The 72,089-nt window shown below is 40.8% G+C and overlaps 1 protein-coding gene across 1 annotated transcript; it reads left to right on the top strand.

Annotated features, from left to right (window-relative positions):
- The first annotated feature begins 34,188 nt into the window (after positions 1-34,188).
- Positions 34,189-56,752, top strand: LOC121869871 (probable citrate synthase 1, mitochondrial). Its single transcript, XM_042371436.1, has 2 exons — positions 34,189-34,251; positions 55,962-56,752. Exons 1-2 carry the CDS (start codon positions 34,189-34,191, stop codon positions 56,532-56,534), a joined length of 636 nt encoding a protein of 211 aa, XP_042227370.1. The 3' UTR covers positions 56,535-56,752.
- Positions 56,753-72,089: the final 15,337 nt, after the last annotated feature.

The following is a 72,089-nucleotide window of genomic DNA, read 5'->3' as shown; positions in this document are numbered from 1 at the left end:
TTGATGTATCAGAACTCGATTGTTGAACTGCTTGGGTGCTTATTTGTGTGTGTGGGGGATATCCGAACAGCGGACCCGCCGTACAGTAAGGGTGAGGGCAGACATTGCATCCTCCTCCTTGATTTTATCAAGATCTTTCGTTCGAGACTGTACCTTATTTCCTTAATACCTGTCACCAGCCCTGAATTCCAGTTATTATGAGTGAACAGGACGTAGACATTGATACAGGAGCCTGTGCAATCGTTATCTTATTAGCGTCGTTCAATGAACTAAAATGATTGTATCCTTCTAATATGTGGCTAGTAAGACCTACAAACATCTTAGGAATTCAATGAGATATAGCAGGAAGAACAACTTTGCCAATACATTTTCTAAGTCCAGTAAAGCTTTTGTGGAGAATTTCTATTTTTTTTTTTTTTTTTGCATCCCCCTACACCCTTGTGTAAGGTGAAGCGCAGAAGCGTTTACAGCGCCCAACAGGGAAGCATGCTAAGTTCATGCTTGCCTTTATGTCTCATGACTTAAAGGAGTAGAAGCCTGAAGAGTCAGTGGTTTATGTCATCAATTTATTGGAAGCTCCAACAACTCCCTGAATTCGAATTCGCAACTTTCGACATACAACAGGTACCTACTTTACTGCTAGGCGAACAGGGACTAATAGGGGCTAGGAAGTAAGTCCAAACAACTTCCACCGGCGAATTTCTATATAAAACAGGCATTTTCCTTGCCAGCGGATGTATTACTTGGTTTATCCATTCTAAAGTTAAATAACATTAACGTTCAGCCAAGAAATCATACCATAACGCATAATTGTAATACTTATTACGCAATGCACATCTCAGATATATTGCTTACCTCATACAGTATATTCATGCAATAACTGCCTCGATAGGAACGGGAAATTCTATCACCCAGAAGCAAGGAGTTAAGGAGTCACTCCATAAAATTCCACATAGTAGCTCAAATGACATTTGGGATGAAAGTCTTCCCAGCCTAAAATTATACAGTATAATAATTAAGAGTTCAAATATGTTTCGTTTATATTACACGCCCAAAATTAATCATTTCAATGTATCAAATGCCAGCAAACCATAAAAAATACCCAGACTCTACTCCTTCCTGTGAGTTAACCAACGCCTCACAGTGACCCCAACCTCCCTTGCAATTTCAGACACATTGTAGCCCTCAGCACTCAAGCCGATAATTTGCCCGCGACTCGCCAATCGACGTTCTTTATTGTTCATCCTGGGCTGGATGTGATGAGGTGGTAGTGGCAATTGCCACTACCACCTCATCACTTCCCATTGATTTTCATAACTCTAATAAACATATTACAATGTGGGCACATTACAATTTATCCAACAATTCATTTTTTTTACTTTTCTATCAATTAGTGTTGATTTTTTTAAGGAGCTGTAATGGAATAGGTGGAAGTGATCAAGTAACATTTTTTTTAATATTGATTTATATATTTATTTATTTATTTATTTCAAGAAGGGTAGTGGCGAGAGGTGGAAGTGATCAAGTAACAGCCTGCTTTAGTGTTACTGGTAGTGAACAAGTCAAGCCCTCTCCTCTCTTATGTTGTCATATCAGGGGTTTTCCCTCACGGAAGCCGGACGCCTTATCAACCCTAATGACAAATTACCTGCTAAAAGCTCACTCATATCCCTCCCCAGAATCTCAAGTAAAGGCATCTAATATACTATAGGACTAGGCGTGTGTGTGTGTGTGTCTGTCTGTTTTGGGCAGCCGAAATGGCACAATCGTTTTTCATCAAACTTGGTGGAAAAATCGCAAAAAATTCGTAGAATGGAACAAACCTGGTCCCATATCGATGGTTTCTTTAGGAAGCCATTAAATAACCATTTTATTTACGCTGGAAAACGATGCAAGTCTACGGACTTGGCGCACCATCATTCGCTATACTCTTTATAACAACCACGACTATGATTATAACAAAAATGACTATGATTATAACAATCATGACTATGATTATAACAACCACGACCATAATTATAACAACTATGACCATGATTATAACAACCACGACGATGATTATAACACCCACGACCATGATTATAACAACCACGACTATGATTATAACAACCACGACAATGATTATAACAACTACGACCATGATCATAACCACGACCATGATTATAACGCTCACGACCATGACTATAACAACCACGACTATGATTATAACAACCACGTTTATGATCATAACCACAACTATGATTATAACAACCACAAACATGATTATAACAACCTCGATGATGATTATGACAACCACGACCATGATTATAACAACCACAAACATGATTATAACAACCTCGATGATGATTATAACAACCACGACCATGATTATAACAACCTCGAATATGATTATAACAACCACGACAATCTGGAAAACGATGTCGCTGTACGCTGTCAGCCGAACTGCGGTTGCGCGCTAGCCGAGCACGAGAGTTCGAACTATCACGCCTTGGTAAACTGTACCACCGGACTCGCCACCAGGCACGAAGGGCCCATGATCATTTGTAGATAACTAAAGGAAAAATTATGCTCATATGACACCTACCCGGACAAATGCCCCGTTGGTTCGTTGGTTGGTTGTTTAGGTCAGGGTCATTAATGCCATCAATGTCAAGCTACATCAACCAACCTTAACACCATCTTCAGTGAACAGGGAAGTGCTCCACTTAACTATGGGTAGCCTCCAAGTGTTACTCAGACTTTTTTCTGAAGAGGATTCCCAGATCTCCTCTCACATCTCATCAAGTGTACCAAATGTGTAAATTGAATAAACAACAGAAAAGATTTAAGAACTTAACTACAATATTTTATGTTATAAAAGTCACTATAATACCCTGAAGGGGTAGTAAATTGGGCATTATTTTTCTGCCATGTCCACCTACCCGTAACCACTGAGAAGGTCAAGAGAGGAGAATATCTGGTTACTATCACCAATTGACTGCAACAGGACAACGAGAATGGGCATCGGATACCTGTCCAGCACAGTTCTAGTGTTCACTTAGCAATATAATCAACTACTAGTCTCATCTCTTTCTCTTTCTTAAGATTAACGAAAAGTGGTGAATTCCAAGTCTTCTAATGATTTCTAAATTTAGCATATCATAAAAAAAAATAAAAAATATAATTGCACGTCTACTGAGTGGCGTGTGATATGCCGGAACATACACTGGTTGTACATAAGGGAAGAGCTAAATGTCATGTTATATCAAGGAACATCCCTATAGTTTGTAAGTAAGCTCTGCTTTACAGTCCATATTCAACTGAGTCAAGATAAGATTCTAGAATATATTCAAAACTGAGTTGACATAACCACAGAGCAAACATGGCAACCTGCCTCGGAACATTTTGTATCTCCGTCTAAGCTCCATGGGTGCATTCGTAAGTTTATAAAGTAATTAAATGAGATACTGTTATGATGCACCAAATACAATGCTGCCTTGTACAAAAGCCTTTTCACACAACAAGTTTCAGGCATACTAAGAGCGTCCTCACCAGCTTTCCCTCCAGCGACACGGGCTGTAACTTTGGTGACCTCATGCGATTGTAAAACTGTGTTTTCATTTATAATGTCACTGCTCAGTACAACAGCTACCACCACTTCATTCATTGAGGTATAAGTAGTGGAAACGTCTGAAAGTGAATTGAATTTGAATTGAAACAGATTAATTAGCCATAAAATCACAGATACAGAGTGGATAATAATAACAATATTAACATGGCTGAGCCAATTGAGAACCTGGGATCTCTTTTAGGCACCTGATTTATGTATTATGTAACATTTAGTAACATCTGGAATAGTACAATAGCATGGTGGTAATAAGAACATCTCATATTGTTACCACGGTTATCACTTCAATATTTATATATTTTATTTATTTATTATTATTTTTTTAGTTTGTTATTGTTGATGCGAAACTTAATTGGAGAAACCACATAGAAGCCTTTCACGGTAAAGTCAATAAACAGTGCGGTATCATGTATTACACTCGACAGCCACTCACTCTCACAGCAATGAAAGAAATCTATCATGATCTTGTTTACCAACGCCTGATACATTGTCACACACTATGGGTGGCCTCTGTGTTTTCAAAAACACAATCCCTGGTTACTGCACAAAAGAGAATTGTACAGACAACACTACTTGAAAAAAACAGATCACACAAACGAAAAATTAGCTAAATTGAAAATGTTACAATTCGAAGATATTAACACCTACTGCTGTGCCCTCTTTGTTTACATATCTATCAATCACTTGCCTAACAATAATTATTTCCAGTTCCGGAATAATCAGAGATACAACTTAAGGCACCCAGAGCTACTAAGACCACCTCCCATGCGGTCCTCTCAGTCCCAGACCTCCATAAGATATCACAATGTGAAGGTGTGGAACAACTTGCCCCCACCCATCCGAGCAAAAACTATGCTCCCTTCCTTTCAATCATCTCTTAAAATATATCTATTGTCTATGTATTAATATTTCTTGTAATCTAATATACTATAGGAATAGCCTTGTGTCTGTGTGTGTGTCTGTTCTGGGCAGCCGAAACGGCACAATCATTTTTCATCAAACTTGGTGGAAAAATCGCAAAAAAATTCCTACAGTGGAACAAACCTGGTCCCATATCGTTGGTTTCTTTAGGAAGGTATTAATTAACCATTTTATTTACGCTGGAAAATGATGTTGCTGTAAGCCTTGTCAGCCGGACGGCGAACTGGGCACGAATGGCCCACGATCACTTGTACCTACTATATATACAATACCTGTTTTATTGTATAATCAAAACCGTTTTACTGGAAATTATCATGTAAATAAATAAGAAATTACCATTGCAATAAACATATTTGCCAACTATACATAATCCAGACAGCTCTGTCCTCTTGTTCAACCTTAATACTGTACAACCCATGTTGTACTGCTCCCCCATTATACTTATGTTTTCAATTCCACTGAAATTTATGTATATACTTATAATATAAATAAAAAAAGTGAAACTAGGAATTCAGTATTTTGTTCGCGTCTGAGGACTGCATTACCAAGGTACAGGGGGTCCAAGTCTGGGGGTAAGGTTTTCCTTCTGTGAAAGATCGTGAAGTGGGTTTTCTCAAGGTTTAAGGTCAGTTTATTACGTATTACCCAGGTCCCGACTTTAGTTAATTCTGTGTTCATAGTTCTCACGAAAGAATGGAGGTCTGAGTTGCTGGCATAGAGATTACTATCGTCTGCAAACAAGTTGTATTTTATGAGTGAGCTGGCGTGGACTATGTCGTTTATGTACAACAAAAACAGTCCTGGACCGAGAATTGAACCTAGGGGGACTCCATACAACATTGGCGAGGAGTCAGATTGGTGGTTATTATAACAGACATACTGCATCCTGCTGGACAGATATGAGGTAAACCAATTGTGGGACAGGCCCCTAACGCCGTAATGTTCAAGCTTTGAAAGGAGGATGGTATGGTCGAGAGTATCGAAGGCTTTTGAGAGGTCCAAGAATATGCGGACTGTGAACTGACTGTCATCAAAGGGATTTAAGATGTCATTAGTAAAGGATAGCAGAGCACTCTCAGTCGACCTTCTAGCTCTAACTCGAAACTCGGAGTCTGTAAAGATGTTATTGGCATTGCAGAAGGAATTTAGTCTACTACATTCTAGCTTCTCCAGTATCTTACTCAAGGCTGGGAGGACTGTTATATGGCGGTAATTCTTGAAGAGTCCTTTGTCCCCAGATTTTTTATATGCTAGGTGAACTTTAGCAATTTTCAGTTTATCCGGAAAGACACTACTAGTGAAGGAGGAGTTAAGAATGTGTAGGAGGATTGGTAGTAATAAGTGGGCTACTTTCTTAATGATGCTCATTGGTATATTATCTTCGCCTGCTGCTGCATCTTTGGACATTTTTATGATGGCCAGTAATTCATCTGCTGTGACAGGGATAAGAACAGCTCATTTTGCTGTCTGTTTGGAGGTAAGCCTAAATTCCCGATGGTGATCAGGGATGCTCTCTGCAAGATTTTTGCCATCATTAATATAATAATCATTGAAGTGGTTGGCAATGAGGGAGGGTTCCGTTACAACTGAATCATTTATCATAAAAGCTGAGTGGGGGGCCGAAGGCTCAGTGGAGCTAATTTGTATAACAGCTACGTCTGGCATTTCTAACTGCTTGAGTTCCTCTATTTGTGATACTTCGGTAAGCATCACCGAAAGTTATGGGTCTTTTTGCAAATTTCCTTTGGAGTTTGTGTTTTTCTTTTATCATTATCTTAATTTCGCTTGTGATATAGGGCTTGGAAATTGATACAGTTTTCACTGACTTAGTCTTGAGCGGAAAGCATTTATCAAAGCAAGCATTGAAGATGCAAGAGAAGTTGCAGCTGTTCACGTTAGGGTTGTAGGAGGCATAGACAAGATCCCAGTTAGCCTTCATTAGGTTGTTTTATAAAAAGGAGCATGTTGTCGGTGCAGTAGTCTCTGTATTGTACTGTGACTCTACTAGACCTTTCAGGAGTTGTGGCTGTTTTATACAAGGCAAAAATTGGAAAGTGATCTGAGATATTGTTATGAATAATTCCACTTGCAAGATTGTTAGGAGTGTTGTTAGTCCAGGTATGATCTATCACAGTGGCAAAGGTGGCAGCTACTCCAGTGGGTTTGGTTATAGTGTTGAAGAAGAGTTGAGAATGACAAAGACAATTGGCAAGAAGGTCTAATACTGAGGTATCTGCTTCTGATTTTAACAGATCAAGGTTGAAATCTCCTGTAATGTAGCAACATTTCCTCTCTGAACTTTTTATCGAGATAAGCTCCAAAAATTTATCATTAGCGTGGGATCTTCTGTAGATTACTCCTAATAGGATATTTCGTGTGTCGTTACGTAATTCAGTAAAACACTCTCCATGTACTCCTCCTGAACCTTTAAATCATCTCTTACAGAAATGGAATTGAAAACACTGTGTCGTGACGTGTTGACGCAGTGTCTATTATAATTAGGAATGTTATACAAATGTTCAATATCGTTAGTGATTTTGGTCTCACAGAACCCAAGTACATCAAATTTTTGGGCAATAGAACATAAACACTGATCAAAAAAGGTATCTCGATGAAGGGGAATACTGCTGATGTTATGGCTAATCAAGGAAAGGAATGAGGTAGTAGAAGACTAGAACTAAACTCGAAAGAGTCAGGAAAGTAATAGGTACAGTTGGGGTTAATGTAACCCAGTGAGTTTTGTAGAAAGGCATCAGGATCGATGTGAGGGAGTATTTTGTCGACATCATGGGTAAAGGGGGTGTAACACATACAATCTAGCACATCTAAGGGAATGACACTAGCATCATCATTGCGGGAACATTAATACTGATTAAGGAACAGTAAAAACTCAGGGTCACTGAGGTGTGAAAAAGGAAGATCTATGAAAATTATAATAGTTGGGGGGGGGGGTAAAGTAATCACAAGTGCTACATCCAACAGAATTAGGATGACCGGTACTGTTGAGGGTTGCCGGTTTCCACCACAGATGATAGACGTGTAGTACTCGAGTTGGCCAGCAGGGGGGGAAACTCCTCAGGTGATAACGATAGTGGTTGGTTTCCCCTCAGTGGTGGAGGGGGGGGGGTGGGTTCTCGAGGTGCTTGGTGGGGTTAGTACAGCGGGTGGGTGAGTGGGCGGGTGTCCACTTGCCCGATCCCTCACAACAAGGGTTTTATGACTGAACATCACGTGTTTCCCTTGTTTCCTAGCTTCTTTAAACTGGTCCATTTACTGTAGACGGGCTTTAGTCGTACCTGGGCAGAGGTCCTCGTTGTCGAAGATAGTACTGCTTTCAGTTTACTGCGTTGATAAAACACTTTGTCACGGTCAGACGGGGGTGAGAATTTTGTTATGATGTCGCGGGGAGCAGGAGGAGTTGGGTTCCCGACGCGTTGAACAAGGTCAAACTTTACTTCAGGAAGTTTAAAATGGTCATTGAGCAGGCGTGAAATTTTGCTCTGGGATGATTCCCAGTTCTAGTTGGCATCTTCGGCGACTCCGGCAATCCTGAGGTTGTTTCGCCGCCCTATGTCATCCACATAATCCACCCGATCTGCTGTTGTCGTTAGTTCCGTTTTGAGCTTGGAATTCTCTTCACCCATTGGAATTTTTAGACAAGTTTAATGATATCGTCCCAAGTATCACATTCAAAATTGAAAGATAAATAAATGGATCCCTTCCATTCCTTGATATGCTTATCATTAGAAATGGCCAAAACTACAAATTTAAGGTGTACAGAAAGCCTACACAGGTAGACAGTTTCATACATTTTTTATCGATTCACCTCGAGTCTACCAAATTGTCAGTTTTTTCTGCAATGTTCTTGAGATTTCTGCGTATTTGTGACGCTGAATTTATTGATGAAGAATTGAAACACATTCGTTCCATTGCAATAAAACTTGGGTACCTTTCTGTGTTTGTTGATCGTTGTTTTAGAAGGGCTAAAAAATCCTTTCATTCCTCTCAAACCAGGCAAATTCCTACACTTCAGAATATTTTGACTCTGCCCTATCGCAATGAATTTGTCCCGTGAGTTCGGTCCCTCAAATTACTAAATATTAATGTTGTTTTCAAGTATGACTCAACCATTACCAATATGTTTAACAAATAGCCCAAGTTTGAATGCAAATGGAAGTGTTTATTGTATTCCATGTAACAAATGTAATGGTAATTATGTAGGACAGACAGGAAAAACATTGCAGCTCAGAATCAAACAACATAAGCACAATATCAGAACAGCATCTGAAAGCAATGCCCTGTTCGTTCATGTTAGGAATAATAATCATCCCATTGCTTGGGAAAACAGCTTAGAAGTATTCAAATCATCTTGTGTCACAGAAAGACTTCTGGTTGAAGCTAGTTTGATTAAGGAATTAAAATCAATAAACCTTAGTGATGGTCAGTTCAAAACTGATAATATGTTATATAAATTTATTTGTCAGTGTCCCAAGGTTAAAAATGCTTTGAAAACCTTGGATCTACATGTAGGATAGTTATTTAGTGGGTCCCTTATTTTTTACCTGACCTGACCTGACTAGTCACGTCGCCCCCTTTCTCTTAAGCTCATTTACGTGTGTGTTCGTGTTGATGTGAGGATTAGTGGATGACATCATTATGACCTGACCTCATGTTTAATAAGGTCACCCTGTACATTTAAGCCTCTCTCTTTCCATGTAATTCAGTTGCCTCTGAAGATGTCTTGAATAAAGACGAAAGCTAAGGTGCTCCGTTGTTTCCCTTTTCCCGTGTGATTTTATCAAGATATATATATATATATATATATATATATATATATATATATATATATATATATATATATATATATATATATATATATATATATATATATATATATATATATATATATATATATATATATATATATATATATATATATATATATATATATATATATATATATATATATATATATATTAGTTTCCTGATTTGATAAGTTATAAGAAGAAGAACATAAGAAAATAAGGAGTCTGCAATAGGCCGGTGGGCCTGTGCATGGCAGCTCCTGTCGAGAGTTACTACCACTCTCTATCATCCATGAATCTATCTAGCCTCCTTTTGAAACTTTCCAGAGTTCCCGCACTTACTACAAAGTTGTTAAGCTTGTTCCACTCGTCCACCACCCTATTTGTGAACCAGTTTCTTCCTATCTCCCTCCTAAATCTAAACTTATCCAACTTGAATCCGTTGCTCCGAGTCCTATCCTGCTCGGATATTATAAGAACTTTATCTATATCCCCTTTATTGATTCCTTTCACCCACTTAAATACTTCTATCATATCTCCCCGCACTCTTCGTCTTTCTAGGGAATGCAAGTTAAGTTTCTTTAACCTCTCCTGATATGGAAGGTTTCTAAGTCCCGGAATCATTTTTGTCATTCTTCGCTGCACCGACTCTAGTGAATTTATATCCATTCTATAATAGGAGCACCAGAACTGAACCGCATAATCGAGGTGCGGCCTAACTAGCGCAAGATATAGTTGCAATAAGACCTCTGCACTCTTGTTACTTACACTTCTAGATATATAACCTAATACTCTGTTTGCCTTATTTCGAACATTAACGCACTGTTTTCTAGGCCGTAGGTCCGGGCTTACAAGTACCCCTAGGTCTCTTTCACAAGTCGACTTCTCTAGGTTGATTTTGTTAAGGCTGTATACATTGTAAGTGGCAGGGCTGAAGTAAACACTTTGTTGGTTTTGCTTTATTGTAGAAAAATATAGTTTCACAGGTACTGAGTTCAGTTGACAGTATATTGTACCTTCTTTGCTCAGGAAAATGTCTTAGTACACTTGTATGGGAGAGCACTTAAGTGAGATGTTCACTGGGTAACAGGTGATATGATAGTCTCTCTCTCTCACCAGGGAGAGGGAGTTGTCAGGCGTTCCTTACAGGATACGCGTCAGGTTGTTGTTGTTGAAATGTGTTGACCAGGCATGACCTCGCCTGCTCCCCAGAGGAAATGTCAACTCACCTGCTGTAAATCGAAAGTTGCGAATTCGTATTCAGGGAGTTGTTGGAGCTCCCAATAACTTGATGACATAAACGATTGACTCTTCAAGCTTCTTCGCCCTTGACTCTTTAGGCTTCTACACCCTATACTCATGAGACATAAAGGCAAGCATGAACTTAGCATGCTTCCCTGTTGGGTACTGAAAACGCTTCTGCGCTTCACCTTGCATAAGGATGTAGGGGGGTGCCCAATAAAAAAACAATTGATTTATACTCATGGATGAATGCCTTGGTGAATATATGGGTAATATACAATTGAGTAAATATTTATATAATACAAATTGTGCTGTTACAGTACTGGTCACGATACTCACTAGTCACTCACGAATCAGATTTCCTAGAAATCAGACTGGGTACTCCTGGAAAGACCTTGTTTTTCGACGAAAAACACGGAGCTCTCACACACACGTCCCATCACCACCACCACACACACTGTGAGTTAGTAGAATCAGCTAAGTCAACAATTGCAGGCACAAAGTTACATAAATCTGAATTATACATTGAGGAGGTAGTAAGTTAATGAGATTCTCCGCCATAGCACTTACTCCAATTAAAATGTCAGCTGAATATCTCAAGGTAGGGGTAACATAAAATGTAGCTGCTACTTCAGGTGCGGATAGAGGAAATACTAAACTCAAATCTACTTTCCCTAACACTTAAAATTGAATGCCATCAACACCGCATAACCTAAGGTCTGCTGGTTCGATGACAATTATCTTCCTTAATTTTCAACAAAGTTCATGCAGAGACATTTCTTAAATCATTATTTAAGATTCATTCATTAATATTATAATATTAAAGAATGAATCTGATTGTGTGAATAATGAAACCTCTTCTTCTCCACATATAGCAATGACAACCTCCCTGAGGTCCTACCCAAGACTATTCACTTCACACATAAGAGGGTAAGGAGAGGAAAAATGAAGAGATGCTCGTATGTCATGGGGGGTCTGGCATGTGGTGGGGAAGGATGTGTTAAGGGAGAGCATGGGCTTAAGTGGACGGAATTGGAGAGTAGCGTGGGGGTTCCCCCAAACCTGACGAAATATTATTCCTGGCTAATGTGAGAAAATCGTGTGTGTGATGCCCTGATCGTTTATGATACGAGCAGAACAACTGTGTCTGTTGGTTAGGAGTAGTGACATGACCCTGAAACTGATATTCACCACTCAATTAAGAATTTTGACTTCTATCCCTCTGTTTCTGAAAGCAAGCAGATACCTTGTGCCCCTTCTCATGGCAATAAAAGCAAATAATTGGCTGATAGCCATTGGGCAGCGAGTGTTCCTTGAAAAATGGAATAGCTCTAGTTTGAGGACAAGAAGGGCGTATTTGACTGTCCAATGGTTTTTCTGACTGAGATTTCTTTTGGTATTTATGTTGCTGTCCCAGGGGACCTGACTGATGAATAGCTCCAATTAGTTCAGTGGCATAAATTTGGTTTATACAGTACAGTACCTGGCCACGCGTCAAGGTCAGGGCTAGGGTCATTATTGAATCCCCTGGCTTAATCGATGAGCCTTAAATACCACCAACTGCTTAGGATCTAAGTAATGCACAAAATGGAAGCAGAAAAAACGCTGAAACACATAATCAAAAGGCATATTGGTATGATCCATATTTTTCCACTCAGAAATCACTATGGTATTATGTAAGTCGGACATTGTAGTTGTGGCGACAGCATCTGGATTTCAACGTGTCAGCAAAGCAAGTTATTCCAAGTAATAATCCAATATTATGGTTCTTTGAGAAACTATCAATGAATTCCTGGCGGAAATGATCACATTTGGTAAATTAGTCAAAATAATCTGTTCGCATAAAAGGACTAACATAACTGTTACCCGTATCAAGGCATCACTTCAAATATGATATCTTGTTGAAGTCTGAGACAGTATTCCTAGCTCTAACAGTAACATTCACATCTCTTAAGAAATCGAAAACAGACTCTTGTGGGTCTTCAACAGCGAATTTATGGTGACTATGATCAATGTGAATGACTGTAACCTGGTTTGACATGACACCAGGAGTTGACTGGGAGGAGGGTGAGGAAGATGGGGCTTTGATGAGTATCAAATTAGTATATGCTTAATTAAATGTGTTACTGACGGATTCATTATCAATGTCACTGGTTACAAGGGTAGGGGATATAGGAGAAGACACCAATATCTCATCATAAAAATAAGACATAGGAAAGAAGAAAAAAATACATCCATAGAGAAACAAGAAATGACCAACCGTCAAGTAGGTGTATGCTTAATATTTGGCTGGAGTCCATGGTGATTTAGGAATACAACGTCATAGGACACCACAGATGATTGTAAGTCGCAGGGTCGTGACTGATGACGAATCTGGGTCCCAATACCGACGTTGAAGACGAATAGATGACATTGAATCACTTCTGGAGTAGTCGTTCTAAGTAGTACAACCACGGAATGATGAACCGTGATAGTAGCAGATGACGGAGCACCGAAACACAGGTTTAAATGAGTCGTCGTGGACACGTAGACAGCTACGGGCAATCACTGACAGGGATTAGTTGCCTTGATGTGACTAGGCGATCGCAGGACCGCGATGACTAAGGTTGGTGAACAACTGAACATGTACTTGAATAATATAAGTAGCGTAGCTAGAGATTAGTTGTCGTTTTTATAATTTCCAGGATGGCAGAAGGGCAGACAGCATTTGGTGGATGTGGCTTTGGCATGCAGGAGTAGGTCAGGGAGGCAAAGGTCATGCTACTCACTTGTCTTGCAAAGCTTGCGAATTCTTGGATACCTGCAATCAACAGGTTGGAGGCTGGTCCATTCCACCGCTGTTTACCACTGTTAGGACCATGGGTGATGTAAACTGTCTGGTAGCCCCAAGCGATCTGGTAGATTACCTTGTCTGTACCTCCTTTCACAACTATGCTTTTTGGTTAAGTGTGCAAGGTAAGTCAAACACTTGGTGTATAAAAATAAGGCTCTCTTCTGGGAATTGGTTTTCAGGGTTACAAGCAAGACGTCGATGCTAGTCGCCACCCTCCATTCAAGTCCCTTTCATACTGTCCATCCACGATCTTTTAATCGAGGTATGGTGAGATTACGCCCTAGTTAGATGGCGTGATTTTGGTTATGTAATTATGGCTGGCGGTCATCCACAGATGAAAGGAATTCGAATCCTGACCTGACAGTAAACTGATACAAGATCCGTTTGAGCAATTTGTTCAAATTTAGTCAAAAGTAATCATTCAATCCACCACCTAACCCTTGTGCCTGGCATGGTCCTTTCTGCATGGCATGTCACGTGAGGTCGAGAGGGGGACTGGTCGAATTAGGGGAGGGCCGTTTGTTGGGGACGGGGAGGGAGGGAGGTGTGTGATGAAAATTGCGAATCAGAGACTGTGGAAATTCGTGAAAGAAGAAAGAGAAGGATGGATGGATGTTTTTTGTCCCCACCAATATATGATAATTATAACGTGCTATTCATTGCCTTATTTATATTTTTCAGGTTGTGGTCCAGGTTTTCAACAGCAGTAATTAGATATTCGCAATAACGTTGATATGGAGATAAATAATGAATACGTGGGAGGAAATCACATTAACTTATAATATTTACCAACACGTTCTTTAGCGTCCATCCCGGGCTGGGTGTGGAGCAGAGTGCCAAAACCACATTGCCATTACCCCCTCATCACCTCTCACTGATATTCACAACTCCAATAAATATATTACATTGCGGACAAATTATATTTATCAAACAATTCAATCATATTTTTTATTAGTTAATAATGATATTTTTTTCAAGAACGGTAGTGACGGGAGGTGGCAGTGATCAAGTAACAATTTTTTTTTAATTTTCTTCAATTAATAGTGTATTTTACAAAAATGGAAGTGGTGGGAGGTGGAAGTGATCACGCAACAGCGTAATTAAGTGTTACTGGTGGTGAGGAAGGCCAAACACAAGCCATGCCCCCCTCCTCTCTTAGGTTGGTATATAAGGGGTTTTCCCTCACGGAAGCCAGACGCCTTAACAACACAAAGCCACATTACCTGCCAAAAGTTCACTTGAATTACTCCCCAGAATCTCAAGTAAAGGTAAAGATAACTCAATCAGAGTATCATCCTCATATCTGAAGGTTGGCGACCACAGTTCTCCACTCTAAACGGTCTTGGGCTATTTTTACCAATCCTCTAAGCTTTTGTTTCTCTCTGCGAATCAGCTTTTTATTCCATTATTCCATCCCAGTCTCTGCCTTCTCCTGGACCTCCTACCCTGAATTTTGCCTATTAATATTTCTGTTATTATCTCCTCATTCCCAATTATATGACCAAAGTATCTAATTTGTCTATTTCTGTACATTTCAATTTTTCTCTTCAAGTTTTTGCTGATATTAATACTTATTCATATGTTTTCCTGCCATAGCTTATTCTGCCTATAACACTGCATTTCAAAGGCCTTCAGCCTCTTTCTGGTGTTTGGAATGTCAACACCCTTCTGGATCCCGGTACAAATGAGCGTCCTGAGAGAAGAACCGCCCTTGTGGCAAAAGAGCTGTCTACTGTAGATATAACATCGATAGAGTAGCAATTACTGAGTCCCTGCTCCCAGTTGAGGGTCGGCTCACAGAACGGGGGTCTGGCTATACCTTCTTCTGGAACGGAAAGCCTGCTGCAGTGCTGCAAAGAGAAACAGCACTTATGGAGTTGGCTTTGCCATTCACCAATCCATTCTACAAAGGCTAACTGAAATGCCTGTTGGGATCAACGACTGCCTAGTGATGCTGCGAGTCCCACTGAAATACTCATGTAATGCCTTTTTCATCAGTGCATATGCCCCAACACTGGATGCAGAGAATGACATCAAGGAGACCTCTTACGCCGACCGTGACAGAGTTCCAACCTATATCCCCAGAAGAGATTAGGTTGTTCCCCTAGGTGGCCTCAATGCCAGAGTTGGAAGAGTTGCTAACATATGGTAGGGAATCATAGGGAGAAACGGCATAGGTAAAGGTAATTCAAACGGCCTACTTCTCCTCAGCAAGTGTGCTGTACACAACCTCACTATCACCAATACCTTGTTTAGGCAGGCTGACAAGTTCAAGGGTTCATGGAAACACCTAAGATCCAAACACTGGCCTCTCATTGACTACTTCATTGTCAGAGAAAGAGATCACAGATATGACCTCATTACCCGAGCCATGTGTGACTCAGACCACATCGAAAATTTTTTACTAGGACTGGTTTGTTGAAAATAACCCGGAATTCAACCTACCCGTCGAGGATAAAAGTCCTGCTTTAACTGGCTGGCAAAAACAGCCCTCAATTTCGGAACAAAGCTGATACCTTCCACAAGAAGAAAGCGACGGCCCAGCGTGAACTTCTAAATCCAAGGAACGAATGGTTGAAAAAAAAGCATGGGAAATGCAAAAACTTCAGATCAACACAAGATGTGCCAATTTTTCAATTGCACCAATGCATTTTTTAGTGGGGTGAGCTTCGTTATTGCACTTGCTATATTAGACCTCAAGATATCACCCTAGGAAGTGACAAGGCCATTATAACCACATCTATATCAGTATAGGCTGCTACAAGCTTGAAGAAAACTTTAAACTTGAGAGAATGGGTACCTGAGCAGACGAGCTCCTTACTGCCTCAGCCATACATGGCATACCTGAGTTAGATTCAGGTGGTCATTCTTCCTGGCCTCACTGCTGTAGGTAGACGTTTCCAGACTCTTCTCCTGCTTCAGCTTCTTCTTCACATTATGGTCTGTGTATGTTGTTCTTCACACCATCTGTCCATTTTTTAGTCAGCATTTTACCAGGATGTTTTCTTTTTTTAGTTAATTAGGAGGAGGGAGTGTTGTTTTGCTAGTTCGAGTTCTTTGGGCTTGTGCCGGTGCCCTCCTGGTTTCGGCCTTTTTCAGGCTTTTTGCTTTACCCTATTTACGTGTTTTAGCCCCTTTTTCCCGCCCCTATTTTACTTCTTCTGTGGTGTTTCACGCCGAGGGCGTCGCTTCTTTGTTTGGGTTTCCCCACGTGGGTGGCCCTCTTTTTCCACCCTTTGTCTGTGTTTTCTCTGGCCCAGGCCGACGCACCGAGTCGTTACTTGGTTTTGTTGTCTGTCTGGAGTTTTGGTGGCAGAGAGAGACGTCGGTAGTCCCTTTTTCTTCCCTGCTCCATTGTTTTATAGCTTCTGATTGTTTTTCATCCCCAGCTCCAGAAGGTGCCCTGCTCGGCCCCGAGGTGTTCAGCCAGGTTCCAACAGGATGGTCACTCTGCCTGTTCAGCCGACGCACTGGGCGTGGACGACGGCAAGTTCGACCCGAGTCGCTGTATGGTGTGCTCTGAGTGGGTGGCAGGCCTTCTCTGTGACGCTGAAGGAGATGTAGACACTTCCCAATTTTTTTGGCAACAGCTTCGGCACCGCTGGGCGGCAGCCTCCAGCTCTGCCACGCACCGGTACTCTCCACTCTCCTGGAGGGACCAGGATCTCTGTTCCAGGTTGAGGATGTGCCGCCACCGAGGCCCCTCGGGTAGAGACCCCTCTACCGAGGACCCCAGGCCAAGATCTGGTCTTCCGGCTTTCCAGTCCGCTACCAGGGCTTCGGGCTCTCCCCAGCTCTCCTCCTTGCCCTTCCGTGAGTCGAGTGTTCACTCCTCCTCCAGTCGCCACCTTCACCGCTCCGGGAGTCCCGCTAGTCCTTCTACAACAGGTAACCACTGCCCCAGGTCTCCTAGGACAGCGGCCAAGGAGAAGTGGGCTTGCTAGGGGGAAGCGGCGGTACTCGAACCCCGCAACTCCACCATGGCCCCAGCTGAGTTGTCCCGGCAGCGCAGAGTGTCCTTGGAGAGGCGGTCCTCATCCCCTCTGGACCTCCACCTTCGCCAGCTCTCACCAGGTGGCTCGGCTATGACGGACCCTTCTCCCCTACCGACCTCCTATAGCTCCCTCTTCCCATGGCAGGCGACTGTTCACGGCGCCGCCATGGAGGACAGCCCCTCTACCTCAGCCTTCGCTCCGTCTAGGCTGGTACCCAGCCGCCCAGACGTCATAGCTGGAGATGCTAGCCACCCAGGATAATGCACCCACACCCCCCAGCCCTGCCACTGAAGATGTTGGAGGCACTGTTTTCTTGGTTCTGGGCGCAGCAAGTGCAGCAGCAGCAGCCCCAGGCCCCTTTCGACCCAACATTCTGTGGCATGGAAATCCCACACACACACACTCACCCTCCCCGGATCCATTAGTGTTCTCGGAGTCCGGTTCAGAGCCGAGGGGGGCCGGGTCCTCACAGGGGCTGCCTGACTACTCCGACTTGGACCAGGAGTCGGTCTTAGCAACCTATTCAGCTCCTTCAATGCCGAGGCTTTCGTCAGGAGAAGGTCCCTCCCCCTGGGAGAGGAGACCCTCCATTGTGCCGCCGGAAGGGAGGGGGAAGGGGGGGACGGCCCCTCCCGCCCAGACGTGGCAGCCGGAGATGCTAGCCTCCCCGGGTAGTGCACCCATCCTCCCAGCCTTGCCACTGGACATGTTGGAGGCTCTGCCTTCCTGGTTCCGGATGCAACAGCTGCAGCAGCAGCAGGATGTTAGGAGGTGTACCTGGGCAGCCGCCCACGCCTCTTTCCATGGGAGAAGGTGGGCCTGGACCTCCAGTTGATTTGGACGGCGGCAGCTGGATGGAACAGCTCCCCCATCACCTTCCCTCATGCGTCCCCTTTAGTCTTATTCCTCCAGGATGACTGAGTGCCAGACGAGTTGGTGGAGTTCCCGTGGACTTTGAAATTAACCCAGTCCTCTCTCACATAGCAGGTCTTCTCAAGTAGCCCAAACCACCCTGTCCAAGGACGCCATATAGACGCAGAAGGCGGCCCTCACCTTCTGTACTATGGTAATACTGGAACAGCTCAGTGCCGGGTTGAAGGCACTGGCCGACAACCCTAACTCCCTCCACTACTTCTTCCGTCTTGTGAACTATACTGACAACCTAGCCTGAGGGCCAATGGCCTTATGTTGTCTGTTTTTCCTAAGTCTTTTGTTACTCTGAAGGTTTTACTAGGACATGAATTAATATGATATCTGTCTCACCCCAGGATCCATTCACCACCCGTCCGTCAAAGGACCGCCTACTACAGAAGGCCCTCTTCCTAATAGCACTGACCACTAGCTTTAGGTCCTTCCAGCTCAAGGCACTCACGAGGTTCGAACACTGGACCTCCTTCGCCCAAGGAGATTCTGCAGTGTCCCTGGCACCTTCTCCTACCTCCCTGGCGAAATTTGAGCGGAAGAACTACAGGCTCCAGCCAGTAGCTGTTTCGGAATGGAAGGTGGAGGGGGAGCACCACCGACTCTGCCCGATCGGGATCCTCCACCTATACCTCTCCGCTACGGCCGATCACACCACCAACAAGCATCGTCTCTTTGTCCATCCTCGGTTGGTCCTCCCACTGTCAGTCAGTGGATTGGCAGACAGGTTGTGGCAGATTATAGAAGGGGCAGACACTGGGAAGGCCCACGTCCCTACGACATACAAGGTTTAGCGGCTCCACTGGCCTTCCTGAGGACCCACTCATTCTTACATGTCCGGGAAGGGGGTCAGTGGAAATTGGCCTCCTGTTTCATAGTAAGATACCTGTCTCACCAGGTGTCAGACGCACCCTGCATGACAAAGGGTCTCACCCCTCGACCCACAGGGAGCACGCTAGCGAGAACAAATTAATTTGCTTAAGCTAAGGATGAATAATTTTAAATGGTCCTCCACATGCTCACTGCTCCCCTTACACCATGGCACCTTCCTTCCTGTAGAATATAGCAAGTGCTCTAGTTAAGCTCACCTCACTAAAATAGGGACTTTGAAGCTTGCTGAAAAACCTATTTTTGGTGAGTGAGCATAGCTAGTGCATGCACTTATCCCACCCTTCTTTCTGCTCCATCCCCTTGCTATTCCTGATGTAGGTTTTGGAAAGTAATGACCACCTGAATCTAACTCAGGTACGCTGTTCATGGCACAGGCAGTAAGAAGCTTTTCTACACAGGTACCCATTCTCTCAAATTAATATTGGCCTTGTCACCGCCTAGGGTGAAATCTTGAGGTCTAATATAGCAAGTGCACTAGCTTCGCTCACTCACCAAAAATAGGCTTTTCAGCAAGCTTCAAAGCCCCTATTATGCAGCCCCCTCCTCTCAGCCGATGGTAACTTCCTAAAGAAGAAGGCGTTCGTCAAAGCTGAAAAGAGCACTCCCATTCGCTGCTCAACATAAACACCGATATGGATGTCCTGACTACCCAGCAGGTCCCTCAGCACCCAGAGATGACCCACCTTACCTATCTTCCATCCCTGGATGAGGTAGCAACTGTCACCAAACAGATGAAAAATAACAAAGCTGCAGGGTCTGACAGAATCTCAGCCGAGGTGTATATAAAGCAAAAGGCCTCTGCTTACCAATCGTCCTCACTCTCTTGGAGAATATATGGGAAAAGGAGGAAATCCCAGAAGCTCTTAAAGATACCTCCATCATCAATATGTATAAGAACAAGGGAGACCGGTCAAACTGTGGCAACTACCGTGGGATTTCGCTGCTATCCGTAGTTAGCAAGATTATAACCTGAGTCCCCCTAACAGTCTCCAGGCTGGAACAAACATGTCGGCATCTTTCTTTACTGAATTTCAGTATGCAGGCAACCTCACCTTCGTTGTTCACACTGAACACAACCTACAGGAGATTCTGAACACAGATGCATATGCACACTTCATCCTTCAGATGCATGTACGTAAGACTCAGATTCTGCTTCAGCCTGCCCCTAGTTCAACCACACTTCCACCACCCATACAGGTATATATTATTTCCCTTTTTCCTGTGTGATTTTATCAAGATTTATCCCACGTTTCCATTGTGGATCTACAGGAAATATATATATATATATATATATATATATATATATATATATATATATATATATATATATATATATATAATCAAAACTCAACCCGCCAGGATTCGAACCCAGCCCACGAGCCCATGACTGTGACCAGGGCTAATGAATATATATATATATATATATATATATATATATATATATATATATATATATATATATATATATATATATATATATATATATATATATATATATATATATATATATATATATATATTACAGTGGTTTTCATATACATAAATATGTTGAAGGAGGGAAGTAGTATAACAGGGGTTGTATTGAGGTGGAACAAGAGGACTGATCTGTCAATATCATATCTTTTCTTTCTTTATTTCTTTTTGCGGGGAATAGCCCTCCCTGTTACAGGTCATGGACCCACAACGGGGCCTGGGTGGCGAAAAAAATAAGATTAGAAAAATAAAAATAGAAGAGAAAAATATATCAATCTACACTACGAAGATGCCGAAGAACCCAGCTATGTGAAGTAAGACAGATTGTATGAGTATGGAAACACAGAAAAAAGGCAGAGCATTCCACAGTTTGGTTGTGATAGGAAAGAAGGATGTACTATAATGGGTTACTCTAGTGTGACCGACATCCACACAGAAACGTTGGGCACTGCGCGCAACATTGCCCGTTAAAGTACCTGTAAAGGAGAGAGACTGAAAACATTGCGGCGAAGAGAAAGAGAAAGGAGAATATCAACTAAAGGAGGAGAGTTTATACGACGAAATACCTTTGATTTTACCCTATCTAACAGGTGGACAGAAGAACAGCCACCCCATATATGAGAGCAGTACTCCGAGTTAGGACGAATGAATCACTTATAAACTTAAAGCAACTGCTCAGGAGTAAAGTAGCTACGTCATCTGTACAGCATTCCTAGCTTTCAGGAAGCAACTTTAGCAATGTTGTGGATGTGTGGCTGCCATGAAGAAATGGTGAGGCCTAGAATATCTATTTTAGAATTTGGCAGAATTTTTGCGTGCTAAAATATGGTTGGTGGGATATCATCTCATTTGGAAGTGAAATTGGCAAATACTGTATTTTAGTACAATTGAATTTAACCAAATTTATACCTACCCATTCGGAGATGCTGCACAGATCTGCACTGATAGAAGAAATGATATCAGCTCGAGAAACAGATTGATTTTGAGAATTGTGGGGAGGGAAAAAGTGTGAAGAAGAGTGAAGACTAGAATTATTAGCGTAAGAATGGACAGAATTAGTCGTAGTGTAAAGTAAATCATTTATATAAAGATGGAAGAAAGAAGGTGAAAGGACAGAACCCTGTGGGAACACCACTATTGGTAGACAAAGAGAGAAAGATCGATCCATCGACAACAACTGCCATTGATCAGTTCTCAACGCAGCTAGAAATTAGAAAACAAACTGGGAGAAAGAAACCATAAGAAGGAAGTTTTGAAAGCAAAGACTTGTGCCATACTCTGCCAAATACTTTGGAGATGTTGAGGGCCACGACGAAATTTTCCTCATAATCCCTTAGAGAGGATGACCAAAGATGGGTGCAGTAAGAGAGCAGATCACCAGTAGATCTTGGCTGGCGAAAGCCATACTGATGATACGACAAATGAGAAAGGCGCTCAAGGTGACGGAGAAAGTGAGAGTTTAAAATAGTTTCGAAAATCTTTGAGAGGAATGAAGTTAGGGCAATGAGGCGATTGAAAGGGCCACCCTTCTTCGGGATGGGGTGAACCGAGGCATGTTTCCAAGAAGAAGGAAAAGTTGGGGTTTTGGGGCAAAGGCACACTCCCTCAGAACACGAGGGGGGTATTCCGTCCGGTCAATGCGTCTTACTCACATCCAACCTGGATAACACACCAGCAACCCTACGAGTGATGATTAAAGGAAAGTGCATAGGTTCAGTAGGATGAACAGGAGTAGGAGGGATAGAGTTGGAATTGTCTAAGGTGGAGTTAGAGAAGAATAAGGTGCTAAAGAGATTGGTTTTGTCAGGTGGAGAGTTGGCTGTAGAGTTATCAAGCCGAAAGAGAGGACAAAAAGAGGGAGTGCAGAAGTTGTTACAGATTTTTTTGGTTAAGGACCAGAAGGATTTACTAGAATAAGAATCAGCCAGGTAAGCGGTTATTCTTTTTTATAAAATTCCGCTTGGCCCTACGAAGAATAGCCTTACAATGATTCCTAAAAGTAATGAAATAGAATTAGGTAAAAACAAAAGGAGATAGTTTCATAATTGTATATACGCCATGTCTTTCTCCCACCATGCAAGGGAACAGGAGTGATCAAACAATGATTGTAAATTGAAAGTTTTGGTAGAAGATGGGATAAATGCACTCATTCCACCCTGTATATCCCCAGCAATGCTATCAGCACATACCGAGGCAAGGATTGCCGGTTTGCCCTCCGATAGTGCCATAGTTGGCGCTTAGAGGGGGTGGGGGGAGGCGGTTATGCCAAGTTTGATTTAATAGAAATAAGATTTTGATCAGAAGACCCTAAGGTGGCAGTTGAATAGTGTGAGTGGTTAGAGGTAAAGGAAAGATCAAGAATTTCAGTAAATTAATCGTGTCAATCTGGAATATGTGTAATGCAACTATAATTATTGCAATGGTAATTTCTATCTATCTATATAACAATCTAACTTAAAATTAACAAGTTACTTTAACACTAAACTCAATACTAGAGTGATTTTCACGGCATCGTATGTGGTTCATCTTTAAGTGGAAGGGCTGTAAAGCCCATCATAACACTCTCGCATTTTTTAATTTAACTTTTTCTATTAAGGTGAGTGAAATGTGATCAGTGAAAACTGTTAAGGGGTAAATACTTTATATTTTCAAGGGCTGGGACTATTCATAATGCTTCCTTTTCAATGGTGGTGTATGCCCTTTAATAACATTTAAATATATGTGAAAAATAACAAATAGGGGATAACACTATCAGTCATCCTGCAGGAATACAACTTCAACACCATAATCAATGGCATCGATGTGGGGAAGGAACGGTAGCTGAAGGTCCGGCACTTGAGGGTCTTCAGATTCTCAAGGGTCCTCTGACAATCCTCTGTCCAAAGAAAGACCCTTTTCGAGCTTAAAATGTCAGTCAGAGGAGCAGCGACCTTGAAGAAATTCTGGCAAAACCGGTGGTAATAGCCATCCATGCTGAGAAACCATATCACTCCCTACATGTCGAGAGGTACAGAAAAGTCCATGGTGGCTTTCACCTTTGCAGCAACAGGGGATACCAGACCTCGCCCCACCACATGTCCAGGATAGGTGGCATGTGCATGCCCAAACTCACTCTTGGGGAAGGTTAACCGTCAAGTTGGCTGCAGACATAGTGGTAAACAACGCTCGAAGTCGTTGTAGGTGTTTCTACCAGTCACTCGAGATGACGAATTCGTGCAGGTAGACCCGAACACCATGAAGGTCAGCCGTCAGGTGATTCATCGGGAGCTAGAAGGTTCCAGGTGCATTCCTCATGTTGAACTGGAGAACCACAAACTCGAAGAGTCCAGAAGGAGTGACAAAAGCAGAGACCGGCTTCGTTAGTTTCGTAAAGGGGACTTGATTGAAACCCTGCAGCAGATCCAGCTTGGAGACATAGCGGGCGGGACACAGGTGAGCGACAATATCGTCTATCCTGGGAAGAAGAAAGGAATCTGCCACGGTTACACTATTTACCTTCCGGTAGTCAACACAAAGGCGGAGGGTCCCCTTGGATTAGGAACCAGGACCACTGGCGATACTTAAGGACTCATGCTCGGACGGAGCCGTTTCACCTACGCCTGCATGAACTCCCTTTTTTAAGCATTCAGGCCATAAAGGGGCTGACGTATTGCACAGTCTTCTTGGTTGTCTACGTCATGTTGCAGTAAGGGGAAGAGACAAAGAGCATCTCCAAAGATGTCCTGATGCTCCTGTAAACGACAATTAATATCTGCCTCCTGATTGCCGGGCAATTATACAAGTTTATCACAGTTTATCATTGGGATCCACTTGACAATTTAGATCCGACAAAAGGAGAAGGGTCATCATCACCAATATCATCTACTCCCTTACCTGTTACCTATGCTTCCTTTTCTTTACTAATCACATCAAACTCATCACTATCCCTAGCATAGTGCTTCTTCAAGAGGTTTACATGAACATGACGCATTTTCTTGCGCCTCTCTGGGGTTTCAATGACATAATTAATATGCACAGCACCCAGTACTACACGATAAAGACCGGAGTACTTGGATTGATTTTTTTTTTATGGGGTACAGGTCATTGGCCCACCATGGGACCTGGGTGGCGAATAAATAATAGAAAAAAAATTTGAAGAGAAAAAGACTTGCTTTGGCAAGGATAGCTGGGCTAAGACCTGATCACCTTCCTTAAAAGTTCGAGGCAGCACCTTATTAACTTTATGAAACTTATTTTTTTTACTCTCCTGACTCTTACAAGGTGAGCTTGAGCAGCTGTAAACGCTACCTCTAGGTGCTCCTTAAACTTAAGAAAGTATGCATAAATCAATTGAAAAGGTGTAAATCCTAAACTTTCCTGTGCGCTGTCCCTCACAGAGAACATAAAAAGATTAATGCCTTCATGCCATTCCTTACCCGTCTCTAAGAAAAATGCTTTAAGCATTACTTTAAGGGTGAGATGTAAGCGCTCTTTTACTCCTGACTCTGATGGTAGAAAGCCGTCGAACGACACTGACGGACTCCTAAGATTTTCATTACCTGCTCAAACAACCCAGAAGTAAGAGTCAATCTCTTCTCAGAGCTATTTCCTAGCTAGTGTTGATTTCTTGACGTCTGGAAACGCTTTTCGATCCGACTCCACATTTTGCAACAGGAAGTACCTCTGCTCCTCATTTCTTGTGCTGTTGATAAAATCTTGTATGAGCTTCTCTTAACTGTGGATGATGTTCCCAGGAACTGACATCTTCACCTAACCAAGTTGCCCCATGACCAAGTTGCTCAAAGAGGCACCAACTCTGGGACCAATAAGCATTGGCAGACGTGTTGAGCTTCCTACTGCAGTTGGAAACGTGGGAGGTCGGGCTTTTAGCTTGTTTCGAGTCTGCTTTACCAACATTTGAACCACACTCTGGCGCTCATCCAATGAAACCTGCTCTGAAAAGAGACCAAACACAAGATTTTCCTCTGTTAGGTACCAAATATGTAGTCGCAAGCCCTTCAGTGCAGTATCTGCCACTTCAAGATCAATACTTTGATACTCCTCAGGTTCTTTAACAATACTAGAGCATCAACATCAACTGTGCATGACAACCAAGCCCTGATGTAGAAGAGGACTACTTACTGAAGAAATCTAATCAGCTTGGAGACTGTCTCCTCTTCTTAACCAGCCTGATCCGAAAAGGCAAGCATCTTCCCACCATAAAGGATGTAATGCATCCAGCGACCATGACTGACAGTGCCTGGTTTCATCCATTTTCGCCCATGAGGTGGTTCTACTCCAATCACGGTAATCAGCACGTAGCAACTGACCAGAAGTCCCTGTCGGTTTGAGGTTTATCAAAAGGAACTTGATAACAGACATCTGAAGATTGATGAGTCATTTATTAGAAAATGAAGAATCACTTATCAATGGAAGGATCATCTTGTGTATAAGCAGCTCTGTCAAAATTTTTGGCAAGTCCTTTGCAAACTTCAAAAACATTTGATTCACTGGACCAATGGTCTTTACACCCACTTGAAGTGCCTTCCATACATCTCCTAAGAGGAATTCGAACTGTTGGTGGCGACATGCCTACCACCTTCAAAATATGGATTCTTCTAAGAATCTCTTGACACATATGCTTCATCTATCTCATTATTTTCTGGATAAGTGATACTCTCTGTGGTAGCCACACGATTAGCCTCTCTGGAAGCCTGCTCCTCTGCACGTTGCTGTCGCTTCTTTTTTCGTGCCAGTGCCGTGAATACCTGGCATCTAGACCACTAAGTGATCCTTCCCGACTACCACGCATTTGCTGTAAGGATGCCAAGTCTTCACGTTTGTCAGTTTGAGTTCGTTTACGATCACAAAGAATCAGCTGCTCAACATTCGAACTTCTTATATCGAACGTTTGCACAAGAGAGGCAGCATAAACCAAACGTCCCTGGACAGAGGCTGCATTTGTCTTTTTTGCATCCTTGCTGATATTTTCTGTACGCTATGCTTGATGGCATCTTCCAATCGAACAATCTGCCTTTTGTAGTCCAGCCTGGGAATATCAGCACGTTCGAACACGGCTACTTTGTCCAGTACGGTCTTCACATTACCCTTGTAAACTGGTCTTGGTACCTGCCTTTGTTTCAAGTACAAATAATAGCGGATTACCTCTGTGTTTAATGGTAGTTTTACTCCTTCAATGGCTTTCCAACATGCTAATTGATATCTGGCATAGTTGCAGTCCTTAGATTTAGATGCCATTCTGATAAATTCAGGTGATCTGATTACTCCACCTAACGACAAGGAGAATTATAAAAAAAATATGAAATGGTTGCAAGTGAATTACATGTACTGATTACATGTAGCCTACAGTTGGCCAAAGTATTTCCTGGACACATCCCTTGAAAACATTGACAATCAACACACAGTGATAAGTACAGGAGTAATGAAAAACTCAGAATATAATAGAAAACAACCTCTACTGTGTATTCACTGGCTTTCGTTTAAGTACATGCGAAGACTACCATTCTTTTTAAAAGGGTGTATCCAGGGAATATAGTTGGTAAATGTATAGTTTATAGAACAAAATAATGGGAAGTAATATGCCTCTTAGCTTTAGTACAATCAAATTATTTTCAAGGTGTATATAAGGTCATAAAGGAAGATAAAATAGCTTAAAGACAACTCAAGCAGTAATAACCGCTCAAACTTTTTTTTTTTTTTTACAGGATTAGCCTACCCGGGCACAGGTCACTGATTCACATCGGGGCCTGGGGGACGAAAAAAAAAATATAATAATAATAATAATAATAATAATAATAATAATAATAATAATAATATTAACAAAAATAATAATAATAATAATAATAATAATAATAATAATAATAATAATAATAATAATAATAATAATAATAATAATAATAATAATAATAATAATAACAATAATAAAAATAATAATAATAATAACAATAATAAAAATAATAATAATAATAATAATAATAATAATAATAATAATAATAATAATAATAATAATAATAATAATAATAATAATAATAATAATAATAAATAAATTAATTGAAAATAAACTAATAAATAAATATTGATAATAATAATAACACTGTAATAATAATTATAATTTAAAAAAAAGATCAAAGGTGAGAAACAATATATGTATGTTGTGGTGTCAAAAGTAAGAGAAACAATTGAGACCCTGCAATTGTGTGTAAATGAGGCAGAAAGTCAGATGAGCAACCTGGGACTTGGTCACAATTTTTGTGATGCCATATGACAGCAGGGTTTACCATTATACAATACATTATGCTTCCAATATCTTCTCAGGCGGTAGTACCTCCCTCTTTGGTAGCTGCCTACTACCTACTGCCTTCAAATACCTAATTATACAGTAAGTCATTCATAAACAACCATACTCAGTGATGGTCCTGTCTGTTATGAAGGGACTCCAGATGTCTGACACAACAGTGAGTCAGTTTTAACTGCTTCTTTCCAGATATAACCAGATTCCTCCCATTAAAAATTGAGTTAGCCATTGCAGTATATCCCGGCACATTAGACGACTTCTGATAAGATATGTCCCAAATGTCAGTCTAAATTTCATGGGTTTAGCTCATATATGTGGTAAACGACGACTTCCCAAACTACCACCTCACCTGTGGTAAGACTTAGGTCAATGACCAAAACCAGCGAGTCACTCAAAGCTCCCTGATGTAACGTCAAAGAAATGTGCCTAATTGCATTGCATATTCTCTTACCCACCAAAATTCGTTATTAATATAAAAAATAACTGCCAATCTTAAAACGAATACACATGTGAACAAAATATACTAAATATTACAAACTTTCTGTTATGAGCCAAGGGGAACACATGTTAACTGTAATAAATTAAAAATCAAATAGAACGTGTCGCTTAAGACTTGAAAGAAACTGCAGAAATACAGTAGATTAGTATTATAAAATGGCACTTTCCAAAATAGAAGATCTCCCACCAATCACATTTCAGGATGCAATCATTCTGCCAAATTCTAATATAGACATACTAGGCCTCGCCATTTCCTCTAATATGTCATGCAAGACAAATCCACAACATTGCTAAAGCTGCCTCCCGAAAGCTGGGAATGCTGTACAGATGTCATAGCTACTTCACTCCTGAGCAGTTGCTTCAAGTTTATAAGGGATTCAGTCGTCCTAACTTGCAGTACTGCTTTTTATATCTGGGGTGGCTTATCTTCTGTCCAACTGTTAGATAGGTTGGAATCAAAGGCATTTCGTTTTACTAACGCTCCTTCTTTAGTTGATAATCTCTCTTCCCTTTATCTTTGCCGTAATGTTGCTTCACTCCCTCTCTTTTACAGGTACTTTAACGGGCAATGTTCGGTGGATTTGGCATCATGTGTACAGCCGGCAAGGCCGTGGGCTAGCAACAGTCGTCTTGCCCGCGGTGCACACCGTTTTATGTGGATGTCGGTCACACTAGAATAACCCGTTCTAGTACATCCTTCTTTCCTCACACAGTCAAGCTGTGGAATGCTCTACCTTCTTTTATGTTTCCATAGTCTTACCATCAGTCTCACTTCAAAACGCAGGTTTTCCTACATCATTGTGGTGTAGATTAATATAGTCTCTTTATCTTCTATTTTAATTTTTTATATTCGCACTTTTTCGTCCCCTAGGCCCCGATGTGAATCGATGACCTGTGCCCGGGTGGGATATTTCCCGTTAAAAAAAATGTAAAAATTATCCACTCTCGGACCTATAACAACCCAGAGTCTCTTCGCCCAAGCTTAAAAGAAAAAGACACAGTGCTGGACAACAGTGATATACTACTATAGGTACTGCAGCTTTACTTGTTCCACTCATCCACTACTGTATTTCCTAACCAGTGTTTACCTATCTCACTCCTTAATCTAAATTTGTCTAATTTAAAACCATTGCTACGAGTTCGCTCATGGGTGGATAATTTAAGTACATTTGTTTTATTACTTTTGATTAACTTTGACTTTGGTTTATACACCTCGATCATATAACATTTACTTTACGTTTCTCGAGGGAATGAAAATTCAGATGCTTTAATCTGTCTCTCTATTCAAGTTTCCAAATGCCCTGGATTAATCTTGTCTTCATCCTCCGAATACTTCTTAGTGATTCGATATCCATTTTGTAGTACGGTGACCGAAATTGTACCGCATAATCGAAGTGAGGTCACACAAGTGAAAGATATAGTTTAAGGATAACCTCTCTAGTCTTGTAACTAACACTCCTTTGTTTGAATCAAAGTACTTTGTTAGCCTTGTTTTGTGCAAATGGCATTGTTGTCTTGGTTTAAGTTTCCTACTTATCATCACTCTTAAATCTTTTTCACTGTCGGATTTCTCTATAACAAAGTTGCTCATTTGATAACTGGTTTCTCTATTTACATCTCCTAGGTTAAGTACATTACATTTGTCCTAAAAAAAATTCATCTGCCATTTTTAAAACCACGCAGAATTATTTTTAGATCATCCTGTAATTCTACAGAGTCCTCATCAAATTTAATTACACTCCCTATTTAATGTCGTCAGCAAATATTCTCATGTTGATGTCTACACCTATATCTACATCGTTTATGAATATAATAAAATAGTAATGGTCCAAGTACTGAGCCTTGTGGTACTCCGCTAGTGACATTACTCTAATCTGATTTAATGCCATTAATGCTTACTTTGTTTCCTTTCCCATAACAATGATCTAATCCAATTTAGAATAAGTACTCCAATTCCATGAGCATTCACTTTATGTATTAGTCTTTTGTAGGAGACTCTGTTGAATGCTTTGCTAAAGTCGAGGTAAATTACAGCTGAAAAAAATTATAATAGATTTCTTAGACATGAGTGCCCACTTGTGCAACCATGCTGGAAATCATTAATCAACTTGTGTGTTTGTAGGTGATTTAGAAATGAATTTGAAATTATTGCTTACAGAAATTTGTCTACAATTGATGTTAAACTGATCGGACAGTACTTAAAGGAAAGTGATCAATCCCCCGAATTGAAAATCGGTATTACATTATGCTTTTCTCCAGAATTCTGATAATACACCCATTTTTAATTACGTGTTAAACTTGATTGCGAGGGCGAAGCTAACTTCTTCCTTACATTCTTTAATACTCTGGCAAATATCGCATCAGGACCTAGTGACATTTTAGGTTTTAGTTTATTTATATTTATCTATTTGTTTACTAACTAGGTTAATCTGTTTTCCTCACTAACCCTGTAGATAGTCAGTGCCTCGGGTATCATGTTTAAATTCTCATTTATAAAAAATGATGAAAATATATGTTCAGATTATTGCCTTTTTCTCCATCTTTACTAGTTAGCTCACCAGTTTTTGACTGCATAGTCCAATCTTGGCTCGAGTTTTAGTTTCAAACACTTTGAAGAATCCATTAGGATTTGACTTTGCATCCCTTGCTGCCTTTATCATATTATTCCTTTTTACATCTCTTATCTGTCTTTGCCCTACTGGTCAATACTTCATAATAATTTGTAGGTAAGAATTAGCATGATTGATCTCTTACATATAGCCTCTCTTTGTATATTAATATCCTTTAAAAATATATTTATCCAATTGCACTCATTGTTGTTTGATCTCGGTTTTCTGTATGCTACTGCTTTTCTGTCTTTGTGTGTTATAGTACTCGTCAACCTCATATCTCATTGCACATGTCACCCTCGGTCGTCCTACACCGGCCAATATCGTCGCTTCCTGCATTGAGGCAGATAATGGGTTTGTTCCCATTACCAGAAATGATAATGTCTAGTTCCCCTTACCAGACATGATATTGTCTATTTCCTATTGTCCATCCTGTCTACTATCTAAAATACCCCAATTCCTAGAAAACACACTCTCATCCTATTTCTGTCCTTATTACAAATATTTTTATCTTGATTACAAGATTTCATATAAATGCACGTCCTACCTAATTGGGAGTTCAGCATAAGCACCACTAACTTCCACCTAACATTCTGTAAGATAGGAAAGGACAAACCATAAGCAACACGGCTCAGAAAGAGGAGAGATGCAGAGGCAGATATCTCTGACCAGAATTTGGAATAGGATAAAGGAGGAGCACTTGGGTACTGGCAGGAGTGGCTACCCACCCATTCTGTAAGTTTTGCCCATCTGTAAATGCCAGATGAATGTCATTTGATTTACAAGCTTCCACATTATACTACCTAAGGTTGAGGCAAGGCTTTTAAGGGAAGAAGGCTCGACAATTTATGAGAGTGCAATATATTGAGTACACAAGGAGCAACAAAAGGGCATAACACAAAAAGGCTGCGTGGGAACCTAAGCAATTGCATCCATGACTTAGGGACAAGTACCACACCATTCACTTCCCAGGGATGATACTATCTGACTGCACCCTGTCTGGGGTACCACATGGTAGGAAAGATGATGCAGTGGAGTATTTAGGGGGGGGGGTCACTCGGTAATGCTCCCCCCCCCCCTTTTCTCTCACCACTTCTACTACTCATTTGCAACTTCTTTCCTTGAAAGATGGAATCCCTCTACACTAGGGTGTGAGAGCAGTTAAAGTAAAGTAACGAAAAAATGTCTGTTGCTATAACTTACTTAAAGCAAATATAGAGTTGATTTGTTAGTTTTTGTTATTTATGTTTCATTGCCTTTACCTTTGCTTAGAGAAAGCAACAAATGTAAGAGAAATTCAGTTTGCACTAACTGCTATGAGAAAGATAATCACATTCTTCAGGGAATCAAACAAGCATTCAGCTCATTTGCAAAGGTAAAATAATCAAGAGCTGTCCTCCTGACTCTCATAGTAGATTGAAAAAAGCACTGCCTTACAAGATGGGTTGAGTCTCAAGAGTCCACTCAAATCTTCAAAGAGTGTATCCAACAGTTGTAAAAGCACTAGAAGACTTCTCTGCATCGAAGGACTCAACTTTGGTGGGAAAATCCCTATCTTTCTTAAAGAGTATTACATCAGATTATTTCCTTGTAAGTATGGAAGTCCCATAAGCTATATTAAATGTTACGAGACCTTCATCTCAGAAATCGTAAGGTGTTGAGATGGATCTGGTACAAGCTTTTGTCAGGGTGAAGGACTGCATGGAAATGTTGCATGATACATTCAGAAGATTATTTGAGAATGCAGAACAAAACAGTGGGATAGAAATTAAAGCCCCAAGAAGTGTAGGGCGACAACAGACCCGGTCTAATCCACCAGCTGAAGGCGTTAACTCCTATTACAGGCGCACTGTTTCTTTTTTCTTTTTTGCCTTTCATTGACAGAGTTATGCTGTGAAAGAGCGTTTCCATTCTAAGCAAAAGTCTTGGCAAAAGCTCTGCCACCTGATACCTTCTCTTTGTGTAAGCAGAATGTTTTCAGAAGTAAGTGAGGAAGTTCTGATCCACAGAAAGTTCCTTGGTGGTTATATGGAGTAGGTACTGTATAAGCAGGATTTTACAAGATGGCAGAACACTTGGAAAAGTCAGACCAAAAACGGCTGCTGCCTCTCTAAAAGTTTGCAGATAATTTGGCACATACCAAACATCCAAACTCTGATACATATTCTTGCAACACTTCCTGTGACGATTGCTACAAGTGAACGCTCATACAGCTGCCTAAAGTATCTGAAGTCGTGTCTGCGTTCCACTATGTCAAAACAAGTACTGAATGTAATAGCTTTACTGATTGTCCACGTATATATAGAACTGAATTGCAATGAGGTTATCAATAACTTTGGTCGTAAGAACAGATTATTTGACTTTGGACTTCACAAGGCTGATTCTTTCTCTCTCTCTCTCTCTCTCTCTCTCTCTCTCTCTCTCTCTCTCTCTCTCTCTCTCTCTCTCTCTCTCTCTCTCTCTCTCTCTCTCTCTCTCTCGCGCGCGCGCTCTCTCTCCATCTCTCAATCTATCTCTTAATCTATCTATCTATCTATTAACTCCACTGCCACTTTTGTGTTCTATGAATTCAATTTCCTATATACTATATAATTTGTTTTATAACAGTTTCAAAATGCAACTGCAACTTAAACCTACTGTGTACCCGCATATTTTGCAGTCACGTAAATAAAATAAGCTTGCTAAAAAAAGTTAATGAAAAATTTAAAAGGGTATTCTTTACTTTGCCTTATCTTGAGACTCAGGAGACTAGCCACCCACCCCCCTTTCCATGAGCATCCTGTATATACGCCAAGGGGATGACGTAATAACCCAGGTAAAATCATTACAGTATTAATAGGGAGAAGGCCTGGGTTTTAGATAATATTGATACATAAACATAAACATAAATAATAGCACCATCCCATGACACCTGGGATATAATGTCTGCACACTCACACATACCTTCCTGTTTTAAATATTTATTACTAAAAAAACTAAATTAATATAGTTTGGTGCATCATATTCCATAGTTAATCGATTTTTTTTTACTGGTGCAGTGGATTTGAGAGGTATTATCTTGGTGGAGAAGATGAGGATTAACAATGAAGAGAAAGCGCAATGGTTTGTCTGGTTTGCAGAGACCAAATCAGTGACAACAGTGCAAAGACAATACCGCCAAAGGTATGGTAAAGAGCCACCCTCAAAACCCAGAATTAGGGCATGGTTTCAAGAGTTTCTGGAAACAGGCAGCGTTTGTGACTTGCTCCGAAGTGGACGCAGAAGGCCCAAGAGTCCATTGAATCTGCTTATACAGTGCAGATAGTCCAAGCATTATATATATACTAGCGGAATCGCTACACTCCGGGCGGCTCTTTCGCTATGCCACGGTAGGTCGCCACCTTCCGGGAGGCTCCACATTGTCTCACTGTAGTGCATTAAGGGAGACCAAATTTTTGGTTTTGCCATTAGCAGCAAGTACAGTATGTACCGATTTTCGCCAGTTCCCACTCTGGAGCATCCAACATAGAACTGTCCATGAGAGAAGCAAGGAAACACCAGGTTTAGGCCAACCTTCTTTTGGGAATGTCCCTGACTTTTGTAGATGGTCATGGCAAAGCACACTTTAACCGGGAACTGAAGCCGCTTGAACTCAAATGGTAGGTCACTGGTGATGAGAGGTATCCTTGGTATGAAAACGTTCTCTCCTGTCAGTATTGTAGCTTCCAGTACATGTGGCATTATGTTCTTCACCACCAGCCTTGTGCCATTGCAGAGGATTGGTGGTTCAGGATTTCTTAAGAACATTATAGGAGTTCCAATCTTCAGAGTGAGCTGGTGAGAAGGCATTCCAGCGGGCTCCAAAGAATTTAGGAATTCTTCAGGGTATTGGACTGCTTGGTCCTGGTCGATTACTGTATCAACAGATTTGAATGAGGTCTCACTGCCTGTAAGCTGTCTGAATAGAGTCATGTTGATTTCAGCCGCTGTTTCATTCTTTGGTCCCAGAATTGTATGTTCACGCAGCCACTTGTGATCCTTGTGTGGTGGATAATGTTTGGGTAGACCATGTTAGCGATCTCAGTTGATGACTTTACAACATTTCCACATCCTTGAGGAATGATTATTTGTCCTTCTGAATCAACAGGGAAAGTTCCATTCCCAATCTGTAGTAGAAGGTTTGCAAACCGCCCAGCATCCTGATCTCCTTGTAGATGTACTCTCATGTTTGTGGATAGGGTGAGTGTCTGAACACTTCTCCAAAGGTATGATGCCTTGAGGCACGCATTCAGTTCATCAGCTGGAGTGCTTCGAGGAATGACAGGTAGGGTCTGGCTAAAGTTTCCAGTAATGACCATTGTAATGCCACCCATGAGATAGACATTTTCTCGTATGTCTTGCAAGGTCCTGTCCAATGCTTCAAACGCTAACTTGTGAGACATAGTGCATTCATCCCAGAGTACGAGGCTGCATTTTCTAAGAGTTTTGCCTTTGCCGATCCTTTTTTGATGTTGCAACACTTGATTCAAATTGTGAGAGAGGTTGAGAGGCAGTTTAAAAGTTGAGTGTGCAGTACGTTCTCCTTCTAGTAGTGTTGCAGCAATGCCTGAGAATGCCACAGCAAGATCAATTTTCCCCTGATGACGTACTTTGGTCAACAGAAGGTTGATGAAGAATTTTTCTCCTGTCCCGCCAGGTGCATCGAGAAAGATCATACCTTCCTGCTCCTCTTGTATCGCTTGCAAAATCTGTTCATAAGCATTTGCTTGATCAGGCATCAGGTGAGGCTCATTTTTTTTAAGAAATTTCACCAGAACTGCACCTGAGTAGTCTGTCTCTCTGAGCAACTCCCTGTTTGCAACTACTGGTTCTTCTCGGTTTGGGGATGTCAATCCAAAACAAAATCAATCAGGTTTTTTCCGCATAGCTCCACCACTTTGTCTTCCAGCATGATCAGAGCCCTGTTGAACACGTCATCCATGAATTCAATCTCTTGACCAGGATGTTCTCTTCTTGCTTGATAAAGCAGATCCCCTGAAAGACTTTCTTGGTGGTTTTTCCAGAGCTGGCTAGGGTTGGAAAGTCCAAATGTAGCAATCATGAGGGCAAACAGGTTCCTCATTCTCATTGGCGATTGAGTAGCTGCTGCCTCTTCTAATGTGTCTTTCCAGTGACCATCATCTTCCAGTAGGCCAAGGAGATTGCACGCTTCCTCATAGGTTCTGCAGACTTGTCCATTGACTGTCTTGAGTGCTGCATGTGATGTTGGGCCACGGATGTGGTGCAAAAGTAGTCTCAAACAATAGCATACAAAATTGTTGGGGTGAACCGTGTAGACACGTCCCAAAACATTGCCTGACTATATCCTTTCATATCCTTCAACGGTACAGCAAAGTATATTTTTTTAGCATTAAACTGTTATTATTTTATTGTCTAATCATCACTACATATAACACCACCCATCCTCACTACATATAACACCATCCATCATCACTACATATAACAACATCCATCATCACTACATATAACACCATCCATCATCACTACAGATCGGTAAAATAATTTCCGAGATTCTCGAGCGGACACACAAACAAATAAACAGATAAACAAACAGACAGACTTCTTTGTTATATATAAATATAAATATATATATATATATATATATATATATATATATATATATATATATATATATATATATATATATATATATATATATATATATATATATATATAAATATATATATATATATATATATATATATATATATATATATATATATATATATATATATATATATATATATATATATATAACAAAGAAGTATGTCTGTGTGTTTGTTTGTTTGTGTGCCCGCACGAGAATCACGGAAACTACTTTACCGATCTGTAGTGATGATGGATGTGTTATTTGTAGTGATGATGATGGATGGTGTTATATGTAGTGATGATTTGACAATAAAATATTAACAGTTTAATGCTAAAAAAATATACTTTAGTCTACCGTTGTGGTGAAAAACATGGTGGAACTTACATACACCGTTAATGAACTATTGATGGAAGAAAAAGTTTTGGGTATTGAACAGTGAGACAATGTGGAGCCTCCCGGAGGGTGGTGTCCTACCGTTGCTTAGCGGATCAGCTGAACGGAGGGCGGCGATTCTACTAGTATTTATATAAAACAAAGAAGTCTGTCTGTTTGTTTATTTGTTTATTTGTTTGTGTCCGCACGAAAATCTAGGAAATTATTTTACCGATCTGTAGTGATGATGGATGGTGTTATATGTAGTGATGATGGATGATGTTATATGTAGTATAATGAGACAAAACTCACAAGAAGAGGATATTAAATATAGGTAGAATATTTATAGTAGGAAGAATGTAAAGAGAGGAAGTTTGGTAGCGTGGCCGGTTAGTTATTTACACTTATATTTTCTTATACGTTCTTAAGGGACAACTTTTCAAACACCACTTTGATACAACTATTTATTACTTCACTCAATGACAGACACATTAATATCAATATTATATTTACGTTACTGGATACTGACTCTCGGACACAAACATGAATGAATACACTTCCCACAGTAGGTAACTCACTCTATGGATAGCTCTGACAAAGACTCACATGTGCCCTGATGGAGGCCCAGCGGGTGCTGCTGGACTATCTCGTATGGGAGACACTGCTTAGCTGGTGAAGTCGGGGTCTGATCGGGAAGTCTCCCTCCCGACCTGGGGAGAGGACGAGCGTAACTCTGTATGAGTGAACAGAATGACGACCCGAACGGGAGAGAGATGAGTCAGATGAGAATAATGAGTATAATGCGAAAGAGCCCGTGGACGGGACTTCAGGGCCTTTATATGGGGGAGAAACAGCCAGTGGTTGACCCCTGCCAATTAACACTAAACTGGTTAGATCTGGACAGCCCTATTTGCCCAGGTGCGTGGTCATGCCCGGGTGTGTCTTGGCTAGGTGTGGTTTGGTCAAGTCATCCTCTAACTCACATAATTAGTGGCCGGGGTCAGGTCCCTTGGGTCCTGACCCAGGGTGTGTCAACCTGGTATGTTGGGGTACGACGAGGCCTGTACTGTACTCGCTGTTATATGTATTGTAATCCTCTGAGCTGTAAGCTGTGGTCTGATAAACAATCATTACAATTCCCGCCAAGACCAAAGCTTCCTTCACAGCGAACTGATGAAACATATAGACAAGAATATCATGTGCAGTATCTAAGATAGTCCCTGAGGCGATAATGCAGTCTCACATTTACAAACAATAATCTCATAGATGTATGTTTTTCTACTGGCTATGTTTGATCTGACAAAGCTTACTATACCTCTGGCCAAGATCAAAGCTTCTATGCCAGGAGAAAAAAAAAGCACAGTAAGTGAACATAGAATGAAAAGATCCTTCATATCTAGCATTGTATCTGAGACAAACTTGCAAATTGCATTCTACAACAATAACAGGTGTTACATCTTCTTACTAGGCCGTGTCAAAATAATAATTCATCCCAGTCAGTAATATGGCTACAACTTTGTGTTCCGTAGTGCAAAACATTGATCAAATGAACTCAAAGAAAAAGTGACTAATCTTTCTTAAAAAAAAAAAAAAATTCTTTGTCGTAAATATTAACAAAAATCAGAGAATGAAATACTTCAAAATACACAAAAAATGTGCCTACTTCACATGTTAGGGTGTTATATCTTGTTATTGGATATAAACAACATCAACAACATCAGTACATTAGTGTGGTCCAGCATGGCTCACGTCCTCCATCCAGCTGGTATAGGAGATAGGGGATACCGGCAGCACAGCAGCGATAGTCGGTTGGTCCTTCATCGTCGACTTTTTTCTGATGTCAGCACAGCACGTCTTCTGTCTTCTTTCTTCACATAACAAGTCTTTCTTTCTTCAATACCGCACCTTGTAGGTCGTGTCTCCATACCTTCTGACTTCTTCTCACTTCTTCCTGGTTTCTATCATATTCCAGATGAATTTTTCTAGCCCTATCTGCGTTTTTCTGTACAGCAACATTTTCCAATATATTCCAGATGAGGTTTTCTAGCCCCACCTGCGTTTTTCCTCTACGTTTAGAGCATCATTTTCATATTCCAGATGATTTTTCTGTTCCATCTGCACTTCCTGTACGTGTAGAGCATCATTTTTCGACCTATTCCAGATGAGTTTTTCTAGCCCCATCTGCGTTTTTCTCCTGTACAGCTTCATTTTCATATTCCAGATGATTTTTCGGTTCCCTCTGCCTTCCGCCCTTCCGGCCGGATTGAAAGCCGGTCCACTACTTGGGTTGTCATCGCCTTGATGACGTGTAGGGCAGGTTCCGCGGACCAGGGTTAGCCCTCCGTACATGAGTGTCGGCGAGACCAAAGACCGTCCTGTTCCACACACCTCACAGTGGTGAATCCCTCCCTGGCTTGGCTCACCAGGGTTCATTTCTGTGGTGCTGCATTCCACACTCCTTAACTTCCTAAAGTAGAACAATATAAAATCTTCTTAATCCTAGACCAAAGGAGGGCTTGGAAGAAGTGAAGTGGTGTGTGGTGGGTTATGGGTTGGTTGCTGCATTCATCACGCTACTTCTCCTCTGCTCGTATGTACTGTGGTTGAAGTCCGGCTGGCCATGGGGCGGTACTGTGTGTGACATGTGACAGAGAAACAATCCTAAAGGGATGATGGATTAGTTGGAAATGCATCATTAAAAAAAAAGTTTACTTTATACGTTACGTCAATGTTTGGCAACTATGGTTTCCGTCACGACAATGTTCTCATTAGTCTGGGTCGGGGAGTTAAGCTCTGCTCACTACACTGAATATTATTTATCAAAGAGTACATTACAAATCATACAAGCATAAAAATACACTCAGTAATATTAAGTTACATTAACCATCATTATCAACACATAGCTTACAGGACAAAAGAAGGGGGATTAGAGAGGTCATACGGAACGAGGCTTGGGCGGGTCAGAAGGACGTGAGGTCACACGGGACGGTGGGGGGCGGGTGAGGCGGGGCGGGTGTAGTGGGGAGGAGGCGAGGAATGGCGGGCCGGGCCAGGCCGGGGCGGGGCGGAGCGGGGCGGGGCGGGAAGGGCAGGGCAGGGACGGAAGGGTAAGGAGGGTGAGGTGAGGATTAGGACAGGGAGGAGGATGTAGGTTGTAAGACATGTTAGGTTATAACAGTTAGTATAGGCACAGCTTCTATCACTAAAACACAATGGGTACATTTAACACTGACCGACAATTAACATGCACTTGGGATACGGAGAACGTTACAGATCGCAGGGGGCACTGACAAATTATATTAAGCACCGAACATATTGCTAGTAAAAATTCGCGCATACCACGATGAGAGACATTTACTTGAGGTGTAAATATGACACACTAGGACACTTTTCACGCTACTACACGGGGATTCCTTATTACGCACTTTTGAACAATACTCAAACTGACGAGCCAGGTGTTATGGCTAAACGAGAGAAGGCGTGGGTTTACGTTAAGTATACTGCCACCAGTGTAACAACTAAGCGAGGAGGGCGTGGGTTAACGTATAGTACGCTGTCACCATTATAATGAGACAAAATTCACAAGAAAAGGATATTACATATAGCTAGACTATTTATAGTAGGAGGAATGTAAAGAGAGGAAGTTTGGTAGTGTGGCCGATTAGCTATTTACATTTATATTATCATATACGTTCTTAAGGGACAACTTCTCAAACACCACTTCGATAGAACTATATAATAATTCACTCAATGACACAGACACATTAATATCAATATTATATTTACGTTACTGGATACTGAATATTGGACACAAATATGAATGAATACACTTCCCACAGTAGGTAACTTACAATATAGATAGCTCTGATAAAGACTCACTTGTGGCTTGACGGAGGCCCAGCGGGTGTTGCTGGAGTGTCTCGTATAGGAGACTCTGCTTAGCTGGTGACGCCGGTGTCTGGTCGGGAAGTCTCCCTCCCTACCTGGGGAGAGGACGAGCGTGACTCTGTGTGAGTGAACAGAATGACGACCCGAACGGGAGAGAGATGAGTCAGATGAGAATAATGAGAGTAATACTAAAGATCCAGTGGACGGGACTGGAGGGCCTTAATATGGGGGAGAAACAGCCGGTGATTGACCCCTGCCAATTAACACTAAACTGGTTAGATCTGGACAGCCCTATTTGCCCAGGTGCGTGGTCATGCCCGGGTGTGTCTTGGCTAGGTGTGGTTTGGTCAAGTCATCCTCTAACTCACATAATTAGTGGCCGGGGTCAGGTACCTTGGGTCCTGACCCAGGGTGTGTCAACCTGGTATGTTGGGGTACCACGATGCCTGTACTTTACTCGCTGTTATATGTGTTGTAATTCTCTGGGCTGTAAGCTGTGGTCTGATAAACAATCAATACAGTAGTGATGGTGGATGTTGTTATATGTAGTGATGATGGATGATGTTATATGTAGTGATGATGGATGATGTTATATGTAGTGATGAAGGGTGGTGTTATATGTAGTGATGATTAGACAATAAAATAATAACAGTTTAATGCTAAAAAAATATACTTTGCTGTACAGTTGAAGGATATCGAGGAATAAAGTCAGGCAATGCTTTGGGACGTGTCTACACGGTTCACCCCAACAACTTTGAATGCTGTTGTTTGAGACTACTTTTGCATCATATCCGTGGCCCAACATCATATGCAGCACTCAAGACAGTGAATGGACAAGTCTGCAGAACCTATCAGGAAGCGTGCAATCTCCTTGGCCTACTGGAAGATGATGGTCACTGGAATGACACATTAGAAGAGGCAGCAGCTACTCAATTGCCAATGAGAATGAGGAACCTGTTTGCCATCATGATTGCTACATGTGGACTTTCCAACCCAAGCCAGCTCTGGAAAAACCACCAAGAAAGGCTTTCAGAGGATCTGCTTCATCAAGCAAGAAGAGAACATCCTGGTCAAGAGATTGAGTTCATGGATGACATGTCAACAGGGCTCTGATCATACTGGAAGGTAAAGTGATGGAGCTATGGGGAAAAAACCTGATTGATTTTGGATTCACTTCCCGAAACCGAGAAGAACCAGTAGTTGCAAACAGGGAGTTTCTCAGAGAGACAGACTACTCAGTTGAAGTTCTGGTGAATTTTCTTGAAGAAAATGAGCCTCACCTGGTGCATGAGCAAGCAAATGCATTGTGTTCTGACCTCACTAGGGGAAAGGTCACGGCAGGGTTAGCTCCGGAGGGATAATTATCAGATATGGCCAGTGCTATGTGCGGTTTTGGGTATGAGAGTTTGTTGACCAAACTGGAGTGGTCCATTGAAGAATTGGCGAGGGCCAAGTTAGAAATTGAGAGGGCCACGTTGGAGAACCTGAAATTAAGGAAAGAGCTGGCAAAGTTAGAAGGAGAGGCTGGACGAGTAAAGCCAGTGACTGACGAAAACTCAAGCGAGTGGAAAGTTGTGAGTAGTGGGAAGACAAAGTTGGTGGTGAAGAAGCACACGAAGGATACGACAACAACGACAGCAAAAGCTACGTGTACCAACCCGTTCAGTCCCTTGATAGACGAATTGGACGTTAGTACAGTCAGGGACAGGGATGACAAGGAAGGTATAAAAACTTTAATTGTTGGTGACTCACAGGTAAGGTACATGGACAGGGCCTTTTGTGGTAAAAACAAAAATAGGATGAGGGTGTCTTTGCCAGGAGCTGGGGTGGGGGATATAATTGACAGGATGGACAATATCTTGTCTGGTAATGGGAACAAACCAATTATCTGCCTCAGTGCAGGAGGCAATGATATTGGCAGGTGTAGGAGCGAGGAACTTCTTGATAAGTTCAAGGCAGCCATAGATCGTATTAGGACTAAGGGAGGGATCCCTATCATATGCGGTGTCCTGCCTAGAAGGGGAGTTGGCAGTGAATGGTTGTCAAGGGCAGTTGGTGTCAACGACCGTCTTGACAGATATTGCAAGTCAATATCAGTCCCATTCATTGACAACTGGGACAACTTCTATAGCAGAAGGGACCTCTATGCTAGGGATGGGGTGCACCTGTCTAGGGATGGAGTAGCAACCCTGGCTGGGGCTCTAGAGGGGGCAGTTCAAGAGATATCGAAGTCTTTAAACTGCTAAGAGAACATATGGGCACGGGGGTGGAGGAGACTGCAGTGGGAGCGGGTAAACAAGGCGAAAGATTACAGGGAAATAGTGTTAGGAGTGATGACAAAACTAAATTAAACAGGGAGTTTAAAACTAAACGCTGTAAGGGGAGGACTCAGAACACGACTAACTTAAATGTATACTACGTGAACAGTAGAAGTATGAGAAACAAAATGGATGATATTAGGGCCTTGGTATGTACCGAAGAAATCGATATAATTGCATTCACTGAAACATGGATCAACCTAGACACACGTGAATTAAAAGTCGAATATCAAATTGCGGTTTACAAACTGTTCCATACCGATAGGCAGACCCGGATAGGAGGCGGAGTAGCAATCTATGTTAGTGATAATCTGAAGTGCGAAATAAATAAGGAAATAAAAACTGAGAGGAATACAGAAACAATTTGGATAGAATTAAGCGACGGTCGGAAAAAATTAATCACAGGAGTAATATATAGACCCCCCAATCTTGATAGCGTCAATGAGCGACTTATCTGGGATGAAATGCACAGGGCTTCCATACACAACAAAGTCTGTGTAGTAGGCGACTTTAACCTTGGCCAAATAGATTGGACTGACCTTACGGGTAATTCAGAATCAGAGGATTTTCTCGAGACGATCCAGGACTGTTTCCTAAGTCAACATACAACCGAACCCACACGGGGTAATAATATACTGGATTTAGTTCTGTCGAACAGAGAAAACCTCATTAGCAATGTCGAGGTAGGGAACGAACTTGCAAACAGCGATCACAAAGAAATTCGATTCCAGTTAGATTTTCAGGGCAGAAGTAAGGAAAATTCCACTAAAGTACCAGATTTCAGAGAGGCAAACTTTGACAGTTTAAAGAGGCAGCTGAGAGAGGGGGTGTCGAGCTTGGCCGTGAACCTGATAGATGACACCGACCTGATAACGAGATCTGAGATTGCCGAGTTCCACGACACTTTAAATAGTGAGTTACTTAATGCACAAAGGCAGAACATACCATACAAAAAACTCAGATCAGACAACAATGACCCTAAATGGATAAATAATTATTTAAAGAACATCATTGGCCAAAGGAAGGCTATATGTAGATGGATAAATCGTGGCGAAATTCACCTCCGGGACTATTGTAGGGTATTGGCGAGTAGGGTTATTACCGAGATAAGGAAAGCAAAGAGGAATAATGAGGTAAGGATAGCAAGGGAGGCGAAAACAAACCCCAACGGATTCTACCAAATGTATCAAACTAAAACACGAGAAAAGATTGGACCAATACGGTCAGACTCCGGCGAGCTCACTGATAATGACGGAGAAATGAGCAATAATTTGAATAAATATTTTTCAACAGTTTTCACCACCGAAAATTTAAACATGATACCCGAGGCACCGACTCTATTCAGAGATAGTGAAGAAAACAAATTAAGTGAGATAGTAGTGACTAGTAACGATGTTATAAGCAAATAGACAAACTAAAGCCTAATAAGTCACCTGGTCCCGATGAGATATTTGCCAGAGTATTAAAGGAATGTAAGGAAGAGCTTAGTATGCCCTTAGCAAAGTTGTCTAACATGTCCTTAAAAACAGGTGTAGTACCAGAATCCTGGAGGATAGCGAATGTAATACCGATTTTCAAGAAGGGTGATAGATCACTATCCTCTAACTACCGCCCAATCAGTCTAACATCAATAGTAGGCAAATTACTGGAAGCAATCATTTCAAACTCTATTCGAAATCACCTGGAGAAGCACCGATTGATCAATGATTCCCAGCATGGCTTCACAAGCGGAAGTTCTTGCCTAACTAATCTATTAACATTCTTTTCATCAGTTTTCGAATCGGTGGACGAGGGGCACAATTATGATGTAGTATATCTCGACTTTAGCAAAGCCTTCGACAGTGTCCCCCACGAAAGACTAATTAGAAAGGTAGAAGCTCATGGCATCAAAGGTGACATCCTTAAATGTATTAGGGCGTGGTTACAGGACAGGAAACAGTGAGTGAGCATTAACGGCACTAAGTCCCATTGGAGCAACGTCACAAGTGGAGTTCCCCAAGGCTCAGTACTTGGACCATTATTATTTATTATATACATAAACGACATAGATATCGGCATAGACAGCAACATAAGTAAATTTGCTGATGACACTAAAATAGGACGTGTTATCAAATCTGACGAGGACTAGGCAAAACTACAGGAAGATCTAAACAAATTTTTCGAATGGTCTGAGAAATGGCAGATGAAATTCAGCGTCGACAAATGTAAAGTACTCAGTATAGGAGATGTAAACAGGGAAACCAGATACCAGATGAACAACGATGCCATAGAGAAATCCGACTGCGAGAGAGATTTAGGAGTAATGATAAGTAGGAACCTTAAGCCAAGTAAACAATGTGTTTTTGCTCATAACAAGGCTAATAAAGTACTTGGGTTCATACAAAGGAGTGTTAGTTACAAGACTAGCGAGGTCATCCTAAAACTGTATCTTGCTCTTGTGAGACCACACCTGGATTACGCAGTTCAGTTCTGGTCACCGTATTACAGAATGGATATAGAATCCTTGGAAAGAATTCAGAGGAGAATGACAAGACTAATCCCGGGCATTAGGAACCTTGAGTATAGAGACAGGTTAAAGCATCTTAATTTGCACTCCCTTGAGAGACGTAGAGCGAGGGGCGACCTGATAGAGGTGTATAAGTGGAAGGCAGGGCTAAACAAACGGGACATTACAAAGGTACTCAAATTATCCAACCAGGAGCGAACTCGTAACAATGGTTTTAAATTAGACAAATTTAGATTTAGGCGTGAAATAGGTAAACACTGGTTTGGAAACAGAGTAGTAGATGAATCGAACAAGTTACCAAATATCATCATTAACTCGAATACGCTGAATTGCTTCAAACATAGGTTGGATGCTCATATGAGCAATAGGGGTTGGGTGTAAACGGGACTGCCCAGTATGGGCCAATAGGCCCTCTGCAGTTTCCTCCATTCTTATGTTCTTATGTTCTTATATGAACAGATCTTGCAAGCAATACAAGCGGAGCAGGAAGGTATGATCTTTCTCGATGCACCTGGCCGGACAGGAAAGTCATTCCTGATCAACCCTCTGTTGGCCAAAGTACGTCATCAGGGGAAATTACTCTTGCTGTGGCATCCTCAGGTATTGCTGCAACACTACTAGAAGGAGGACGTACTGCACACTCAACTTTTAATCTGCCTCTCAACCTCGCTCACAATAAGAATCCAATGTGCAACATCAAAAAAGGATCGGCAAAGGCAAAACTCTTAGAAAAATGCAGCCTCATAGTCTGGGATGAATGCACTATGTCTCACAAGTTAGCGTTTGAAGCATTGGACAGGACCTTGCAAGACATACGAGAAAATGTTTATCTCATGGGTGGCATTACAATGGTCATTGCTGGAGACTTTCGCCAGACCCTACCTGTCATTCCTCGAAGCACTCCAGCTGATGAACTTAATGCGTGCCTCAAGGCATCATACCTTTGGAGAAGTGTTCAGACACTCACCCTATCCACAAACATGAGAGTACATCATTCCTCAAGGATGTGGAAATGTTGTAAAGTCATCAACTAAGCTCACTAACATGGTCTACCCAAAAATTATCCACAACTACAAGGATCACAAGTGGCTGCGTGAACGTGCAATTCTGGCACCAAAGAATGAAACAGCGGCTGAAATCAACATGACTCTACTCAGACAGCTTCCAGCAGTGAGACCTCATTCAAATCTGTTGATACAGTAATCGACCAGGACCAAGCAGTCCAGTACCCTGCAGAATTCCTTAATTCTTTGGAGCCCGCTGGAATGCCTGCTCACCACCTCACTCTCAAGATTGGAACTGCTATAATGCTCTTAAGAAATCTTGAACCACCAATCCTCTGCAATGGTACAAGACTGGTGGTGAAGAACATGATGCCACATGTACTGGAAGCTATAATACTGACAAGAAAAGCTAAAGGAGAGAAAGTTTTTATACCAAGGATACCTGTCATCACCACTGACCTGCCATTTGAGTTCAAGCGACTTCAGTTACCGGTTAAAGTGAGCTTTGCCATGACCATCTACAAAACCCAGGGATAGTCCCTAAAGATAGTTGGCCTAAACCTGGTGTTTCCTTGCTTCTCTCACGGACAGTTTTATGTTGGATGCTCTAGAGTGGGAACTGGCAAAAATCTGTACATACTTGCTGCTAATGGCAAAACCAAAAATGTGGTCTACCTTAATGCACTACAGTGAGACAATGTGGAGCCTCCCGGAAGGTGGCGTCCTACCGTGGCCTAGCGAAAGGGATATTGTAATACAGTTTGCTGCATCATATTTCTTAGTTAATCGAGTTGTTTCTTTATAGGCCCAGTGAATGATCATGGTGGATAAAATAAGGAGTAACAATGGCGTCTAAGCAACAGAAAGCGCAATTTTTGTCGTCCAGCTCTAATGCTTGGACTATCTGCACTGTACAAGCAGAATCAATGGACTCTTCATACAACCTTGGGCAACCACTTCGGAGCAAGTCACAAACGCTGCCTGTTTCCAGAAACTCTTGAAACCATGCCCGAATTCTAGGTTTCGAGGGTGGCTCTTTATCATACCTCTGGCGGTATTATCTTTGCACTGTTGTCACTGATTTGGCCTCTGCAAACCAGACAAACCATTGTGCTTTCTCTTCTTCATTGTTAATCCTTATCTTCTCCACCAAGATAATACCTCTCAAATCCACTGCACCAGTAAAAAAAAAATCGATTAACTATGGAATATGATGCACCAAACTATAATAATTTAGTTTTTTTAGTAATAAATATTTAAAACCGGAAGGTATGTGTGAATGTGCAGACATTATATCCCAGGTGTCATGGGATGGTGCTATTATTTATGTTTATGTTTATGTATCTATATTATTTAAGACCCAGGCCTTCTCCCTATTAATACTGTTATGATTTTACCTGGGTTATTACGTCAATACGTCATCCTCTTGGCGTATATACTGTACAGTGTACAGTATGTTCATGGAAAGGGGGGTGGGTGGCTAGTCTCATGAGTCTCAAGATAAGGCGATGTAAAGAATACCCTTTTAAATTGTTCATTAACTTTTTTTAGCAAGCTTATTTATTTACGTGACTGCAAAATAAACGGGTACACAGTAGTTTTAAGTTGCAGTTGCATTTTGAAACTGTTATAAAACAAATTATATAGTATATATGCAATTGAGTTCATAGAACACAAAAGTGGCAGTGGAGTTAATAGATCGATAGATAGCTAGATAGATAGAGAGATAGATAGAGATAGAGACAGAGAAGAGAGAGTATCAGCCTTGTGAAGTACAAAGTCAAATAATTTCATATTAATGAATATTAATTGGATGTTTCATTCTACCATCAGACCTACTTTCTTAAAGAATAAAAAAAATAGTAAATATAGTAACATTATCGCGTCATGCAAGATACAATTTTAAACCTATCACAGATAAGCTCATAAAAAATTGTACCAAAAAACATAAGTTCAAATTCTTTATAATGACAAAATATGAAGTTCTAAAAGTGTTTCTGAACTCCTCTTGTACAGCTTGCTCTCTTCTCGTTGCAGTGTCCAGCAATAGTCGCCCATCATGTTAGGACTGAATTGTCCCTGATATCTGCTCTCCATTATGGCGATATCTTGATGAAATCTTTCGCCGTGTTCATCACTAACGTCTCCAAGGTTACCTAGGAAAAATTCAATATGAGAGTGGAAAAAATGCAATTTCAAGGACATCCTTGCTCCCAATGCATGATAATTCTGAAGCATGGTTTTTACGATTTCTTTGTAGTTGTCAGCACGATAGTTTCCAAGAAAATTCTTTGACACATTGACAAATGATTCCCATGCTTTTTTCTCCAGTGGGTTCAATGTTTTGGTGAATTCGCTATCATTAACTAGTATACGAATTTGTGGTCCATTCAAGACACCTGCTTTCAACTTGGCTTCGGAAACCACACCACCTAGTTTCTGAGATAAGTATAGAGTCCCAGCACCGAATTGATCCATAGCTTTGATGAAATTTTTAGCCAAACCGAGCTTTAGATGCAGTGGAGGCAAAAATATCTTTTCTGGATCTACAAGCGGATTGTGAGCACAGTTAAACCTTCCAGGCGCATCTCTTGGTCTTGTCACATAATGCTCTGCATCAGCTCTGCTGTTCCACAAGCACAAAAAAAAGCACATGTGCTTTGTGTAGCCACTCTGAAGGCCCAGTAGTAAACTGATGACTTTGAGATCGCCTCATATCTTCCACTGGTGTTTCTCATACTCTATAGCGGCCAAGAAAATTTTCATTGTTTCATAGCCCTCAGTCATTTTTGTTGCGTGTGCTATTGGGACAGATGGAAGCCGATTGCCATTGTGTAAAAGAACAGCTTTCAGAGAGTCTTTTCCTGAGTCTATAAACAGCCTCCAATCCTCTGTCTTGTATGTTTCAGACTTGCAGAGTTGTTGCATGAGAGATACTGCGTCCTCGCAATAACAAAGGTTGTTTGCCATCTTGAAAAATGCAGACAGCTGTCTATGTCGGTAACGCGCTGTAGTGATATGCACTCCATCTTCTAGCAGGTTACGCTGCTTTAGTCTGGATCCCAAAACTTCAGCCTTTTCTTTTGACAAGTTTAGGTCCCTGATGAGATCATGAAGCGCTTCTTGAGTAAATAGTTTAAGCCTGGTATTTTCAGAGTCATCCTGGTAGTCGTTTTCCATTGAGGTAGAGGTAGAATCGGAATCACTCAATTCTTGTTCAGTCGGTGGATTTGGGACTGGAAGTTCAGCACTGTGCGGTACTGGTCGGATTGCAGAAGCAATATTGGGGTACTGTACCTTGCCTCGTGTCTTGATTTTTATTCCCTTAATATTTGTGAGACAGAAGTAGCAGTCACTACTGTGGTCTTTAGGTTCACGCCATATCATTGGTACAGCAAACGGCATTCCTGAACTTCGTTTACCACACATCCACTCGCTCAGGTGGTTAACACAAGACTTACAGGCTACATGAGGTGCCCATTTCTTGTCTTGGTCACCCAAATGACATTTGAAGTAACTTTTGTAGTTCAGTCGAACAGCTTTTGTGATTGGTTTCTTGAGGCTACCAGGAGTGAAGGCACCACATATGTAGCAAAAACTGTCAGCACCGTTCACACACTTGCGACGTTCCATGTTTTGTTAATTTCAGAGTAATTACAAATCATGCAGGTGTAGATATGCAATATCATGAATCAGCAAACTGAAACAAACAAAAAAGCACAAATCAGGACAAAATAATTGCATAAGTGGAGCCAATGAGCATATAAATTACTGTATGAATAGCATGGTACACTAAGTATATAGATATGCTGGTTCTGGAAAACTGAGCCTGATACAGCTATACGAATGTCATAATTGAGTTCAGCACATACAATTACACTAGAATCAGACTGTTTTGATCCAGAACCATGAGAATTTTTTTTTTATGATGACCAGTGTAATGATGAAGATGGTGAGAGTGACAACAAAACGAAAAACATAAGGATTATGACACCAAAAAGACATTAAGGAAGACAATGACAACCCCATAGACAGTGTTGAAGACGTTGACAATAAAAAGACAATGATGAATATGATGGCATCACAATAAACAACGATGAAGACGATAACAATAAAAAGACGTCTGTGAATATGATGATAATAAAAATACAATGATCGAGATGATCACAAACATCAGGTGATCCCACCAGATAACAACCTTGTACTATCTGGTTATCTTACCAACTGGTACCTTATGTGCGAAAACATCATTCGTTCAGGAACTGTTGTAACTGCTTTGTAGTTTCTGTTGAAGTTCCTTGCAATCTCTATTTGTAGTTGGTTCATTTTTTAATGTTCACGCAAACACTCTATGGTCTTACTGTTATATATATATATATATATATATATATATATATATATATATATATATATATATATATATATATATATATATATATATATATATATATATATATATATATATATATATATATATATATATATATATATATATATATATATATATATATATATATATATATATATATATATATACACATATGTAATATTCAGAAATTTCAGTGTAATTTCAAACGCCGCGCCATTGGCGATACTGAGTTCAAAGTCGTCCGAGGGAAGAGAATGCTCCTGCACCTAGTGAGAGCTTTTGTAACTAGGCCTATACGATATTAAATGTAGTTTACCGAATTAATAATGATGCGATTCATGAAGTTAAGGGACTATTATTGAATTTGAAATTATTATAGATCATGTACCAGTCTGAATAATGTTACGGGTGTCCCAAGAAAGTTATTAGTAGGCGGAAAATATGTCACGTAGGCCTAAGCTAACGCCTTGAGAGGACACGAGGCTGGCTGGTTCTCAGTCAGACGACAGCGGTCGAACAGAGAGGGCAGACTGTGCGTCAGAGAGGACGAAACGGTCACGTGGTCTAGTCACCTGTCTTGCGCTATTGCAGTATAACGAGTAAGTCTCATTCGATCTCAGACAGGGGTTAGATAGGGCAGTGATAAAGTTAACAAGAGCTAACAGTGAGTTTATTTCAGGGTTTCCGTCAGAACCCACTTGACTGCGAGGGATTGACTGAGGGATTGACTGGGAGAGATTGATTGCCGTTTGAGACTGCCGTTGATGATTGATGATTGGCGATTGTTGCAGTTGGAACGATCAGTGCAGGCTTGTCACTGGTTAGCCGGGTTAGCACAGGATCTCTTGAGTGAACGAGTGCTCCCGACAACTAAAACGATACGGGACCAGCATCAGCATTGGGTGATCAGTTCTTACCACGTGGGTGCACAACACCACGTGTCCTCGGTCAGGTAGAAGTATTACCTACTGGCCATAGTCACCTGATGGTGTTCTCTCTTCCCGCCCATGGACGCACTGAGAGTACACTGAGGCAATCTGAGTAAATTAATGGTCACACACTGAGACCAGGAGTCTAGGGGATATCTAGAGAAACATTTTATCTCCCTTATTACGGGTGTATGTTGAGTTGGGTGAAGCATGGTTCACGGGTATGGGTGGACCCACTAACATCTCAATAATAGTGATAATATTTTTGTGTGTAGTTAATACCATTTTTTCAGTTACTGATTTTATCTTGACATGTGTAGTTTAATATTTCTTAAATAATTTTGATAGTATTGTTTTTTAATATTGTGATTTAGTTCCTTTAATGCATTTAATTTTTCTTTATAATTCCGATCTCAGGCATAACATTTGTTGAGTGCCCTGAAGGCCTATCTGCCATTGTTCTCAATTTTGTTGAAAGTTCTGGCCTGTTTCATGTGTGCAACCAACCTTTAATATTTTGAATTTATTGTTGTCTAATGTTGCCTGAATTTCTAATAATTTCAATATCATGTATGACTTTATTCCCCAGAGTAGTGTTTTAGTTCAGGTTAAGAGGTGCTGTGGTGTACCATTTGTGTTGTAGTTCAGTCACAGACGCTTATTGCAATCATGGACAATTAATTTTGTTAGTGAATTTAAGTGTTCTTGTGCTGGTTCGGGATTTACTCAAGGGCGCTTCCACTGTAATTTCCATCTAATAATTAATAAACCCCAAGTTTATTACATATATATATATATATATATATATATATATATATATATATATATATATATATATATATATATATATATATATATATATATATATATATATATATTATAACCAAAGGAAAGAAAAACACGAGTTCCCAAGCGCTTTCGTGTAATTCACATCTTCAGGGGTGAGTACAGTGCTTGGGAACTTCGTGTTTTTTCTTTCCTTGTGGTTATCAGTATATACCTAGATCACGCCAAGACCTACAGTGATTTACTTGCATATATATATATATATATATATATATATATATATATATATATATATATATATATATATATATATATATATATATATATATATATATATATATATATATATATATATATATGCAACCGGTCGGAATTTACTGGACTTTTAATTTCTCACTTGACTTTGGGTTTATTTAAGATTATTAGATGGTAATTGCAGTGGAAGCGCCCCTTTGAGAAAAATCCCGAACCAGCACAAGAACACTTAAATCTACTAAACAAAATGAATTGTCCGTGACCCGTTGAAGGATAGCGTCTGTGACTGGGATGAATGAGACACACTGTAAAATTTACACCTATATTCCCTCCAACACTACAAACGCAATCAAATAGTGGTACACCAATATGCACACTTCTTAACCTGAACTTGCAATACTACTCTGGGGAATAAAAGTTATACATGATGTTGAAATTATTAGAACCTCAGGCAATGCCTCATTTGAGGATAATAAGTTTAAAGTATTAAGAAATGTTGCTTGCACACATGAACCAGGCCTTAAGGGCTTTTAACAAAATAATATCAACCACTGAGAAAATGGTATAAAAAAATAGAAATTAAAAACTCTACAATGAATAGGCCTTAAGGGCACTGAACAAAATAATATCAATCACTGAGAAAATGGTATAAAAATAAAAATGAATAACTCTACAATGAATAGGCCTTAAGGGCACTCACCAAAATTACATCACCCCAACAGATGCACAATTCCTAACCTAACTTAAACACTACTCTGGGGAACAAAGGTTATACCTGAGATAGGAATTATAAGAAAATATTTAATGCACACAGCATACATTAGTAACTGAAAAAATAGTATTAAGTACACACAAAAATATTATCACTATTATTAAGAAGTTACTGAGTCCACCAATACCCGTGAACCATGCTTCCTAACCTAACACATAGGTTCCACCTGCACTCCATAGTTTTTTAAGGCACAACCAACAGGCACCCGTAGTTTAAGGCCCAAACCAGCCTTTCTCGACCTTGGAAATGTACCTCTAAGTTCCACTGGACTCTTGGTCCCAGTGTTTGACCCTGTATCACTCAGCTGGCTTCACTTTACCCCCAGTACATCCATGAACACGGAAGGGAGTGAACCACTCAGATCTTGTACAGTTGAGAGAAGCTTTAGCTTCTCGTTAGTAAAAGGTTTTCACTAAACTGCTTGAAGATATGTGGTATTGTGAGCTGAGGTAGAGGAGAGTTGATGACCCCAAACGATCGTCACGTCGTTAGTTGGGCACCTAGACAGCTGGGTTCACTCCAACTGTCACCATATTCAACAGGTGGCTCAAACCCAGGTCAGTGGACGGTCATACAGCTCGCTTCACCACTCGTGTCTCATACCGCCAGTGGACGTTATCATACCGCGTGGGGTCTACAGAACCTTGTTAATACTGATGTTAAATAAACGAAGGAACCAGGTCACGCGATCCGTCTCTCGTGGGTACAGCACAGAGGTGGTCCTTGACCTCTCTCACAGCTCCCCGGCCACCTTGCTCCCTGGTTCACGCTTTCCGGGAGTGACTTATTTACCAGACGATTACACTTAATTAGGACGTACGCAACATTTTCAGACTGGGAAACGATCTATATTTATTTTCAATTTAATAACTGATATTTAATTTCATGATTCGCGTCCCTATTAACTCGGTAAATTACATTTAATATCGTATAGGCCTAGTTCCACAACCTCTCACTACATGCGGGGAGCGCGGTCTTCCCTCAGACGACCTTGAACTCATCATCGCCAATGGCGCCGCGTTTGAAATTACACTGAAATTTCTGAATATTACAATCGACCCCTCCAAAAAAAGACAGCACTGTCCTCATGTGCTGAGAAAAACATGCATACGACCCCCCTAAAAAAATTTTCTAAGAAACTGCATCTCACCCCTTTAACGTGCTAAACGCAGCATTCCCGTCTTCTCTTCTCCCCTTCTCTCTCCCGCTAACACTCGACCCCCCTAAAAAAAGACAGCACTGTCCTCATGTGCTGAGAGAACAACTTAGAAACCACCTTCAACTCTGCCCTATTCCAACTTGCAGCCAGCAACTCCATTTCTTGCCTAGCCCAATTCAAAACCAACCAGAACATACTAGCTCCCCTTTTGCCTGGCCCTTAAGCTAGAGAACCAATGTCAAAAATAATACCAAATCCACATCCTGCATACTCTCCTTTGGCCTGGCCCTTGAACTAAGAGAACCAGTGTCAAAACCAATACACAGTCCAAAACAAACATGCTCTCCTTTGGCCTGGCCCTTGTACTAGAGAACCAATGTCAAACAATACTCAGTCCACACGAACTCTCTCACGTCTTCAACGATCGACTCAATTCACGTCTCCGAACCTCATGCCGGCAGACCAGCCCTCTGACAATGCACCAGTCCATATTAGTGAGGCCCTGGCCACTACAACCGTACACTCAATCCCGCTCATGACAGCAACTCAATCCCGCTCATTACAGCAACTTAGTCCCGCTCATGACAGCAACCACTACTCAATGCAAGCAATTTTCCCACTGAGCGCTGCTCCTGGCTTCCCTGCACAAGTGATACATGTGCGGCCAAATCTCCGCAAGCTCCCCCAGCACATTCATCCCCAACAACCCATCATGCGATTGCCCCTTACCCTGGGTCTCAATCCCTGGACAAACCAACAGCCCCACATCAGTGACTTCCACCCCACATACAACCATAGTGACCCGAATACACCCCACACACGGCACTGGAAACCCTGACGCCCCTTTTACCCTTATTCGAGTGGGCTGTAACACCACTCCTGCAGGCTCCAGCTCCAGACTGTAGCCTCTCATTTGCCGCTGGCATGAATGGCCTCGCTGGACCTCTCCATGGTTTAGCTAACCAAGAGGTACTCCTGTGGGTCACCAAGCTTCGTGCTGAAATCGGTGATGATGTCACGGAAGATCAGTTGAAGGAGTTCATCTGGAAGACCCTTAAATCTGTCCAGGTTGTTCCAGGTTATGGCCATGCTGATTTGCGAAAGACTGATCCTCGTTACTCGTGCCAACGTGAATTTGCCCTCAAGCATCTTCCTGACGATAAGCTGTTCAAACTTGTTGCCAAGTTGTACAATGTTGTGCCTCCAATCCTCACTGAACTTGGTAAGGTGCAGAACCCATGGCCAAATGTGGACGCTCACTCGGACGTAATGCTTCAGTACTACGGCATGACGGAGATGAACTACTACACAGTGCTTTTCGGAGTCTCTAGGGCCTTGGGCGTACTGTCGTCTCTGGTGTGGGACCGTGCTCTTGGGCTCCCCATCGAGAGACCGAAGTCCATGAGCACTGAAGGACTGCAGAAACTAGTCGGTGCCACAGCCGCCCAAGGAGCCTAAAGCAGCCGGCGACTCAGTCAGGATTTTTACAATTGCATGTAATTAACACATTTTTGTAAAATTATTTATGTGAATGGATTAATTTTATTAGAACAATGCATTTTCTGAAAATTCTGACTGCCTTTGGAGGGATTGGTTTAATTGTGAGATGCGCATGTCTGTGAACGTGTATGTTACGAACCAGTTATCTGTACCTATAGTAAATATGTCCACGACCACCTTGCATTTGCACCCTTGTGTTTTCCCAAATATTGATGTGCTGGTTCATATTTCAGCATTCATATTTTAACAAAATTATAACTTTTCTTTTTTATAAGAATGGAGGTATTTTAAGAAAATGTATTTTTTTGTAAGAATTTTTTTTAAAAGTGAAGAAATTGAAAAAGTGTTAGCTAAGCTTGTGACTGACTCATGGAATGGCAGGGATGAATTGGATGTGTATTCGTGGTGAATACACAACGCTTATTTACATTAGCCTCTTCTCTATTTATTTAATTCCTGCTCTTACCATTATTTATTCTGTTTTGCCTAATGTTAAATCACCCTGAGATACTTTCCTATGTTTAGTTGCAGTTGTGTCTTACTGCACTACACTACCTTTCACTCTATTTTAGTATTAAACATTGGTCAGTAGTCCTCAAACCTTCATTAATAATAACTACGTTCTACTACCATTTGTAACCGGACGGAATTTACTGGACTTTTAATTTCTCACTTGACTTGGGGTTTATTTAAGATTATTAGATGGTAATTGCAGTGGAAGCGCCCCTTTGAGAAAAATCTCGAACCAGCACAAGAACACTTAAATCTACTAAACAAAATGTATTGTCCGTGACCCGTTGAAGGATAGCGTCTGTGACTGGGATGAATGAGACACACTGTAAAATTTACACCTATATTCCCTCCAACACTACAAACACAATCAAATAGTGGTACACCAATATGCGCACTTCTTAACCTGAACTTAAAATACTACTCTGGGGAATAAAAGTTATACATGATGTTGAAATTATTAAAACCTCAGGCAATGCCTCATTAGAGGATAATAAGTTTAAAGTATTAAGAAATGTTGCTTGCACACATGAACCAGGCCTTAAGGGCTTTCAACAAAATAATATCAACCACTGAGAAAATGGTATAAAAAAATAGAAATTAATAACTCTACAATGAATAGGCCTTAAGGGCACTCAACAAAATAATATCAATCACTGAGAAAATGGTATAAAAAATAGAAATTAATAACTCTATAATGAATAGGCCTTAAGGGCACTCACCAAAATTATATCACCCCAACAGATGCACAATTCCTAACCTAACTTAAACACTACTCTGGGGAACAAAGGTTATACCTGAGATAGGAATTATAAGAAAAAAATAAGTGCACACAGCATACATTAGTAATTGAAAAAATAGTATTAAGTACACACAAAAATATTATCACTATTATTAAGAAGTTACTGAGTCCACCAATACCCGTGAACCATGCTTCCTAACCTAACACATAGGTTCCACCTGCACTCCGTAGTTTTTTAAGGCACAACCAACAGGCACCCGTAGTTTAAGGCCCAAACCAGCCTTTCTCAACCTTGGAAATGTACCTCTAAGTTCCACTGGACTCTTGGTCCCAGTGTGTGACCCTGTATCACTCAGCTGGCTTCACTTTACCCCCAGTACATCCATGAACACGGAAGGGAGTGAGCCACTCAGACCTTGTACAGTTGAGAGAAGCTTTAGCTTCCCGTTAGTAAAAGGTTTTCACTAAGCTGCTTGAAGATATGTGGTATTGTGAGCCGTGGTAGAGGAGAGTTGATGACCCCAAACGATCATCACGTCGTTAGTTGGGCACCTAGACAGCTGGGTTCACTCCAACTCTCACCATATTCAACAGGTGGCTCAAACCCAGGTCAGTGGACAGTCAAACAGCTCGCTTCACCACTCGTGTCTCACACCGCCAGTGGACGTTATCATACGGCGTGGGGTCTACAGAACCTTGTTAATACTGATGTTAAATAAACGAAGGAACCAGGTCACGCTATCCATCTCTCCTGGGTACAGCACAGAGGTGGTCCTTGACCTCTCTCACAGCTCCCCGGCCACCTTGCTCCCTGGTTCACGCTTTCCGGGAGTGACTTATTTACCAGATGATTAACTTGCTCCCTGGTTCACGCTTTCCGGGAGTGACTTATTTACCAGATGATTAAACTTAATTAGGACGTACGCAACATTTTCAGACTGGGAAACGATCTATAATTATTTTCAATTTAATAACTGATATTTAATTTCATGATTCGCGTCCCTATTAACTCGGTAAATTACATTTAATATCGTATAGGCCTAGTTCCACAACCTCTCGCTACATGCGGGGAGCGCGGTCTTCCCTCAGACGACCTTGAAGTCAGCATCGCCAATGGCGCGGCGTTTGAAATTTCACTGAAATTTCTGAATATGACATATATATATATATATATATATATATATATATATATATATATATATATATATATATATATATATATATATATATATATATATATATATATATATATATATGTATATTTCATGTAGATCCACAATGAAAACGTGGATAAGATAAATCTTGATAAAATCACACGGGAAAAGGGAAACAACGGAGCACCTTAGCTTTCGTCTTTATTCAAGACATCTTCAGAGGCAACTGAAGATGTCTTGAATAAAGACGAAAGCTAAGGTGCTCCGTTGTTTCCCTTTTCCCGTGTGATTTTATCAATATATATATATATATATATATATATATATATATATATATATATATATATATATATATATATATATATATATATATATATATATATATATATATATACATATCCCGCATATATATGCTGATAACCACAAGGAAAAAGAAAGCACGAAGTTCTCAAGCGCTTTCGTGTAATTCACATCTTAAGGGGTGAGTACAGACTAAAAAGAAGTACAAAACAGGGTATACAGTATATATACAGAGGAGAGTGAGATCAAGTCCACAGTGGTCAGGTATAGGTAATGACCCTACTAATCTTCACAAAAGCACTGCAGTGGTAGGTAGTCAGGTCAGAGGGTAAGCTCACCCAACCTTCTCACCTGGTTACAAATCTTCTTAATTACGAAATTATCCAATTTGTACATACCATTCCTCAAATTCATGTTGACGGATTCGGTATGTTTAATGAGACTAGATTCTATAATGTTCCTACTGTAAATTGAATTACAAGGTAATATTGAAGAGGCATTATCCCAGTCAATGCAATGCTTATTATCCCTCAAATGAACAAACAGAGCATTGGATTCCTGGCCTGTCCTAACACTATATTTATGTTGTTTAAGTCTAGTTACAAGATCTTTACCTGTCTAGCCTAAGTAAAACATATTACATTCCTTGCAAGGAACTTTATAAATGCAGCCACTTGTATTGTTGGGGGAGTTCTTGATTAACATTTGTTTAACAGTGCATGAGTTTTTAAATGCCACATTGACGTTCCAGGTTTTTAGTTGTAAAGGAATTTGAGAGAAATTTTTGTGAAATGGTAATACTAAGAGATTCTTATGGTCATGGGTGGGCTTGGGATCAGTTCTATAAAAAGATTTGTTAGTAATGTAAAAACATTGTTGAAAATACTGACTGTTTGACTCTATTATGGTGGGCAGAATAATAATGAATGTATGAACACACATTAGTAGGTTTTCTATAAATACTGAACTAAAATGAATGACCTTTTATGTGATGCTGCAACATATTCTGAGCTCATAAATAATCCTCTCAACACTGTTAACACCCAGTTCAACAAAAAACTTAAGTCTCTATTTTGAGGCAAAGTTGCTCTCATTAAACATCTTACTTCAACGTCCCCTCCACTGGCATACATGTACGGTTTAATCAAGACCCACAAGCCTTATAATCCAGCAAGACCCATCATTAGCTCAGTCGGGTCAATCTCTTATAAATTATCTATATGGTTAGTTTCGTAACTAAATCCCCTAGTTGGCAACATTTCTAACTCTAATATTAAGAATATTATGGATCTGGTTGATAAACTCAATAACTTACACATTAATTATGATTTTAAACTGGTCAGTTTTGATGTAACATCACTCTTTACAAAGGTCCCAGTTGATGATTTTCTGGAGTTTCTCATAGATTCCCTTGATAATATTTCATTTCCCGTCTCGAAAGATGACTTCATCGAACTCATCAAACTATGTATTAAGGATTGTAAATTTGAATTCAATGGAGAATATTATGCTCAAAAATTTGGTATGGCAATGGGTATTCCACTCTCACCTGTATTAAGCAACCTATATATGGAATTCTTTGAAAAGAAACTATTAAGTAATATTTTACCACCTTCAGCAGTCTGGTTTAGATATGTAGATGATGTATTATGTCTCTAGCCATGTAATGAGGACCTAAAAGCTTTCCTGCCACAACTTAATAACTTAGACCCCTCGATGAAATTCACTGTGGAATTAGAGCATGACTGTAAATTGCCTTTCCTAGACTGTCTGATCCACAGAATAGATAACACCTTTAAGTTCAGTATTTATAGAAAACCTACTAATGTGTGTTCATACATTTATTATTATTCTGCCCACCATAATAGAGTCAAACAGTCAGTATTTTCAACAATGTTTTTACGTGCTTTGAGAATTTGCAGCCCGGAATTCATTGCTGAGGAATATAAATATATCTATAATATTGGCTCGAACCTTAAATACCCTAGATCTTTCATAAACAAATGCCTGAACATTACAAAGAAATCTTTTTATGGAACTGATCCCAAGCCCACCTATGACCATAAGAATCTCTTAGTTTTACCATTTCACAAAAATTTCTCTCAAATTCCTTTACAACTATAAACCTGGAACGTCAATGTGGCATTTAAAAACTCATGCACTGTTAAACAAATGTTAATCAAGAACTCCCCCAACAATACAAGTGGCTGCATTTATAAAGTTCCTTGCAAGGAATGTAATATGTTTTACTTAGGCCAGACAGGTAAAGATCTTATAACTAGACTTAAACAACATAAATATAGTGTTAGGACAGGCCAGGAATCCAATGCTCTGTTTGTTCATTTGAGGGATAATAGGCATTACATTGACTGGAATAATGCCTCCTCAATATTACCTTATAATTCAAGTGACAGTAGGAACATTATAGAATCTAGTCTCATTAAACATACCGAATCCGTCAACATGAATTTGAGTAATGGTATGTACAAATTGGATAATTTCGTAATTAAAAAGATTTGTATCCAGGTGAGAAGGAGTAATGATAAGTAGGAACCTTAAGCCAAGTAAACAATGTGTTTTTGCTCGTAACAAGGCTAATAAAATACTTGGGTTCATACAAAGGAGTGTTAGTTACAAGACTAGCGAGGTCATCCTAAAACTGTATCTTGCTCTTTTGAGACCACACCTGGATTACGCAGTTCAGCTCTGGTCACCGTATTACAGAATGGATATAGAATCCTTGGAAAGAATTCAGAGGAGAATGACAAGACTAATCCCGGGCATTAGGAACCTTGAGTATAGAGACAGGTTAAAGCATCTTAATTTGCACTCCCTTGAGAGACGTAGAGGGAGGGGCGACCTGATAGAGGTGTATAAGTGGAAGGCAGGGCTAAACAAAGGGGACATTACAAAGGTACTCAAATTATCCAACCAGGAGCGAACTCGTAACAATGGTTTTAAATTAGACAAATTTAGATTTAGACGTGAAATAGGTAAACACTGGTTTGGAAGCAGAGTAGTTGATGAATGGAACAAGTTACCAAATATCATCATTAACTCGAATACGCTGAATTGCTTCAAACATAGGTTGGATGCTCATATGAGCAATAGGGGTTGGGTGTAAACGGGACTGCCCAGTATGGGCCAATAGGCCCGCTGCAGTTTCTTCCATTCTTATGTTCTTATGTACCCTCTAACCTGACTACCTACCGCTGCGGTGCTTTTGTGAAGATTAGTAGGGTCATTACCTATACCTGACCACTGTGGACTTGATCTCACCCTCCTCTGTATATATATACCCTGTTTTGTACTTCTTCTTAATCTCTACTGATTTACAGATTACAGATTGCCCCGGAGGGGCTAGTTTATTGGGCACCCCCTTACATCCTGTGCAAGGTGAAGCGCAGAAGCGTTTACAGTGCCCAATTGGGAAGCATGCGGAGTTCATGCTTGCCTTTATAACTCATGCATTAAGGGCGTGGGAGCCTGAAGGGTCATGGGTTTTGTCAGCAAGTTACATAAAGTGACAGAATGATGAGTGTGTGGGGGGAGGGGAACTTCCCGGTACATTTCATCTGTTTATTGCAAAGCGTGGCAGGTCCCTAATAATGTCAAGTGCCAGGCCTGTGACTAGGAGGAGGGATATCCGATCAGGGAGGGAAGAGGTGTTGGTAACGGCTAGGGACCTGTAGAAGGAGGTCATAGGGCAAGTGAGGATGTAGTGAGAAAGGGTGTGAGAGTCCGGTTGGCCACAAAGTTTACAAACAGTGCGGCCAGGCTCAGGGTTGCCAATATACTCCCATAGGTACCTGTACCCTAGGCGCAGTCTCATGTATATAATCTGTTGAGATCGAGTCAGAGATTGATACTCTTTGTAGTAGCGGTTGGAGTCACCGGCTACAGCGTCATAGTGGCATAGTGTGACGCTGCCCCGTTGTTTCAGGTGTGTCCATTTTACGTCGAATGCTTCTCGTTGTGTGGCGTGTATGCGATATTTGAGATGATTCAGGGAGAGGGCGAGGGTGGCTTCAATATCTTCTTCTTGTGTCGCTTCTTTGGCAAGTCGATCAACAGTGTCACAGGCAGTTATTCCTATATGTGACGGGATCCAAATTAACTTGACACGGATGTCATTAGTTTGTTCTAGATTGGCGACGGCGGCTAGGGTGTGTTGGGCGGCAGGGGAGGAGGGGGAGGGTAATTTGAGCCTCGCTAGCGCAGAAGTGCTGTCACTGATTATCAGGAGGTTCCGGCGTTCAGTGCGAGCATAGGTCGCCCCCTCATGAATGCCCGCGAGGATGGCTATGCTTTCATTGTCAGTGGAAGAGGCCCAGTCGTGGACCATGATTTTCTTGCGGGCCTGGCGCTCAGGAATCCATACAGCTGCCCCAGCGCAGCCCAGCGTGGTGACAGACCCATCACAGTAGACGAGCACAGGAGGGAGGGAGGTCGTAAGAGAAGAGGCGACATCATCAATCTGCTCAAGGCAGTTAAGTTTGAGCATATACCGCAGTTGGGTGGATTTACGACCAGGGAAAGTGTGGACGACATCAACACACGGGGAGGTCCACGGCGGTAGAAGTGGATGAGTGTACTCGGGAGGGAGAGAGGTCGAGCGGGTGTTGAGGTGATAACGCAGGATGTCAGCACCAGTGTGGACGGGCCAGTGTTGAGAGAGGGAGGGAGAGGTAATGGGGGCAGGCCGGCGCAGGAGGGAGTCAAGATGTGAGTTCATTGAGCGAGACAGGGGAGTCGGTTTCTCACTGCGAAGGAGTTTAACACCTAGGATGGCATTGAGAGCAGTAATTCGATCGCAGACTGGAAGCAGGATCAGTTCACGCTGCATGACTTCTATTCTGGTGGTCATAGGGCAGCCGAGGATGAGTCTCATCGCTCTGTTTTGGATTTTCTCTATGCTTTGTTTCTCGCGTTGGGAGGCAACTACAAGGACAGGGGAGGCATATGTACTCACCCCTGAAGATGTGAATTACACGAAAGCGCTTGGGAACTTCGTGTTTTCTTTTTCCTTGTGGTTATCAGCATATACCTGGATCACGCGCACCTATAGTGATTTACTTGCATATTTATATATACACACACACACACTATGTTGTAATAAATGACGAATCAAGCTTCAGATGGCAACTATCATTTTATGGGAGAATATAGGAGGCAATTTACAGAGCTCCATTAACACGTCTGTCCCGTGTGAGATAATTAGGGTTAAGTCCACTGAAGGTGGGCACTTAGTGATGACCTGTACAACTCAGAGGTGCTTGGAGGACATACGAATTTTATCTAGGATGTGAAAAGGAAGTGATAAGTTAAGCTTAGATACCGTTAATCTAGTTAATTCAAGTAGTGTTATTTATACAACTAGTATATGAAAATAGTCCACATTTATATAAGTATTTATTTCTATATGTTGATAGAGGCTATTATAAGATGCTAAAAACAAAAAGTCGATGATGAAGACACTAACAACAAAGAGGGATGGATGAAGATGATGACACCGACATCATAATTCAACCGTTAATTTTATGAACCAAAGGCACAATGTTACTGTATGTATATTATGTATGCTGTATTATATATTATGTATGTATATTATTATGTATATTATGTATGCGCTCCATTTATATATATTATTTATTCAGCCTAGCTAGCAGCGTGTGGCAATGTAATTACCATGTCCCACATGCTTAATTAATGTGCCTGGCGACATATGGAAGCTGTTAATGTGTCACTTGCCATACGTCGCCTATAGAGCAGTTGACCAGCAGACAGGTTGAGGAGCACTACTCCCCTTGTGTACATATCTCTTATCCAGTAAATTGAACCTACAAAATCTATCCAGGTGTTTGTGTTCGCTCCTGTTGATAGAACTTATGACCCAGAACACGAACAGTTACTGCCTGGGGAAACATTCTCAGTGGTCATGCAAAACAACTACTCTATCTGGAGTTGTTAGGAGTTCATGCAAGCGGTGGGAAATGGAATGTCACTCTTATGTAGAGTGTGTTTGAGCCAGATAACTGCATCTCTCTTTATGTTTTGATAATTGATATGATGCATATAATCTTTATCTCTCTATCTCTCTTTCTCTTCCACTTTGTCCCTCCCTCTTTCACTTTCTCTCTTTCCCTCCCTTTCGCGTTTCTCTCTTTCTCCCCCCGTTTCATTTATTTCTCTCACTTTTCTTTATTGTCACTTAACCTCTTTTACACAGACACATTATTTCTCTCTTTCTTTCATTCATACTTCATATGCATCTTTCACCAATGTTTCATTAAATTAAAAGTTAATAAGACAGTTGCCTCTACATGAACCTTACACACCTGGGAGTCTGTGAAGGCTCAGGTACAAGATGTAACAATGCAGCGCCATAGTCAGGGCTAAGTGAATGGGCGTGGACAGTGAAATTACCTGTTTTATGTGACCACACATCAATGCTGAAGAACACTTTTCACATGGATGCCTCATTTGTTTATGTTATTATTGTTTTTATATTACTGCAGATATTTATGAAATATATCATTTACTATTTTCTACGTGTTATGAAAATAAGATGTAATTGTTCGTCTGTGTTGGCAGTCCCTTACAAGGCTGTTTCATAGTAGATATTCCATCTCTAGTACTTTACACACTATGCTGCTCAGGCTCACTGGTATAAAATTATTCGTGGAGTGTCGATCGCCCTTCTCGAATATAGGACTAACCTAAGCCATTTTCCAGTCATCGGAGACCGTTTTGCTCATCCAAGCATTTGCAGAACAAGCTTAAGCACTGCCTAGTTTATAGCAAGCACCCCTCCGGCAACCGGTTATTTTTTCTTGTATAAAACCAACTACATAATACATGCAATTGATTGCTTTTTCACACTAAACAAGAAAATGGTACAATAGAAAAAAAAAGACATAACTTTGACAATGTATTTTCGATAACAAACAACCAAGTAGGGATAAGAAGTGTTAGATAATTAAGAAGTAGACGTTTTCTTAACTTAAATTGAAGCAAAAAGTGATATGAGTAATAATAAGGCTGGTAAATTGAAAAAAAAATGCATATCTAGAATTTTTCCCGAAATTTTTCACTCCTTATTTGGTTTCACCGTTATTTTCAAATATTGTTCTTTGTTTTGTTATTCCATTGGTTAGTGTAAGTGTCAAGGTATGTTTTAGAATATTGGTACTATGTGCGATTTGCCTCTAATTGACTTTAGAAGAAAATAATCCATCCCCAAATTGTGTACTGTTCTGTTATATACACTAGATGGTAAAATACTATACATTATTCATCTTTGTAATAATATACCGATATTATATAACTTTATTTTTAACAATCTAACCATTCAGTGTTATTGTAGATGTTGAGTTGGGCCTACCCACGCAACCCAACTTCAATGCATGTTTTATGGGAGATAAGACACCAGGCGAGCCGTGACTCCTTCATCACTTTTTCATTAGTGGGCATGTGAGCCAGTCTATAGGGGGAGGGGGAGGGCGATTGAGACAGTGTTGTATTGTTCACCGTGTCTCATGCCCCAAAACCACATTTTTAGCCAGTGGGCCTTAGACCATGGTTTAGTAAAGACCTCCTGCTTCGTAGACTTTCACCTGTGTAACCGCTGCCAGCTGTGTAACACTGTCACCTTTGTAACCGCTATGTGACTGCTACCTTTATATAACAACTACGTGTGAGGTTGTCGTATATGTAACAGCCTTGGAGCTGTCACCACTTGTAAAAGCCAGCCACTTGTAAAGCTGTCACATTATGTAATTGTAGTCTTGTAGCTTTGTAGCTGACACCACTGTTACCTTATGTAGCTGTTTGTGGTTACCTGAGCTTGACTCTTGAAAAGTAACTCAACTGCAACATGTAATGCTTAAGGGTTAAATTGTCAAAACCAAATGGACTTTTCTCCATGTATTTATAAAAATATATTAGGAACAGTCGATGAGGATAATACCATAATTAACACTGTAAGCTGTGAATGCTAGGAAACAAACGGCAAGCTTATCTGGGAAGCTTGGGATTCAATGTCTATGCCTTGTGAGGGATGAGTGATAACTGCGGGGCAGAGAGTCGGCTTCTTATGGCTAACCTAATCATCTTTAAGACGCTACTTGATAGAGGAAAATACCCATCACGTGATCTGAACATTCACCAGACAGCTCATGGAAAATTACTAGGGGTGTTATCATTGTATAACACAAATGTATTAACCCGTATGTATATAAGTACTACTGTCTTTGAGACAGGGGCTACTACGTGTGTGTGCAAACCCCCAAGATTGTTGTTATGTCTAGCAACTTAGTTAATACATCCCGCAAAGAAAAGTGATCACTGGTGAAGGCCTGTTTGCTACAAGAGCACTCTCGGCCGGCCTAGTAAATCTAAACAGTTATTTTCCAGGTTGACAAACTCCCCCTTATAAAATTACGGTATTGTGGCATAAATGTGAATGACTCCCCAACCCATGCAAATTATAAGTCAGTGTATGGAACTGTGCCAAATAAACATAAGTGCGATTATCTGCCCGTATCTGTGATCCCTATCTTATGATTACTAAAGGTATTGACTGATTGGTTATGGCAAAGTACATTCAATAACTTAGCTGGATGTTGGAAATTAATGGAATTCATTAAATCATCATTTATCAAGTATACAACACATTGAATGCGGGAAGTGGAGTGAAATTCTATAAAGTGATAAACCATAATCTCCTGGGTATGTAACCATTGTGAAGGTATCTGAACGCTACGGTAAGAAAACCACATTCCTGGATTTAATATCGTGACAATTGGCTTTTGAACAGGGGCGCAGACCGTGGATAAATTGCACAATTGTATCACCCAGACCTACACCATGTCGGCTCGTGCAAAGCTTTTTGAGGAAGCACGTGACCTCGAGCTGAAGGGAGCTGAGGTGGTTGCATACATCGAGAAGGTTGAGGAGAGAGAAGACAAGCAATATGAACATGGACAGTTGATGGCCCAGCTAGACTTGCAGAAGGAAGAAAAGAAACAAGAAGAGAGATTAAATGAACGGGAACGTGAAGAGAAACGGCTGGAACGAGAAGAGAGACGGCTGGAACGAGAAGATAGACGGCTGGAGCGAGAAGAGAGATAAAAGGAACGGGACCATAAGGATAGACAAAAGGACCGGGAGTTTCAACTGGCCTCAGTGGCAAGGAACAGAAATCCTATTCCGTCAGAAACTCACACTCCAAACGCCACTCATAGGAAATTTCCCCAGATGCCCATTTTCAAGGAGGGCAAAGCCATGGAAATGTACATTTCCCGGTTTGAACATCTCGCAGATGCCTACGAGCTTGATGACGCCATCAAGGAATTTGAGTTCCTGGGTCTATTTAATGGGAAAGCTTTGGGGCTGACTACCGAGCAGGCCAGGCATCAGTTCAACAGGGCAATGTTGGAAGAAAATGAAATGGTTGCACAGTTCCGGGAACATTTAAAGGACTACTTGGACCAGTGGATGAGTAAGGATGAAACCCCTAAGTCCGTGGAAGGAGTAATAGACTTAATGGTTCGCACGCAGTTTGAAGGGTCTTGACCTCCAGAACTCGTGGCTCAAATCAGTGCCAATGGGGTTAAGACGTCGACGGAAATGGCAAGCAAAGCAGACTCTCATTTCACTGTGTGTTAATTTAAAGGGTCGAAGTGCAACTTTAGGAATATTTCTGAAGGTGGATCATCAAATCATACATTTTTATATGTAAATTTCAGGAATAACCTTCATTTTGAGATTGGAGGTGTTCTACCTACATTAATTTCCATTTAAAATTTTGGGTTTTAGGCTCAAAATGCAAAGTTTTCCTGTTGCTATCTATCACCTTTGTACTGAAATGAGACACTGGAGAATCGCATTTGCAGTTGTATTTAGTAATTTTGACAATAGATATCGGGTTTTTTTACTTTCCTCCTCATAGTAATGATCTCGAGCAGGAACACACGGAACCTCTGTATTACAATGACTGACTCTACTGTTGCAAACTTGATATACAAATGCGGCCACACAATGCAAACACTATGTACAGACACGTACACACCCACATACATATGCTCATATACTATACTCTTCACCTCTTAACTTGGTGAGAGAGGCCAGGTCCTGCTTCCTCCTGTTCCTAGACATCAGAAGTCTGCTCACCAATTGGGACTTGATCATCCTATCCCTTTTCTCGTGACTGCAGACATGGGCAGCTGCCTTTGTGACCAGTTTGACACACCTCTCCACACTCTGAGTATGTGAAGGCCAGCCTGGCACCTCCATGGGCCTGTGCATAAATTGGTTGACTTGAGCTGTGGTGGGGAAACAGGTGAGGGGAAGTTCAGTGACCCCAGTGGTCCAGTCTATCAGCTTTGACAGCTTGGTGGCATCTGGGTTTATGTCAGGGCCTGACAGAGTTGTCACCAATCTGTGCCTCCTCATCTCCCTCCCCCTCAACTCCAGTATCCTGTCCACTGCCTCTCTCCTCTCATCCCCCACCTCACTGCATAGCATGGCCTGCAACACTGCCTCTGGGTGTGCATACCAGGCTGACCTCCTCACAGTGGGCATCGGAAGATATTTCCTCTCCCCATTGCCCTTCTATAATTTTATCAAGTATTGCATTTCTGCAATTATCCTCTTATACCTTCAGTATAGTAATTAACGCCATTTACAATTCGCAAATATGCGGATTTGTGATGCAAAATTATTTCCGCAGCAATGTATGTAGCTGGATTGAAAGTGTGCACGACAATAAGGTGTTTGGTAATTCCAGAGTGTGCCAAATGTTTGAAGATGTTGATTATGCTGGCTACCTTCTTGGAGACTCTGGCTATCCTTGCCGGAAGTATCTGCTCACTCCAGTGCTCTCACCCATCAATGACAAAGAGAGAGAGAAACTACGATACCGCTGACATAAACACCCATAATGCTATAGAAAGAGCCTTTGGGGTCCTCAAGAGGAGATTTGCGGTACTGGAGATACCCATCTGCGAAAGTTATATACAACAAAGGAGATTATAAGGTAATCTGTAGTTTTACATGATATTATCATATTGTCATTACTCATAGAATACCCAGGCCTGATGATGAACATTTTGAACCACAGGCTGATGTACCAGCACAAGCTCTGCAAGGTATAATGGATAATGCTGGTAGTGGTCTGCAGGCGAGAAAGCACGTAATTGATTCATGGTTTTGATTTGTATATTGTAGTTTGTTTGAAAGTAGAGTAAGTGTAAATGTAAATAGAAGCATTATTGGATTGGTAAAATAAATTGCTTTTGATAATAGATTTTATTATCAAGGTTATTTTCCATTAAATTGTTTAGTTTTAGATAACGTTTTATTTCCTCCAAACATTATCACAGTACAACTTGAAACAGTATTTCATTTATAACAAATTTAAAAAGGGATTACACTGGCTTGAGTAAAGAAAAAATATCACAGTACAGTATAATATGTAAAATTATATCATTCAAACAGTATAGTGTAGAATTTAGCCCGGGTTCGATCCCCGGGCAGGGTGAAGCTGTGGGCAAGTTTCTTTGCTCCATTTGCCTCTGACTACCCAGCATTAATTGGGGACTTGGATGTTAATCGATTTGCGGATCGTATTAGGGGGTAGTGGTTAGCCAGTGCAGTTAACGAGTTGTCGGGTCTTCTCGGACTATTCCTTAACAATGGGTCATGCAACTCGTTCCTCGTTACACGAGGGGCAACCATTATTATTTATTATTATTTTGCTTGAAATTATAAAGGAGCACATTTTTTTAAAGGCTTCAAAGTTCTATACTGAAACAGCTTTGCTAGTGTAAGAAAAATCTATAAATAAAACTTGATTTTAGTTCCTCTAAATAAGAACATGCAGTAAAACAAATTTATCACAGTACCTGTACAGTATATTGTTGAATATCAATTAATAGTACTCATACTTAGTTTGAAATTTAAAATAATGGCAATTATTATTCTTGAAAGATTTTAGAAGTACTGTTCCTTAATTGAATTTGTAGTTAAAGCACAAAAGAAATGTGAAATAAAATATTTATTAAAATTCCCCAATAAGTATGAATGTACAGTACAATACAGAGTATCAGTATATTGTATACGAAGTTCTAACACATTTTTTTTTTAAGAATCTACTTGGTTTCACAATAACTAAAAATATTCAAAGCATAACAAATGTTAGAACATGAAAAATAGGCTTTCATATTCTCCATTTGTGTTGACCACAGACATACATGGTAGTTAACGTATTACAGGCTCTAATGGAGGAGTTGACGGTCTGGGCAAACACAAGAAATACACTCTGCCACGTTCGTTTGGTGATACGGTATATATAATTTGTAATAAAGGTTTAAAGTCCTGTTATAATAGTCGATTTAACTTTATTTCTCTAGAAACAGGACCGCCATTTGCAATGACGTCACTAGTTTCAAACTCACAACTGCAGTCGTAGGTAGTAGAAAAGTATGGCCTCTTCAGACCCCAAATGCCACGTTCAGGTAAGTTTTAAGGGTGTGTTTTTGTATGATCAAGTCATGGACATTTCGTGAGTGAAGAAATGTACCGTGAAGAGCAGCCTCAAACAAAGTTTGGATGGATATGAGCGATAGGGGTTGGGTGTAGATGGGCCTGCCCAGTATGGCCCACTGCAGTTTCCTCCATTCTTATGTTCTTTTGGACATAAAAACTCCCATGTTCACACCAGCTCAGCTGTCATGTACTCTTACCTGGTAGACTTTCTCTCTCTTTTTTTCATTGCATTTACAGAGTATATCAATACTAGATGGA

The sequence above is a fragment of the Homarus americanus genome, unplaced genomic scaffold (genome assembly GCF_018991925.1).
Source record: "Homarus americanus isolate GMGI-L3 unplaced genomic scaffold, GMGI_Hamer_2.0 scaffold14467, whole genome shotgun sequence".
Classification (NCBI taxonomy): domain Eukaryota; kingdom Metazoa; phylum Arthropoda; class Malacostraca; order Decapoda; family Nephropidae; genus Homarus; species Homarus americanus.
Note: the sequence above shows the minus strand (reverse complement) of the source record. Positions and strands in the feature narration are given on the sequence as shown.

Coding starts and splice junctions, on each gene's coding strand:
- LOC121869871 (XM_042371436.1), top strand. CDS start 34,189: ATGGTTTGTCTGGTTTGCAGAGACCAAATCAGTGACAACAGTGCAAAG. Junction 34,252..55,961: donor CAAAGACAATACCGCCAAAG/GTATGGTAAAGA, acceptor CCACTCCTGCAG/GCTCCAGCTCCAGACTGTAG.